At 33.8% G+C, this 52,985-nt stretch overlaps 3 protein-coding genes across 23 annotated transcripts; all 3 read left to right on the forward strand.

Annotated features, from left to right (window-relative positions):
* The first annotated feature begins 11,173 nt into the window (after positions 1-11,173).
* Positions 11,174-19,979, forward strand: LOC141721321 (1,4-alpha-glucan-branching enzyme 3, chloroplastic/amyloplastic). The gene is made up of 21 exons (XM_074524185.1): positions 11,174-11,569; positions 11,649-11,720; positions 11,903-11,967; positions 12,234-12,911; positions 14,090-14,262; positions 14,401-14,490; positions 14,910-14,985; positions 15,098-15,205; positions 16,250-16,340; positions 16,495-16,596; positions 17,040-17,142; positions 17,401-17,538; positions 17,633-17,704; positions 17,791-17,895; positions 18,114-18,191; positions 18,269-18,376; positions 18,802-18,882; positions 19,208-19,312; positions 19,393-19,478; positions 19,591-19,645; positions 19,729-19,979. Exons 1-21 carry the CDS (start codon positions 11,280-11,282, stop codon positions 19,759-19,761), a joined length of 2,709 nt encoding a protein of 902 aa, XP_074380286.1. The 5' UTR covers positions 11,174-11,279; the 3' UTR covers positions 19,762-19,979.
* A 588-nt stretch (positions 19,980-20,567) lies between these two features.
* Positions 20,568-27,690, forward strand: LOC141721322 (uncharacterized). Of its 2 annotated transcripts, none has more exons than XM_074524187.1 (9): positions 20,568-20,839; positions 22,080-22,151; positions 22,918-23,007; positions 23,761-23,803; positions 26,051-26,157; positions 26,411-26,506; positions 26,744-26,934; positions 27,058-27,127; positions 27,388-27,690. In XM_074524187.1, the coding sequence occupies exons 1-9, from the start codon at positions 20,669-20,671 to the stop codon at positions 27,493-27,495; spliced, it is 948 nt and encodes a 315-aa protein (XP_074380288.1). In that variant the 5' UTR covers positions 20,568-20,668; the 3' UTR covers positions 27,496-27,690. The 2 variants fall into 2 exon arrangements, with proteins under 2 accessions (XP_074380288.1, XP_074380287.1); XM_074524186.1 differs by lacking the exon at positions 22,080-22,151 and adding an exon at positions 22,194-22,265 and having other exon boundaries at positions 20,573-20,839.
* A 390-nt stretch (positions 27,691-28,080) lies between these two features.
* LOC141721323 (uncharacterized) lies at positions 28,081-39,994 on the forward strand. 20 transcript variants are annotated; one of them, XM_074524194.1, is made up of 17 exons: positions 28,101-28,169; positions 28,327-28,373; positions 29,342-29,526; positions 29,711-29,882; positions 29,978-30,094; positions 31,542-31,739; positions 31,835-32,824; positions 32,916-33,006; positions 34,384-34,504; positions 35,985-36,056; positions 36,855-36,944; positions 37,836-37,878; positions 38,460-38,566; positions 38,861-38,956; positions 39,179-39,369; positions 39,496-39,565; positions 39,807-39,994. In XM_074524194.1, the coding sequence occupies exons 7-17, from the start codon at positions 32,797-32,799 to the stop codon at positions 39,894-39,896; spliced, it is 999 nt and encodes a 332-aa protein (XP_074380295.1). In that variant the 5' UTR covers positions 28,101-28,169; positions 28,327-28,373; positions 29,342-29,526; positions 29,711-29,882; positions 29,978-30,094; positions 31,542-31,739; positions 31,835-32,796; the 3' UTR covers positions 39,897-39,994. The 20 variants fall into 20 exon arrangements, with proteins under 20 accessions (XP_074380298.1, XP_074380294.1, XP_074380290.1 ...); XM_074524195.1 differs by having other exon boundaries at positions 28,104-28,157; XM_074524197.1 differs by lacking the exon at positions 28,327-28,373 and having other exon boundaries at positions 28,081-28,169.
* Positions 39,995-52,985: the final 12,991 nt, after the last annotated feature.

The following is a 52,985-nucleotide window of genomic DNA, read 5'->3' on the forward strand; positions in this document are numbered from 1 at the left end:
TCATTTTTAAATAATTAAATCTAATTAAATAATTAATTAAAAATAAATTAATAATTAATTAAATCAATTAATCAATTAATTTTCAAATTAATTGACTAATTAATCAATTAAAAATTAACTGAAATTAATTAACTAATTAATTCAGATTTATTTGTGAATTAAAAATAATTTTCGGAATTAAAATAATAATTTTTAGAATTTTCAGAAATTAAAAACGAATTTTTATAATAAAAATAATTAGGAAAATATGATTTTTAAACATTTTTAAAACAGGAATCCAATTTTTGCAAAGTCTGGAAACTTCAGGGACCTAACTGTATCGTCCCCAAAAGTCCAGGGACCAAACTGTAAATTTTACATCGCGTCGCCGGAAAACACAGGGGTGGCCGGAGAACACGATTTCGGCCTCCTCACCTTGCCACAAGCTCCAGATCACATCTACAGGTTACCAGGAACACAACCATGCAATCAAAACAACCTAACAATCCCTGAGTTGGCCGGAATTTGGCCGTGAAATTTTCCAGTTTCCGGCGAACATCGGAAAACTTCAAAACACAACTCCCTTCTCTACAGACCTCGTTGGTTCATGAAACTTATACGACTAGATTGCAAATTTCACAGAGAACACAACCCACTATAACACAACATCAATCTATCACAGAATAAGAAACCCCCAAATTTCAATTAAGAACATTCATACGGGTTATAAAACCTAATTTTGAAATTCGAAAATTAAACTCAAATTTGAACATGTTATTGAACTCCAAATCAGACGTATGACATATGAAAATCATCAGGAAAATAAGCTCTACAACATGCAATCATCAAATCATACAAACAATCATCCGAACAAAAATTCATATTTTTAATAAAATAAATTCGAAAATAAATAAATTTTTAGAAAAATAACCTTGATTTCTGCAGTGAAACAAAGCTCAGAATCTGATAGAACACCTCAAATCCTTCGTTTTGGTTACTCAAGCTTTGAAAACAGAGATCGGTAACGCCTTCGTTTTGCTGTTTGATTCTTAGAACAGTTTTTAAAAAATTAGGGTTTTTCTCTGAATATTATATAATTAACTATCTGCAAATGATTTTGATACGAAATAAAATTCGGTAAAAAGGCTATTTATAATTACGGAAAATTAGTATCCAGTTGGATCATTCCGGATATAAAATGGTACGTTTATTTATAAAAACTGATCCAAACGGTATCGGTTTTCGGGATAATTATCCAGATCAGTACAATTTGTACTGCGGTCTTGGTCTCAGCGCCTGGTTACACGTATTACGAAGTGATAATTGGGATAGTTTAATAAAAAGCTCCCGTTTATCGAAAATACGGGTTTTATTAATTTACCGAAACGAATATTGTATCGAAAATGTTGCGCCGGGACCCGCGCAGGACAAACCATATGCCGGATCGAAAAAGTCGAAACATGGAAAATGCTCGGAATATTACAATTAGGTTAGGAAGGAGTTCTCGGAAGAGTTTCGGGTTCCAAAAACGTAACAACGGTTGACGTCGGTTGGTTCCGGTTTTTATAAAATAGATTTTAATTACCCGGAAAAAGATTTTAGAAATTTCATATGATTCTTATAAATCCATAAATCAACATAAAAATAATTAGGAAGATATGACAATTATCTATATTTTATTTTGGACATATAAAAATTAAAATACTCAATTAATATTATTTTTGAATATTCAAGTACATATAACACTTAACAATTAACTCACAGAATAGATACTGAGCATACATAATAATTATTTAATATCAAAAATAATTACACGATATATCCCAGATATTACATTCTCTTTTCTTTCCTCTCTCTCTCGAACACTCTCTCTCACTCTCTCTCGGCTCTTTCATCTCTCACCTCTCTCACTTGCATGCAACCATCAAAACATACTCAAACACAAAGATATTGCTACCTTTAGTTGTTATTTTCGGTATACACTTCGATTCATATTTGCATGTAAGTAATTATAAAAGTTTTGTTGGTTAATCACTATGGTAGTGTTCAAGAAAAACCATTTCTTGATGCATAACCATGAGAGTGAATTCAAGCATGTTTGGAGGTCATAAACTCGAGAAGAGACCCGTTATGGGCTCTCTCAAGTTCGGACACCACCGGCCATGATCCAAAGGAGAGCCGGTGGATTTTCCATGGTGTGATCATTTGATCTTAGCTTTGCATGTTATGATTTCTTGAAGATTTGAAAAAGGGTTTTGTTTCTTTGATGAAAATCGAGTGTGTGCTTGATAAAATGATTCCATTGATTGTGTTAGGAAGTAAATGAATGTGTGCAAATGATTGTTGCTTAGAAAATCAAAAATTAAGGTTTGCATGTGGATTTTTGCTTCGGCTTTTTGCTAATTAAGAAGAGGAATTTGATTTTTGTGAGATAATCTTGGTAAATACTAAGTTTATATGGCATAAAAGTGATTTCATGTTAGTTTTAAAGAAGATCAAGATATGCATGTCATTGATTTGTCCTTGAGATGTAAATTTGAGTTTTTGCCGAATGGGAATTTAGTTAAAAAGGGGTTAATTTGATGAATAAGTGGATGCATGTTGTGATTTAAGTGAAATTCGATTGTGTTAAGGAATTTAGTTGGTGTACTTGATGAAAATGAAGTGTTTGATATAATGATGAGTTGAAATTGAATTGCATGCAAGCATGTATGTATGATTTGGTTCGAATTATTGTTGATAAAATGAGATGTTAGTTTAATTGTTGAATTATGCTATGATTAAGGATGCATGGTGTAATTTTGAGAAATTTGATTGTATATATATATATAATTATGGTTCGAATTTTTATGATTAAAAGAAAGGGGAATGATTCTTTAATGGTTTTTGAATGAGTTATGTGGTTATATGATTTAAAGTACGTATTTGATTGATTTTATGTGATAAGGCCGAATAGGCCATAGGGATTAAAGGTCAAAAACTTGATTTTGATGATCACAAGGATGATTGAAAGTGTATAAATGAATTTATATGAATTTGTTTTCTTAATTGTAGTATGTGGTTCGAATTAAGGAACAAAGGAAAAAGGGAACTAAGTTGAATGATTTTAAAAGATATAAGTGATAGTTATGGACGTAAATGTTTGGTTATGAATAAATCTTGTACTCGTACGAGTTATATTAGTTTGATTTGAGAAATAGCCAAGGTTAAGCGAGTACGCTTTGATTGTTAAGTATATAAGGGTATAAAAGCTACGAGAAAGGGATATGCTATGTGCTATGTGCTTATATGTATAAGCTATATTCGTATACTCGAGTCAAAGATATAATCGAGTTATTGTTTAGAGTGATCGTTCGGGGAATGAGAGTTGAGAATCTGATTAAGATTTTGGTTTTATTGTAGATTCGGAGCGTGAGGGCATTCAGGCTAGGAAAGGAAAGGATTTACTAGGTGGCAGTAGTTCAACCTTCAGGAAAGCAAATTCAGGCAAGTAACTCTGATTACTTGTGTAAATGGTTATAAAGATAATGTTGTTCATACCATGTAGAGTATTGAACTGTTTAAGTATGAAACCCTCGTTTTATGAAACCCTGATATTGATTTGAAGTACCCTTGTTCTTGATAACCTGTTATTGATAAGCCTATTGATTTCACCCTTTGATAATCTGTCTTTTCTGTTCAAGTTACCTATTAAGCCATGAATTATATTGAACCTTTTAATTATCTTTGTTAACCCTGTTTAATGATATCCTGTTTCTCTTGATCACCCTATTGATCCCTAAATCAATGTTGATCCTTCTAATTTAGTGCTTTGTTATCCTTGATACAGAATTCTTATGAATTGTTCCTTGCGTATCTTTGAATCACTCCCTGAACTTTGTTTCCTTAAAATCTGAATTAAGAATGAGTTTCGACTTGAAAAAGTCCGAATGATTTCAAATGCTTGGTAATGATAAAATGAATTTTTGAGAACCTACTTGTTTTTCCAACTCAAGATTTTCCAAATGAATTCCTGATGGATTGGATTGGGACGTAAAAGGCTAGTGGGACTAGTCCAGTCATGGTAAGAGGCTAGCGGGGCTAGTCCAACTTAAGGCTGAAATTATGCCGAATGGTACCTTAAAGACCGGAATGGAGGTCGATACGGGCTGATCACCCGTATATAATGAAATGGAAAGATAAAGTGATCCAATTAAGGGTTCTAATTGATTATTTAAAAGGGAACTGAAACTTTTGTTCAGTAAATTGATTTTGAAAATGAAAATGGTTTATATTGCCTTGAAAATAGTTGATTATGTTATTGTGGTGCTTAAAGCTCGAGAACCCTGATTCTTGAAATTGTTGATCATATGATTGATTCTATATCTTGAAATACTGTTGCTTTCCTCTATCAAAAGATCTATTTTGATCCTACAATGATTTGTGATGAATATCGGCTTTCGTCCTGCTTTGAGCCTTGTTCCTTGAAACCCCCATACTATTCTTCAGAAACATTTCCTTAACCCAAAAAGATGGAAATCTGCCACCTAGATTAAATAAAGTAGAATGCCCTAGTTTGTTAAAGCATATTGTGATTTGATATTGTAGAACTGTTATATAGTTACTTGTTGAGTTTTATACTCATTTGTTTTGTCTTAATCTAACCATGGCAGTTAAGCAAGAAGATGGTCAGGCTTAGGCGCACTGCTCGTAAGAGCGTACCTGGTGGTCCCTATCGTGTTGAGGGCTTCCGGTTGCCAGAGCAGGTAGTGGTAATCATGAGTGAGTTCGCGCCTAGAAAGAACTGTATAAAGATACAATGGGTTATCTGTCGGTTCCCAGCCGGAATCGATGTTGGTTATCTAATAATATTTTGGGTTTGTAAGTTATATTTTATGATTGGTAGTTGTGATCTTGTCTCATACTTTATCTTGTTGATCCTGTTAGTAGTTAATCGGGGTTTATGCATATTTAATTATTAGATTAGAGGTGTGTGAGTCCTCATTTCCTAACCCCGAGATTGAGGGCGTCACATTAACTGTTAGTCCTCCAGTACTTAAGTTCTGATATCCATCTTCTGATATTATCTTCTGATAATCTAAGTCCTGATATCCTTAAGTCCTGACTTCGAGTAAGTCCTGGTTCCAGTAAGAACTGATATTTCCTGTTAGTTAAGATCTGAAAACTAAACATGAAACATATTAGACATGACATCTCAAATATATCCAACAATGTAGAGCTCGCTCAAATCTCCCCCTCAGCTTGAAAGGTTGCTCGGGAATTTTCACCCATAAGAGGTCGCCAAAAACTCTCCCTTTGTTTGAGTGCTCACCCGGAGACATCGCCGAAAACTCTTGAACTCGCCTTAAGATTTTTTGACTTATACGAAGATAATAATTTTATGAAGATGTGGAGTTTTTCTTAAAATGATGCTAATTTTTAAAGACCTCCTCTGAATGAGGGTGTTATTTGTTGAAGACCCCTAACTGAGATGCTAATTTTTGAAGACCTCCTTTAAACGAGTATGTTATTTATATAAGGCCTTATCTAAAAAGAGATGTCATAAGTTAAAGACCTTCTCCAAAGGGGGTGTTATTTGGAAGACCTCCTCCAAACGAGGATGTTATCTTTAGAAGATCTCTTCTAAAAGGGAGTGTTATTTGGAAGACCTCCTCCAAAAGAGGACACTATTATTCGGATAACTCATAAAAAGAAGGGCGTTATCTCTTGAAAAAGGCCCTTAGGGGGTGATTTTGCTTTGAAGATCCTTAGAGAGTAATTACGTTTTGAAGATTATCGAGACGCGAGCCCAGCTCATGACTAGTATCCTAATCTGAAAGAAAATGATAGAAGTACCAGCTATGTATCCTCTTGAAATAAGGCTAGACCTTTCATAATTCATTATTCACGAGATCGAGAGAATGCAGTTATACCTGAGATAGTTAACAAGACATGAAGTAGTGGGCTTATCAACGACCTTACCTTAAATTATGAGGCTTCGCCTTTTAGAGCCTAATACATAATATGTGTAAGGAATGATGTTGAAATGCTACAATGAGAAATTGAAGATGATAAGTCATGCATTTCTAGTAACTAAGGGTATCTCCCACTTATCAGCAACCATGTCACTAGAAAATCCTCACGCTCCATAAAAGTTCTCCTATTCTTTTAGTGCCCTCGTCCATTAAGCCTTGCTATGCGGCATCTCCTTAAAAGAATTGGATCAAACTCCAAAGAGTTATCAATAGAATAAGTAAAAATGATCTAAATTTATCTACCACTTTTCAACGGTGACTTCCTTTTAAGCGGCGTCTCTCATTAAAATGATGTTGCCCTTTTTAGGCCAAAGGCCAAGTTCAACTAGTCAATATTGAAGAGTAATATTTCGAAACAAGTTTATGTGACATAACATGCCGCCCTTTAGTGAACCGACGTAGCCCGATAGTGAACCAATTGCCTCATTATTGAATCATTGTCTCCTGCTAAGGGAGTTGGGTCACCATCCAAGAGTAGTATTAAATAATGAAGAACAACAACCTGTAAGGAGGATCTCGCCCGATTCAGAACCGGGCTCACCTATGTATCATGGAAATTTTATCAGAAGTTTCTTTTACTCTTAAAGTTGTAAAAAAATGGGGGTAATTGTTACACCCAAAATTAGGTGTAACCTAATTTAATGTCTTGAGAAAATGATGGGCTCACCTAAAGGTATAACCTGCCCAAAGAATGGTTATGGACCTTATTTACAAAAGAGATTCCAGAAGACTCTAAGCATTATGCAGGAAAAGACCACTAAGCTTTGTTATAGCCCAAAGATATGCTTAGGCTCATTGGCATGAAAAATATTAAAGACATTGGACTTAAAGACTATGGGCTCGCGGAGTATTGTTCTCGCCCAAAGGTTGGGCTTTCCAGTTTGAAGATCAACGTTCTCGCACAAGCCTTGGGCCCATAATATAAGAGCTATTTTATGAAGATCGTCATGAAAAGGAACGTCCTAGTCCAAAGGTTGGGACTGGGCCTCGACCAGGAAAGGTTGGCATTGGGTTACGACCAAGCAGACATTCTCGCCCAAATGTGGCTTCCCGACATGAGAAAAGTTTCTAGCCAAAGGTCAACCCATAATATAAAAACTGTTCTACGAAAATTGTCAAAAAAGGAAACGTCCTAGCCCAAAGGTCAACCCATAATATAAAAATTATTCTACGAAGACTGTCAAAGAAAGAAACGTCATAGCCCAAAGGTCAACATTGAGCCTCTGTTAAATTTAAAACCAGTCAAATCAAGATTTATCCCTATAATGGATCAGGCCCCATCCCCGCTAACAGGGCTCACCCGGTTAAGGGGGGTCGATGGGCGTCGCCCCTTTGTAAGTCTTAGGTCTTAAAGTCCATTACTTAGTTACCTTTTTCCTCGTGGTTATAGGTTGACATTGACTCTGATATTCTCAGGTCAATGACTTAGCCACCACACTCCGAAAAGGTAACTCAGCTCGTAAGGCTCATGACGAATGATGACTCTACTCAAAGACGGTGGCCCCGATTCAATAAGGTATCGAGAATGTGAGCCCAAGCTCATCTAGGTTACTTACACCCCAAGAACTACGTTTGACTTGATAGGCACATTGTATGGAACGAAGCAATCCTTGCGAAAAAAAGAGAATTCGACATTCGCTCTTGATTGCAATTCGACAATCCATACGATCTCAGTCATCCCCAAATACCAAACCCTAACTCTAATCGTTCTACGTCGTTTCTCGTTGACGACTAACGTCCTACGTCATTCCCCGTCGTCAACTGATGTCCTACGATGTTCGTCGTCGTCAACTGCCACCATAATTCCAGCAACCCTCCGCGGATTTGTTTTCACCAAATTCCTTCGTTAAACATTTTTAACCTAACTAAATGACTTATATCACGATGAAAGCACCGATATTGTTATCTCTAAATTTTATCAAAAAAATGTTTATTAAAAAATAATAACAATATTGACATTATACTAGACAATTAAGTATGGTTAACACGTTATCCTACTAAATAAGTATACAAGATTTCCATAAAGATATTTCATTGAAATTTATAATCTCAATTTTTGCGGTAAACTTGGTATGAAAAAGTACTTTGCAAATCTTACCTGTAAGTAAATAATTAGACTTTATTTTACTTTTAATATACAACTAAAAAATGTGTTGACATTATAAATTTCATTTATAATAAGATGCGACTGAAATAAATAAATATAAATTATGATTAATGTCAGCTAGACGATAAGTATAAACTTAAAGGATGAGATGCAAACATAATCAACAACTCTTATACTGTAATTAAAATGAAAATAATCATTACTACCCTATGTTGACAATATCGATAATTTCTTATAATATATATATATATATATATATAAATGATGAATTATAGGAATTAAAATGCACAACACAACCTTGTGCTTTGCAAGACTTTTCATTTTTATTACAATCTTCTATAAAGAAGATAAAGAAATTATAGTATAATTATTAAAATAAAAATTCTTTGATATTTTAAAAATTCAAATGTGTAACGTTTTGCTAAACTCTAATTAATACTTTGAGGTCGAAAGGAACTTCGACCAACTACTAACATGTAAATTAATCGATATGTGGAGTTTTTTGTGAAAACGAATCGATTATTATAATATAAAATATAAATGCATGAAATTGAATGTGGCCCGTACTTTGCACGTGCTATCATGCTTGTTATTAATAAAATCTCTAACGTGGAATATGTTGGATTCTTGAAGTTGCCGACACTTTTACTTGATAAGTTGAAATAAAGAATAAGTTGATATTATATTTTTGTTAATAATAATTATCGTTCTCGTACTCTTTAATTTTGACACACATAAACACGACCAAAATGACATGGTCGATTTTGTAATTGAATTATCATAACTAAAATCGACCACAACTTTTGTTCGGTTTTAAGTGATCATTAAAAAGAAATAAAACATTATCTAAATTTAAAATAATTGTATTTATTTAAGCCGAATCGACATTGTTTGGTGCTGATATCATAACCGATCAATTTGTACATTTGACTTTGGTTGATTTTGACTTAGACCAACTTTAATCAAAATTGATCACAAATTTATGATGACGTTGCATCACTTAAACCGACACTTAGGGCTCATTTGTTAAATCTGAACATAATTTTCTGAATAGTTAAAATTTCTGAATCACTAATAATCTGAACAGTAATGAATAAGACCGGATAAAATTATTTAAATTTCTGAATGATAACATTAACCTGTTTGTGGTTGAGTGGTTGATAATGTTCAATAATTATTTTTATTGAAAGCTGTTTAAATTAAAATATATATAATTAAAATATTTTTTTGATAAGTTAAAATTTTATCATTTTGTAATAATTAGGCAACTTTAAAACTAGACCGTAAATAAGTACAATCACTAATAATTTTAAGATAATACAACATATTAAAAATGAAAATATTTTTTTAAATATATATATGTGTGTGTTTTTTTTCCAATAAAGTACCCTTTTTATACCTTGATCTATTATAAAATTTCATCAAATTTATTGCTAACATAGAATGATAATTATATATTTAAATATAATAAAAACTTTAATAATTGAAATTTGAAAAAAAATTGATTTTAAATTTGATTCTATTGTGCAATAATTTTGGATAACTGTGATTTTATTGTGATTTTACTACAAAACCATTTTAAACAATTTCATCAAATTACAATAATTTTAAATAAAAAATTGTGCAATTTATCATTAATTTGGTAATTAAAATTTAAAACTATATATGATGAAAAATGAAATAAATTATATACTTATATTTTTAAATAATATTTCATCTCTATATAAAAAGTACTTCATGTATGGACATCCCCAATATATATAAGTTTCAAAGAAAGTTTACGTATTTTTCTATTTTAATTCAAATAATTATACATTTAATTATTTTTGATTCATTCATAAGTAATTTAAATTAAACTTTTATTTTCTAAATATAAAACATGAAATTTAAAAATTTACAAACTTTTTTAGTCACAAAATTCACTATGTGTTTGCATACTACTGGGAGGACAAGAAGATTGTTTTTTAATAAAAGATGAATAATATTAAGTAAAATGACAAAATATAAAATTGCTACATGAGAATTGAAAGAAGGTGACATAAATATAATTTGACTGGTTCAGTGGAAATTTAGAAACTCACTCGTCCAGCACTTATTCAGAAGAAATTCAGTCGTTCAGATGCATAATATTTGAATCAAACAATCTGAATATAGGAAAAAAATGGTTCAGTTCATAATCACACATTCACCTGTTAACAAATGAGGCCTTAGCCACAATCAATTTTTAGTGGTCCGGAATAATGAATAAAAAATAAATTAAAATGGAAAACTGGTACATGGATTAGAAAAAATGACGTTTAGTGTAAATATCATAGACGATCGATGCTAAAATTGACTTTTATTAATTTTGACCTTGTTCAATTATGATCAAAACAATTTATAACTGAATGATGTGTATGTGGTCGGTTATAATTTTTTGTAAGAAATCGTATAAATTAATCATTGAAAATTGATAAAATAATTATCCAAATTTTAAATTAATATAAAATTAATAAAGAAACAAACTATTAGAATTGAAAAACAGTAATAAGTTTCTTTTATATCCAAGGGGCTTAAGGTATTTAAATGTCACTAGGGGTTAAAAATGACCCTAAATGTCACTTCAAAACGGTACATCGTGTAACGTTTATGCAAAATACATAAAATGGTATTCCGTGTAATGTTTTGACATTTTAATTTTTTTTTATGCGCAAAACGGTAGATAAATTACCGTTTACGCTATATAATGTACCGTTTTGAGTCAAAACGTTACTTCAACTAACGTTTTGCACATTATAAAAAAAATAAAAAAAAATAAAGTACCAAAACGAAACACCATGTACCGTTTTACATTAAAAAAACCAAACGTAAGACGAAGTGCAGTTATGAAATGCTATTTTGGGCTATTATTTATAAAAAATGACATTTTAGACCGTTTAACACTAAAAATGACATTTAAATCTATTGTTATAGACTTAAATAATTAAAAATTTATTGTCCGCGGTTCCGGGTCTAAGATCCGGGATTCAATTCTCGCTCGTATGAGAACGTGTACTTCTTCGTGATAAGGCTATAAACAGTATTTGTATATTAAAAAAAAAGTACCGGGCATGTATTTGAAAAGAGCACACAGTACCCGCCTGCCTCCTCTTCTTATCCCCAAGAACCCCATTCCTTAAAACCTCTGCAGCTCAACTGCAATGAACACACCCACTCTACAAACTCCTAATTTTATATCTCACTCTCCTGTAAAATGCATCACTTTTTTCTCCCATAACTACAACTTAACCAATAAGAGATATAGTTATAGTCCCCCTCACCGTCTCATTTTGCCTCGCAAGAATTATTGGAGGTGTGAAGCCGCCAAGTCACCCAGACAGCCCAGCTCCAAAAAACCCGACCCGAATTACGATAAAGGGGTTGACCCGGTTGGGTTTCTTGCTAAATTTAACATTTCTGACAAACCCTTTGCTCAGTTCCTCCGCGACAGGTAATTAATAATTTATGCTAATTTACTTAAATATTTTAAGAGTTTTTTTATGATTTTATTTTTGTTTGTTTCTAAACAGGCATAAGTTGTTGAAGGATTTAAAAGATGAAATTCTCAAACGCCACATGAATTTTAGTCAGATGGTTACTGGGTTAGACTCTACCATGACTATGTTTTATTACCATTGTAATTGTATTAGCATGGAATTTTCATGTCCTATAGTTGCTTACTTATTACGTGTTTGCGGAAATGTCTAGCTGATTTTTTTTGTATTTACTGTTTGGAATTGTACTATCTCGACTTTATTTATTTTTTGCCCCTTTTGATTTGTAGATATCAAATATTAGGCATGCACCGGAATGTTCATCACCGGGTGGATTATATGGAATGGGCTCCAGGTTTGGCTTACTAGGTTACTTTCGGTATTTTAAACAGGAGACATATTTTGTTGGAGTTGTCACTTATTTATTTGAATAGTTTGTTATATAACTGTAAGTGTTCGACTGTTCGGGGTTTTGTGTACATGTCTGATTATTGTTGTTGCCTGGCCACATTTAACACTACATATTTAAATAATATTGTAATGTATATTATTAAAACTAACAGGCATTTTTCTTTGCAATTAATTTTCCTGTCTTTAATTATCAAATGTGCATGGTACCAGGTGCTCGCTACTGTGCCATTGTTGGTGATTTTAATGGGTGGTCACCGACAGAGAATTCTGCAAGAGAGGGTCATTTTGGGCATGATGATTATGGATATTGGTTTATCATTCTTGAAGATAAATTAAGGGAAGGAGAAGAACCTGATGAGGTGTACTTTCAACAATACAACTATGTAGATGACTATGATAAAGGTGACAGTGGAGTTACAGTTGATGAATTATTTAAGAAAGCAAATGATGAATACTGGGAACCTGGAGAGGATCGGTTTTTTAATTCACGCTATGAAGTGGCATCTAAGCTGTATGAGCAAATATTTGGGCCAAATGGGCCGCAGACAGAAGAAGAACTGGAAGAAATACCTGATGCCCAAACAAGATATAATGCATGGAAAGAGGAGCACAAAGATGATCCACCAAGTGATTTTCCATCATACGACGTCATAGACAGTGGAAAGGTATACGACGTCTTTAATATTGTGGGTGATCCTGTTTCGCGAGAAAAATTTCGTAAAAAAAAACCCCCTCTTCCATACTGGTTAGAATCTCGTAAAGGAAGAAAGGCATGGTTGAAGAAGTATATACCTGGTATTCCCCATGGGAGCAAATACAGAGTGTATTTTAACACCCCTAGTGGACCTATTGAAAGGGTTCCTGCTTGGGCTACTTATGTGATTCCAGGTAAGGCTAAGAGCTAATAATGTCTGGTCACTCATTTGACATTATATATTTTAAGAATCATGCTCAAAGTGCTGTACCTGTTATTGATAAGGGATTTTATTTCCTTGAACCTCTTTTAATTTAATGCCATTTTCGTGTCTTGATGTAGAATAGTAGAAGCAAGTGCTAATTTCGATTTAACCTTGTAGATTGGGAAAAGCAGTGTTTTCTTTGTTTAATAGTCAATGTAAGAGCATATGCACCAGAGGGGGTTAAAACGTTGATTCATCAACATTATCAATCTTAGTTTGCAAAAGTAGCATGCACCGGTTCCTTTTTTACTCCATCAAACATTGATGGTCCATCAATTCATCAACCAAACCTTTGATTTTTGATGGAGTTGTGAGTGACCATCAATTGATGGGACCTACACAAATATACCAATTTTCATGACTTTTGTGAATTACCAGCCTAATCCTCTGCAAAACACGGTTCTTTTATATACATTTTTTAATTTAATATTAATTAAATTTTGAATTTATTTACATTCTTGAAATTGAAAATATAAAATAGTATATAAAAATATGTTATTGACGTGATTCGGAATTTAATATTTTATTTATTAATATATTTTTAGTTATTAAAATTAAAGTTTTTGTTAGCGGTATCGAACCCTCAACTTTTGATAGTACTTAAAAATTATCCTTGTTTCCGTTATATATATGATATAATTTATTTGATATATAGTAATTGATGAATTGATGGAGTTCTTCGGGTGCATAAAAACTAAGAAAAAAGGTTGATTTCCCCCAATCGTACAATACATTTCGCTACGATTGACCACCAACATACATAACCAATACCAATGCCAATAATTAAATTAAACTAACGGGGGTGGGAGACATCGAACCCGAGTCCCTCCCTAAATTGAGCCATAATACCATGTTAAGTAACCAGTCCATCTAAAACCATAAGGTGGTAGATGGCGGCCCCGACATGATCTTATACTCTTCAACAGCGTGAATAGTAACTAACTCCGTTGATTCAATTGATGAATTGATGCCCTTAACGGGTGCATATGCTCTAAAAGCCAGGAGAAGGTCTTTACATAAATGTTGATGCAAACCCTTTAAACGTGACTTCAACTTCCAAGCATTCTTATAATTGCTTTCGCACTGACTATTGGTGTCTATTTACAGATGCAGATGGAAACCAAGCTTATGCCGTCCACTGGGAACCGTCTCCAGAGTGTGCATATAGTTGGAAACACGTGCATCCCAAAGCACCAAAAGCTTTGCGCATCTACGAATGCCATGTTGGAATTAGTGGGCAGGAGCCAAAAGTTGCCTCTTTTAATGATTTTATTGAGGATGTAATGGGTTGTTACCTTCTGTTTTGTCCATCTGTAGATTTGTTATTTTACTCCAATGCCTAATTACTTTTTGTGCCTTTTCTGATTGCCATATTAAGTGAAATAAGGACCAGGTTATGTATATATTTTTGATTGTAGGTCCTCCCCCACATTAAAGAAGCTGGATACAATGCAATTCAGTTGTTTGGAGTTGTTGAGCACAAAGATTACTTTACCCTTGGCTACAGAGTGAGTTGCTTCTTCCTTTCCTTCATTCATGTGTCATAGCACACTTTACAACATTTACCCTGACAAAACATAGTTATATTATTCTTGTAGAGGCATATTTTTTCAATTTGACAAAAAGCTTTCGTCATCGAGCTTCAGAAATGAAACCATTCAGCATCATGTTTTTCTTTCAAAACAGTGGAATGTAGCTGCTATCATACTATTAACTTATATTTTTCTCAAAGCACGAAAATTGATAATTTTATCATGTATAAAATATATGGTAGATTTAGCAGTTCCCAACTCCACTATCTATTTAAATTATTTTGTTGCAGTCACACTATGACTGCCAAGTATTTTCCTCAATGTAGCACATAACAATTCTAAATATATACTATGTTTAGACAATTGTGTATATAATAGTCCCACTGCTACTTCAGGTGACAAATTTATATGCTGTTAGCAGCCGCTATGGCACACCTGATGACTTCAAGCGATTGGTGGACGAAGCACATGGTTATTCTTAAATATTTTTATGTAGTTGTAATTTTATTTAAGTAGTATTTTTGTACTTCTCGCATATTTCATGTTTTTGAAATATTAAATCAATGAGGATTTTATTTGGCAGGTCTAGGACTGCTTGTATTTCTAGATATTGTTCATTCGTACTCGGCTGCTGATGAGATGGTTGGATTGTCTCTTTTTGATGGCTCAAATGACTGCTACTTTCATACTGGTAACTGCATTCAGATTTCAGATGCCGATGCTTTCTAGAATGCGAAATTTTCTCTAAGCTTTCCTTACTGTCATGCGTTCTCAAGTCATGCTTCCTAGTAATTTCACTCAGTTCTCTTATGTGGTCCTTTTGAAATGTAAACTACGATGTTTCTACCTGCTGATTTGTGTGTTTGTAATTCCAAATCTAAAGGGACGGGCCGGCGAATTTTATCGACTGTATGTTCAAATAGTTAATTTTGGTTATCTACAAAATTATGGAAACATCATAAATTTGTAAATAAATACTGTACAATTTATTGAGCAGCTAAAATGTTTGTTTTTCCCGATAATATAGTCTGAAAAACAAATTCTAAGATGCATTATTACTTTTCCTTGTGTCGTTTTTTGTGCTTGTAGACATTTTTTTATTGTGTGAATTGCAAGTACTTTGCATTTATTTGGTGAGGAGATGTTAATAGAATTACAGAACCAATTTTAGTTGTTTGCTGTAACATAATGACATGAGGCTCTTCTTGTTAATGGAATTAGAAATGGGTGTTTGTAGATGCAAAGGTTATAACCTGTTGTGTTTTTGGGTCTAAGTGGTTGAGATATTAGACATACCCCTATTATGCGGTTTATAAATACTTTACATTTTCTTGTGAGGTGATAATAAAAATATTATATATTTTACATAGCAACCAATTCTAGTTATTTTTTGTAACTTGATGACATTGGTTCTTCTTAATGAAAATCAGGAAATGATTTTGTCATAGTTGGTTTTAGTGTATTATCTGAGAGGCTGACGGAGTTTTCTGTCCTTTTACCATTTCTTTTACAATAATATTCTAACTTCTCTTTGCAATTCATAATTAAAGCCAGAAACTAATTTGATGTTTCTGTTTTTATTGATTTGTTGCTCTACTGAAAGTGTCCCTTTTATATCTGTAGCTGTAAAGTTAAGATGATTGAGCAGTTTCCATGATCAAATATTATGATTGAGCTTAATATTTTTCCTTACCAAATAATTGTGTTCCACTTAAGTTATGTTATTCACCCATAGGTAAACGAGGTCATCACAAATACTGGGGGACAAGAATGTTTAAATATGGAGACCTTGATGTGCTTCATTTTCTACTCTCGAATCTTAATTGGTACATGAGGCTCTTTAACTCTGAAATTGTGTGTATTTATATTCTTTTTTTCTTAAGTGTTCTTTCTATATGACATTACAGGGCGCAAGCAGGCCATCACTATTTCTGGTTATTTATAAAAGTTGGTATCTGTTTTTGGTGTTAAATTTCACAGGTGGGTCGAGGAATACCATATAGATGGTTTTCATTTCCATTCCCTGTCATCAATGATGTACACTCACAATGGTTTTGCTTCTTTTACGGGTGATATGGAAGAGTAAGACCGATATGACATATTTTTTTTTCTTAAATGAAGTACTACCGTGTACAATGTTCTGGGCTTTGTAGCTTTTGTATCTCCTACATCTTATGTTGAAAACCTAGACGTTCTATTTCGGAGGACAGACAAAAATGTTTGTCCCAAACTCCCATTTATTTTGTACATATCTCTGTATTCTGAATTAACTGTTATTACTTCAGGATAGCAGTTTGATCATGTTTTATCTCATTCACTTTTTAGGTATTAATGAGATTCCGTTTAGACTGATTGTAAGATAAGAGTTAGCAATAAAAAAAAGACAGTAGGGTAAGCTTTGGTTATGCAGTGTAAATGAAAAATCTTGTATTAGATACAGTTTTATACTTGATAGTTTAATAGAATATTACCTTCTGCTAGACTCTTTGAGTTTGTTTCTTTCTAACTGGTATGTTTTGTTACAGGTACTACAACCAATATGTCGACAAGGATGCCTTGCTATACCTGATATTGGCAAATGAGATATTGCATGTTCTTCATCCGAATATAATAACAATTGCCGAAGATGTAAATAAAGTTTAAAGTTGACCTCATAAGTACTAATACGATGTCTTTACCTTCATATTGCCCTTGGATTGTTGTAAGATGATAGCTATAGACTTGTAGGCCCGTAGTGTCCTTTATGCATTCTTAATCAGTAATGTCTATCCACATGGAACACCCAAGGACGGAGAGCTTGTAGTATCCTGCGTGCTCTTCCTTATTATGTTAATTAGAAGATACAATCTGGTGATTATTGGCATTTTCTTTTATTTATTGGTGCAGGCAACAAACTATCCAGGATTATGTGAGCCAACTTCTCAAGGTGGTCTGGGATTCGATTACTTTGTAAATGTTTCTTCATCAGAGATGTGGTTATGGCTTCTTGAGAATGTTCCTGACCATGAATGGAGCATGAGTAAGGTTACAGACATATTTATAAGAAGTTGTGGCATTTTTTGGAAATCATATAGTTCCAGTAAATTAAATTCTAAATTTCACATTTTACTCCTTGAAGATTGTAAAAACTTTAATGGGAAACAAACAAACTGCAAGTAAGATGCTTCAGTATGCTGAGAATCACAACCAGGTAAGCCTGTAAATTCATCAGTCAACTTCCAAATTATCATCCAAGTAGGTACTAACTGCTAAAAGATGACAATCTTGTATTTGCAGTCCATATCAGGAGGGCAATCATTTGCAGAAATTTTGTTTGGTCAAATTATGCAGCAGCCATCTGAATCAAAGGAGTTACTACTAAGGGGTTGTTCATTGCATAAGGTGTGTTTATCTGCTTTATCATTCAGTTATGCTTATCAGCTTTATCAAATACTTGGAAATGTTGGGTTATTAGCCTAACCTCCAGTTGATGGTGTATCTTCTTTCTCTGTAAGATTTGTTTTACTGAACATTGTGAAGAAGTTTTTCATCTAATTGATGTATCATGTATGTGCTTTTATGTGTATCTTCTAAACTCTTTATTTCCCTCTTTGATTTAGATGATCAGGTTAATAACGTATACGTGTGCTGGTCGTGCTTATCTTAACTTTATGGGTAATGAATTTGGACACCCGGATGTAAGCTCTCTTTTCATGCAATAGCCATTAGAATCTAAATAGTAAACATGTTCTGTCACTAAAGTCTTTTCTGCCAGAGGGTAGAGTTTCCGATGGCAGGCAACGCTTTTTCATTTTCATTTGCCAATCGTCATTGGGATCTGTTGACAAATGGAGTTCATCATCAATTATTTACATTTGATAAGGTATTAGATTCCTTGTTCCAGTATTGTTACTGGTGTTACATATTTCTCATGCTCTTATTTATCTCTCTTCCTATTACACTTAAAATATATGCAGACAGTTTATTTGTTGAGGCAAGATCTGTTATCTATACACTATACTGTATCCGGAGTAAATGTACTTATAGTTGCATTGCTATATAATATACATGATTGAGACTGATTTTGTCTTTTCAACACTTGTTTTCGTTATTAGAAATTGCGTACTCCGAGAACCCTCAATAAAATGGGTGCGCTAAGTTTTATCCTTATGTAAATATAGTTGCAACTTGTGATAATGGCTCGTTAAATAGGGTTATTTGAAAAATTCTTTTCCAAGATGCGCTTGGCAACATCTATATTGCATAAAGATTCGAGTACAGAATAAAAAATAATTTCTATCCAATCAGGACATGATGAACTTGGATGACAATGAGCGAGTACTTTCAAGAGGCGTCTCTCAAATTCACCATGTCGATGACAATACTAAGGTATATGTTTATTACTCTTTACTCCTTACATGTTGATAAACATGCTTGTTTGGATTTTCTTATATTGGTGTGATGCTTTTAAAGTCAAAAACTGGATTAAGAGGGCCAGCTGAATATGTAATTTCTTCATATTCAGTTGTTTCTTTCTGTTGGCAAAAGAACTTTTAACACTAAAATAATTCCTCCATAGTGGTGGCACTTAACCAAATTCACATTGCATATACATTTTACCTTTTTTTTGTTCTTTAATATACATTTTAGCCTTGGTTAGTGGATTGTGCACAGAAGGGTGCGTCTAATTATATTTTTTAATGTTGCACTGCAGGTCATTTCTTACTTGAGAGGCCCCCTTCTTTTCATTTTCAACTTTCATCCATCAAATTCATATGAAAGATATAGTGTGGGTGTGGAAGAAGCCGGAGAGTATCAAGTAAGCAACACGTCCTGCTGCCTAACTAGAACCATGATGTTTAAGAATTCTATGCTCAATTTCATGGACAACTGTGACAGGTTATCCTGAACACGGATGAAAAGTTGTATGGTGGGGAAGGACTGATTGGGCATGACAAATATCTTCAGAAAACTATTGGTAAAAGGTAACGGTTCTTTGGCTTCAGTTACATGGCCTTGTATTCTTCCTCAATGTGTTTCGGTTTTTTCATGTAATCATGTTCAGCTTTGTTGATTAAACCTTGTTCTTTAATTTAGAGTTGACGGGTTACGAAACTGCTTGGAAGTATCACTGCCACGAAGAACTGCTCAGGTTAAAATGTGGAACTGAATAGCGATCACACTTTATAATGTAGTCTGTAGATAGATGTGCTAAATACAGTTGTGTTGGTGCAGGTGTACAAATTAACAAGAATATTGAGAAAATGAAGGGCTGAATCATGGTTTTGTATTCCAGAAGGCATGCTAACATTCAGTGTATATATTTTATAATGATCCCTTATATTGTAGCCTTATTCCCAGAACTTGGCTTCTTGGCCTTGTTAATAGAATTAACTTAATTTTGATGATGCAACTTCAAATTCATAGTCATTCTGTGACTTGTTTATTGTTAAATTAGTGCAGTGACTAATGAGTATGTTAGTTTATTTTCACAGGCAAGAACTTTTTCTTTTTTAAAAGATGTTCATGCTACATAATTACTTGGAGTATATGTCAAGAAATACATCTTAATATTTAGATTAATCTTGGAATGTCTATGAGAAGGGGTGAATTATCCCACTTTCATATATTTAATTTGGATCCAAAATTGCAAACCCATATATAACTAAGTTATGCAACTTTTTCTAACAAGTATTAAGAATTTCTTTATGGAGGGTAAAATGTAAAAATATATAAAATATATAAAAGTACAAATTGATTATTTTAAAAAGAATGAAACAATTTTTGAATTTTAGTCAAAATTTTATCTGGAAGCTGTACTTATCTTTTTATTTTTTCCTAAATATAGTTGTACATGTCTTGTGTATTTTGAAAATATATAAAGCCACAAAGAAACGACACCGTTGAACTGAAAGCCCCTTTTTCAGAAAAAAAACAGTAGCAGCACTCTTTATTAATTTTTAATTTTCTTATCACTTTTTGTTATTATTTTTGAAAACACTAGAAGCTTCTCTTTATTTACTGAATTTCGTGTTCATAATTTCATTTTTTGAAAACACTAGAGAAGCTCCTCTTTATTTACTGATTTTTTCGTTCATAAAAGAGATGTGTTCATAAAAGAGGAACAGTGCGTGTTTTGTGTGCATAAATATTACTATCGTTCGTTTCTTAGTAAATGGCTAACATTCCTCAATCTCTATCCATCAACGGTGGAGGAGCATTCGGTGGAGCCACATCGTCATCGGCGCCGGCAAACAACGATCGGAAAATGCAAACGGCTGAGCAGCTTGTTTTGGATCTCAGCAACCCCGATGTTCGTGAAAACGCCCTTCTCGAACTCTCCAAGGTCTCTCTCTCTCTCTCTCTATCTCTCTCTCCCTCCCTCCCTCCCCCTCCCCCTCCCCCTCCCTCCTCATCCCCCTCCCTCTCTCTCTCTCTCCCTCCCTCCCTCCCTCCTTCCCTCTCCCTCCCTCCCTCCTTCCCTCTCCCTCTCCCTCCCTCTCCCTCTCCCTCTCCCTCTCCCTCTCCCTCTCCCTCCCTCTCTCTCTCTCTCTCTCTCTCTCTCTCCCTCCCTCTTGTATATCACATGTTCCAATTACTTCCACTTAATTTGTTTTATTTCTAGGGTTTTGGTTTTGATGTCCACTTCCATATCTACTTGCTTGATTAATTGTTTGCAATAAGGCTCTTGTCGCTTCTCGGGAAATTAATTATTGTGTGCTTGAATTTCTATCGGAATGTTGAACATGAAGTTTAATTGTGCAATGTGTGCTTGAATTTCTATCGAAATGTTGAACATGAAGTTTTATTGTGCAGCTTTATTGTGTTTTAAGTCAATTTACTCTTGTAGCGTGCAAGCTGATATTATTACTATGTATTGACAAAATTGTCTGTAAATATTATTACTATGTATCCACAAACTTATAATTCGATAAAGATTTGTTTTGGAAATACTTGTGTGCTTTCTTTGATTGCCATAATAATTTCTCTATCCGCCCCCCATTTGTTTGTCATATGTGTGTTATGTTTTTTTATGTATCGAACTTACATGTCTTTTGAGATGATATTTTTACAATTTGGATAATTCTATTCCAAAGTTATTTTTATCAGAAACAGAATGTGATTGCCGACTCGGATAGACCTCTAGCCAGAGTAAATCTGTGAATTCTTTATTATATTGGAATGAGTGGCTGTATGATGGCCCTCCCTGCCACTACCTCTTTCGTAGGAAAACAAGCGTATGGAAAAAATTCAGAAATCCCATCCAATATTTAGCATCACTACAGCTGATTCAGCTTTAAACAAATCCTTTTCTTACAGGAAGGCATGTTTAGTTGATTTGCTAGGTGTACAGCTCTCTAGCATTCAGTATCAGAAATAAATATTTAATGTACTAAATTTTGCAAAAGTCGGTTTGTCCTTTAAACCTTTCTTTCTCTTTCCTAGTGAAAATATGGCACAGTGGCTAGAGTGTAGCTGTATGATGTTATAAATACAAAATAAGTCATATACTGTACCTTCCCGTGAATATCATAATTTGAGTAGTATGATTGTAAACTTGTGCTACCTTTGGTCTTATTTTATAGAACAAGGATTTATTTCAAGATTTGGCTCCTTTCGTGTGGAATTCTTTTGGTACTATTGCTGCACTCATTCAGGTATGCCTAATAAACTTGTTTTGTGTTTTTGTTTTTATATAGAAGAGAGAATTATTTCAAGATTTGGCTCCATTATTGTGGAATTCTTGTGGTACTATTGCTGCACTGTTACAGGTATGTTTCTGTAGTTTTTAACAACCCCCCCCCCAAGTTCATTATAACTTATATAGAAAATGATTTTCTGCAAGTTACTAAACTTGATATCTACCGTGTTTTTCATTTTTTTTAAAGTGTCGGATGTCTTTTCTAATTATAAGGATGCCACTGGTATGTTTGATGCTATATTATGAAAAAGGAATGTTAAAATCAGAAAGTAGGATTCTTATGGATGTTAGGTTATCTTATTGGCTTTCGCTTTCAGATTATCCAGAAAACTTTGAATATGTTCCCTCTAGTAGGTGTGCTGATTCTATAGTCTAATGAATATAGCTATTTGTAAGCACTCATCTTATCACAAACTACTGAAAGACATAGTTCTAATGTTATCATTATTGTTATTGATCAATTAATTTCAAATTCCCGTAATAACTTCGTGACCTCTCCTGTGTGTAGAATATAATTCGATGTGTATTAAATGAATCCATCTATCAATGGGTTAGATAAATTCCATAAACGGAAGTATGTATAGTTAGGGATGTATCTAATGTACCAGTTGTAATATTTACTATTATAATTTTCTAGCTTAGATGTCTCAGTTTTCTTGCATCAACCAAACACCTATGAATTTACCCTAACAGTATATGTTTCTTTTGTTTTGTAATTGCAGGAGATTGTTTCAATTTACCCTGTCTTATCACCGCCAAATCTGACTCCGGTGCAATCAAATAGAGTGTGCAATGCACTTGCTCTACTCCAAGTATTCTCCTTTTCTTCTGTTAAATATTTATGGCAAGATATTATTACATGTTTTTACTCTTATCATTAGTGAGTCATTAGTCATTGCCAGGGGTGGATGCATGATTAAATTATGAGGGGCCCAATTTTTTTATCACATATATAAAAAATCCATGGTAAATGTACAACAGAGAAGTTAATAAGAAACAAAGCCGCTAATGTCTTGCATTTAGAAAGCCACTACAGTGTTATATAAAATATCCAATTGAAATATAAATCAGTGATTGTTATTAAACGAAAAGGATGTGTTGGATTGCTAATTATGGAATTCAAAGAGAAATGTATGCATTAATAAATTAGTAATTTAATATTATTTACACTAGAAAGAATATAATATAGACAAATTATATTGTATAGTAATATCGGGGGGTATTGAATTAGACTTAACAGACAATATTAATTTGGATTGGGTGGCCAAATAATAATACCTGGTAGCCTAGTTCAGCATCTGTTATATTTCAAGTGAATAGTAGATTAGTTGCTGCTTCTGTCCCGGATTAGTTCTAATTTGACTCTTTGTTTACTTTGATGTTTTAAGGTCTACTGTATAAATTCTGTAATTGTGTCGCGAAGCATCACTTAACATCAAACGAAATTGATGGTTATTACATTAATTTTCATTCTAATTGTTTTGGTGATAAAATGTGCTTAGTGTATATTTCAGTTTGTTATTTCATCTATTCCAGGTCGTTACTTATGGAATATTATTTTGCAGTGTGTAGCTTCCCACCCGGATACCAGAATGTCATTCCTCAATGGTAAGTGCCTTTTTTTTATCAAAAGTATATATATAGGGGGCTGTTCAAATAGAAACTGCCTTAAAATAAAAACTAGAAACTGAGACTCATCCCACCTCACTTTATTACTATCCACCCACCTCATTCTCAATTCACTGTAACAAGCCCCGACTCTTCCCCAAAACCCTACAATTTAACTTATCTCATTACCCCACCCTATCACAGTCATCACCTCTACCCCCATCATCAGCCCTCGTTACGACCGTCATCCATTTTCGTTCCTCTCCATTTACCCCATATATTCCTTCATTCATATTTTCTAAACTTTTCTTTTTCTTTTTTATGAGCTTTTTCTTTTTCTCACCTCTCTGCATATGATAATCACTGTATTAATAGTTAAAATTAGTGATTTCTGTCTGATATTATGGATATGTTACAGTCACGGTGATGATGGTGAGATAAGTGGTTTACCCCATATATTCCTCCATTCATATTTTCTAAACTTTTCTTCTTTTTTATGAGCTTTTTCTTTTTCTCACCTCTCTACACATGATAATCACTGTATTAATAGTTAAAGTTAGTGATTTCTATTTGATATTATGGTTGTTATAGTCATGGTGATGAAGGTGAGATAGGTGGTGGTGTTATAATGATTGTGTTTAATGATCCATATAAATATCATATGTTATATTCCGACGATAAATCACTCATTATACTTACAAAAATCACTAAAATTTAGCTAATTTAACTATTAATATAAAATGAACAGAGAGAGATATTGAACTTTGTTGGGCCTGGTCCACTTATGTGGGTTATGGTTTTATTAAGCCCAAATAAATAAATAAATAAATAATACAGGAAAAGGTCCGAGAGCAGACAAAGAAATTAAAAAGGGGGAGACAAAGCGTTGTTGTGAGTATGATATTCATACTGATATACTCTTCAATCACTAAATCGTATGACGACAATCACTAAACTGCACATAATAATCACCAAATTACACATAGTAATCAATATATTGTACATGGAAATCACTATTTACATGGTCTGGTTTCTAGTGTTTAGGGTCTAAATGGTCTGATTTCTAGGGTTTAGGGCCTTTCCCTTAGTCTAGGGTTTAGGCTCTAGGGTTTAGGGTCAAGGCCCTAAACCCTACACCCTAAACCCTAAATAAATGGAATATTTATCAACTAATTTCTTATTATTAGAAAGAGCTAAATATTTTTAAAACCTATTTAAGGAATTGGTGAACCCTAAAAACTTAACAACTACTAAATTAAGTTCCAATTTAAATTTTAGACAGTAATTTCTAGATCTTGAATCACTAATTATGCTTACGATAATCACTAAAATCAAGAAAGTTTTGAAATTATAGTAATTCCGGTTTAGTGATTTTGTTAAGTATAAATAGTGATTATCGTCGGAATATAGCAAATATGGTATGCAAATTGATCGTTATGAGATGGAGAAAAATATAGTGAAGTCAGATTTTAAAAAAGGTTTGTCGATTAATGAAAAAATTAAATTTAAAAAGGAATAAAATTATTCACGCAAGGGTACAGGGTACACAGAGGAGTCACGTGAAATTCGAGGGAGGAGAGAGAATGGGTGGATAAAATTTGTGTGGTGGAGATTCAAGTCAAGCTATAAAATTAGTGGTTGTCATTGGTTTCTAGTTTTTAAAATAAGGTTGGTTTCTATTTGACCATCTCCCTATATATCATATATATATATATATCATATATATATATACGGGGGTGGTTGGAATTGAACTCATGACCTTTGTCATGGAGGAGGGTTGCCTTAACCACCAAGTTAAGCCCCTAACCTCAAATATATGTATATTCTAAATCTAATAGCTGACTCCATGTATATTGATTTTTATTTAGCTAAAAGACTGTTGGAGGAAGATAGTGAAATTTCCTGGAAAGGGAAATCACTTGTACTGAATAAATCAAGATGACTTTTTGAGAAAAGCCTGTTATAGAGTAATATGCGTACTTATGGTGCATGTTATGGAAACCTCTTCCTCTTAGATGATCTCCTTTTACACTTGTGGTAAAAGTGATTCAGGAGTACCATTTGATGTTAATTGTTAATTTTGTCCGAGTACTGATTGTTACATAAATATAAACAACATGACAACAAGATATCTAGTCCTGTCCTTATAGGTTTAAACAATTGGGCTATGGTCAAGTCTTGTCATAATTATCTAATTTTTGTTTTGGGAAACCTGTGAAAAAATGACAAACATTTATTCTCATGCAGCTCATATTCCTCTCTATCTATATCCTTTCCTCAACACAACTAGTAAATCAAGGCCTTTCGAGTACTTGAGGCTAACTAGTTTGGGGGTCATTGGTGCTCTCGTGAAGGTACTTTTTCATCTTGATTTACACACATTCTCACACAAACACAAACTCTGTATTATGTGTCTTACTATTATATGACAAGTTGGTTACATAACAATACATGGACTCGTTGCACAGTGCTTTTATGTCACGCTCCTATTTCACGTGTTGAGGGATATGTGTTGTATACACTTTAGTGACTCTTTTTTCTTGTCGTTTGTTTGCTCGCTTCAGATTTCCCAAATTTAAATCAAGAATGTTTTTTTTTCTTTTTCAGGTTGATGATACCGAAGTTATAAGTTTCCTTTTATCAACTGAAATTATTCCTCTGTGCTTGCGTACAATGGAGATGGGGAGTGAATTATCCAAAACTGTTAAGTATCTCCTAAATGCTATTATAATTCTGTTTTTCTTTGTTCTTTTCTTTTATATTCTTTAATTTGGTTTATATGGTGGCAAGGGAACACTATCAATAAAACAATTGTGTGTATTAGGTTTCATTATGAGATCGTTAAAAACCACAAGTTATAATTGTTATGATTTATGAAGGTCGCATTTTGTAACCTACCTGGGCTTGTAAAGATGGCTGACAGATGTAAGTTAATGTCAGGTTGCAACATTTATTGTGCAAAAGATCCTATTGGATGATGTTGGCCTGGATTATATCTGTACAACAGCAGAGCGGTTTTTTGCAGTGGGTCGAGTCCTAGCGAACATGGTTGCTGCTCTCGCAGAACAACCATCTTCACGGCTGCTGAAGCATATTATTCGCTGCTACTTGCGATTATCAGATAATCCAAGGTGAATTACATGACATGTACCTCTTACAATATTTCGATCAACATTATACCTGTGGACTTATTTCATGTCAACTTCACTTTGCCATATTCAGTTGACAGATGCTCTAATCTTATATTGTTGCAGAGCTTGTGATGCCTTGAGAAGCTGCCTTCCTGACATGCTTAGAGATGCTACATTTAGCAGCTGCCTACGTGTAAGTACTTTTCAGAACTCATAACCTGTTAAGGGTTTCTGTGGATGGTGCAAGATTTGCAGGGTAAAAATGACAGGGTCCTAAAACTCTCAAAAATGTTGGATAAAATTAGTGATAAACTGATTATTAGGATTTACTAAATTTCAAGACATGAAAGACGAAAATGCTTCTTGACTTTTTCTGTTGCTTCCCGATGTTAATGTAACGTCCAAGATGTTTTACAATCATGACAACTTATCCTGAAGTCTTGTTGTTTTTAGGAAGACCCAACTACAAGGAGATGGCTACAGCAGTTGCTCATTAACATTCAAGGGCCTCGTGTTGCACTACAAGCAGGTGGAGGATTTGAGCATTTGATGGTAAACTGAGTCTGTATCTTTGCTTAGCCAGAAGTTGGTATCTGATGTCCGATGAGCCGAACTGCGTTGTATATATGTACCAGAACGGAACTGTTAGTTAAACTTGAATGTAGTATTATAGATAATGTAATTGATGCGGTAATACATGCGTCTCGTTTTGATATAATTTTGTTTAATATTTTATTATCATGAGTAGTTGTTACAGGTATTTTGTCAGTCACATCACCCGAGTCACTGGCATCCTCCATAATCAATCGATAAGTCATTTTATAACAGTATGGCCAGGGAGAGGATATATGTAATGTTACATCAGTCTTTCCTTGTGGAAAGATGCCCAGAAATCCAAATATCAGCTCAGTTTTTTTTTTTTTTAATTTTTTGACAGATTTTTTTTGTCAGGTTGACAGAAATATTTATATTACTCAAGTTGATTGGTAACGGGACATTTTTGATCAATTTTACCCCTAATAAATTAATAATCAATATGTAACAAATTTCATTTTTTACTAAAAATATAGATAAAATCTCTTTTTTTTGGTCAGAATATGGACGAGAGTTCTTACTTCCTATATTAGAGATTTTCCTAGTGTTGTAACAAAATACATGCAATTATTTGAAGAACCAAACCTAAAAAATTGATTTCAGACAGAACAAGTTTCCCCGCGTCAAAGGTATTATATAATGTAAGCACATAAACATTCCCGGTCACGCGTTGATTTTACCTCAACTATAGTTATTACATATTATACCATTTCACAGAATTATGCTTATGGTACAATAATGAACTTTTTATGGGTAAACTCCCAGAGTTGCTAATATTGTGTTTGTGTAATTGCCCAGCTGAATCATTGGTTATACTGTTAATTCGGCGGTTATGGCTTTGCAAGGTTTTTTTCAGCCCTTGTTCGGTTTTAGGGTGTGTCATATATGGATTGTAGTTTAGTTTTGTTGATGTGTAAGCATGTGAATAATAATATACCTTTCACGGGGGAGGGGGGCTGGTTTTGTCTGAAATGATTTTTCTAGGTTTGTAGGACATGCTTTGTGCTTAGTTTTATCTTCTGTGTCCGTTGTGATGTTAGTGTATGCCACTGTAAATACCGTGGTAGAGAAGTTTCGCAGTGCAATGTATTTATCTAGTATGGTACGGATACACAGGTGGTAAAATGATAAAATGCTGAAAGAGTGTCAAGCACCTATGATCTTGAAGTTTTTGACATTACCTTAACTTTAAATAAATGCACTAAAAATGTACTAGGCGGGTTATAGAAGTTGAGAAGGAGCATCCTTCCTAACTTTACATCTGCTAGTTTTTAATATCTAAATAATGATCCATTAGTTTTCAACGATATACACATGTTTCGGTGTTTCCTGCGCACGCTTAAAACTAATGCTAAAGCCAATAGTTTAGAGTGCATTCCTTATGGGATTATAAAGCTATTCTAATTGTTAATCTGTATAAAGGAATGTGGTAATCTGGTTGAACATATTAATTTTAGAAATCATCACATGAGTGCATTTATGTACATTCAGCTGTGTAATTTATATTTAAGTTTGCTGTAGTTTATGTTCTAACCTTTATTTTCCATCTAGTATCTCCGAGTCTGTGCGAAATCTAGTTACCTAATGTTGCTAGGTCTATAAGATGTCCATGCTTAACATGCTAGTGTTTTTGAATATCAGTTAAGACAAGAGTTGAAGGCATCATGCCATCATCGTTTTGTTCTCTATGTTTATAGGAAGACTTTTGATGTTTCATTTTGCAAAATCATTAGTTCTACTCTTCTATATGCTAGTTTTCTCTGTTCTTTAAGTATTTGAAAACACGGTGTTCTGATATATGAGTATTTTGTAGAAGCTATGTGATAGTGATCCAGGGGTGATAGGCACAACACTGTGTCCTCTATTCGATCTTGTTTCAATAGATGTTAGTTCCTACAAGGATTTAGTTGTAAACATTGTGAGCATTCTTAGACAAGTAGCTGAGCGCAGATTGCCAAAGGCCTATGATTATCATCTGATGCCAACTCCATTCATTAGGTACCTAGAATTTTACTCCAGTCTATCAATAATATATATGTTCCCCAAGTGCCAACTTGATTATAGCTGTTACACCATTATTAAACTCTCTCATGCTATAGAATAACATTTTCTTCGGGATATATGTACATTTACTTTTACGTAGAAGGTTCTAAAGATACTTCTCGGTAATGGTGACAAATAGGCCAGTGGACAGATGTATTATGTTTCTGGTGACATGATGAGGAAGTCTGATACACCAAGCAATATAGAGAACACCTATGAGGGCAACTGCTGTATTTCCTCCATTTTTCCTAATAAAGTTATTGGAAGCTCAATTTTCAAGTTTCTAACGGTTTTCCCACTACAATATAAATGTATTATAACACTTAAAAATGATATCCAATTTTATAAACGGCAGTAACATGAGTATTTAAGTATACATGGTTTTTTTGTTGATTTATGCTTTCAGTGTACAGACTTACAGTCATAATCTGAAGTACATGGGTATTGATGCACTTGTAGATCAATAAAGATGAGTCCAGACATTGCTGTGCAGCATCATCTGGCTGTAATTGACTACTTAGAGGTGAGCGATGCCAGATTTCAGTGTTTAAAGTGCTCTTACCCCAAATATTAGTTTAATCAGCTTCTATCTGGTTTGCTTACTAGTTCTGTTCTAGACATTAGGTTCTATGCTTTTCATTCTCAAACTTTATCATGGGTTTCCTTTCAGGTACTAAAGCTCATGGAGAGTGTATAAATATACTTCAATCATATATGTTTACTTATATTGTAAAGTACTTAGACATTCATTGCTCTTTCTGTCCTTAGGTTTGATGCTTCAGATGCTCATAAATTTACCTCCTCCGTCTTGCATGTGTTTTTCCCTATATATATATATATCTGCATTTGTTGGGGTCATGTTTTCTGTATCTTTTGTGTCTGGCTAGTGACATAATTGTGCGTCACACTATGGAAAAGTGACGAGCATTGTTATCGCGAAGACAACTAGTTGACGACTAGTCAGCGACTAGTCGACGCGAAGGTACTCAGGCGCCGAGAGTCTCGAAGCCCGACTTGCCGTCGACTAGTTGACATGAAGGTCGCCCAAGAGTCTCGTAGCCCGACTTGGGGTCTTCATAACCATAATTGTGGTGTACCGTGCATATTTTGAACTTATTATTTTATTACTTTTGATTTAAATTATAAAACTAACATGTTCAATTATATTATATATTAAATCAAGTAATTATATGTGTAATGAACATTTTGTCGACCTTTTACGACTAGTCGGGCGACTTATCTACTAGTCTTCACGAAGGTACTCGGGCATCGAGGGTCAACTTGGCGCCGTGATAACCTTGGTGACGAGTTATTCTCTGTCTTTTTGTATGATACTAGGTTATTGGTAATTGCATAATGGAAGTAACTATAGATCCATTTAAGCAATTATGGACTCTATTTCGAGTACGTTGTCATTAGAGAGATCAAATTTTCACATTTAAGTTGCTTGTGTCTTCTATTAATTTTGATAAATAACAAAACGCACAATGGAAATATTAAAATAGATTTTTTTACTTTTGCCTCTGTAACTGTAATTGCTTGCAATATTCTCCAATTACATTGTTCTTTCTGTACAATTTTAAGTTATCTTGATTTCTGATTTTACCAAGCTCAATATACTGAAATCTGGAAAATTTACAATATTAGACTTCCCCTGTCCCACCCAATTCTGTGCATCTGGGTCGGGAACAGAGGTTTAGAAAGGAGGAATAAGTTAGTAATGTAGTGGGACCAACTACTATTCAACAAATAAAGGATAGTAGATTAAGGAAGTGGAGGAAAGTTATTGGTTCAAATAATGTGTAAACGCTTTAAATATTAACAATTTAGAAATTTAAAGAATTTGGACGGACATCTTAAAACTAAAGATGGAAAGAATTTGGCGGAACAAAGGGAGTATGTAATTGTACCACAATAAATAGCTGATGTCCATGTTTATAGTGCTGAAGTAGTATATGTTCGTAATACAGGATCCAAATGACACTTTGAAGCGAAAAACTTTGGAACCTCTGAATAAGATGATGAAGTTCTCTGATGTGGAAGTTATTGTAGATCAAATAATTGAATATATGATAAACATTAACGATATTCATTATATAATTGATATAGCTTCCAGGTGTGTTGAACTTGTGAAGCAATTTGCACCATGCAACCATTGGTATATCCAGGTACAGTTATATTGCCATCAATGTTCTTAATGTTTCTGATAATTTATCATCCTTTCTTGAATTTTTGTTGACAGCTTGTCCTTGTTTTTTTACAGACCATGAATAAACTCACAATGTTTTTGCTTCTGCGGAAGAGTAAGACTGTTGACCAAAATCATTGTTGTTATGTGTGTAACCTTTTGTATTGTTTTTAACCTGCAAGTCATATGTTTCACCTAGTTTATATGGTGAAACCTGGACTTTCTATTTTGAAGGACAGACAAATTGTTTGTCCCAATTATTTAAATTATTTAGTATATGTCTCTGCATTCTGATAGAAACTGTTTTTATTTCGAGATAGCTGTTTGATATTTCATTTCCCTCACTTCAAAAGCATTAGTGATATTCTGTAAAATATTACTTAAACTGATTGTAATTGTAAGACCGCAAGAGTTAGTTAGAAAAAGAGGGGGTATAGTAAGAGCATCTCCAACAAGCTCTCTATTCTAGCTCTTAACTCAAAAATTGAGGGAGAACAAAAATATTGCTCCAAGAGACTCTTAGTGGCTCTTAAAATCGCTAAGAGCCTCTTCTCTCCTCAATTTTAAGATTAAATTTCCATTCTTAACTATTTTGATATTATACATTGATAACTACACTTTCTTTCTCTCTCCACTTACATGTGTATTCTTGTGAACTCACAATATTTTTAATAATAAACAATTGATTAAGAGTCAATCTAAAGAGTATTGTTGGAGATGAGCTCATACTAAATCACTAAGAGTCAATAATTTATATAATTTATAAAGAGTGGATTAAGAGTCTGCTGGAGTTGCTCTAGGTGATTTAATATGTGAACCAACTTCTTGAGGTGGTTTGGGATTTGATTACTTCGAAATTTGGTTATGGTTTCTCGAGAATGTTCCTGACCATGAATGGAGCATGATTAAGGTTATAATATATATTCATTTGAAGTTGTGGCATTTGTCATGATTCCATTATATTAGATTATGAATTTCAATTTTTACCCCTCGAAGATCATAGAAACTCTAATGGTAAACAAACAAAAGTTAGCAAGATGCTAGTTGAAGCACAACCAGCACCAGGTAAGAGTGTAAATTCATCCGTTTACATTTAAACTCTGATTCTTTGTCATCATTCGAGTAGGTACCTAACTACTAAAATTTAACATCTTAGTTTGCAGTCCATATCAGGAGATCAGTCACTTGCAGAAATTTTGTATGGTCAAACTATGTAGCAGCCATGTATCAAAGGACTTGCCAATAAGGTGTATTTCATTGTATAGAGTATGTTTATCAGCTTTATCATACACTCGTTAGTTGTAAAGGGTATGTTTATCAGCTTTATTATACATTTGGAAAAGGTTGGTTATTAGATTAAAGTTCAGTTAATAGTTTATGTTCTTTCTCTATAAAATTAGCGCTTTTGAAGATCTCTTAACTGCGGACTTAATTATGTGTAATTAAAAATCTTTGTTTCACTGAACATGGTGAATATGTTCATTTAATTGATGTGTGATGTTTTGTGTATCTCGTTAACTTTTCATTACCTTTTTGATTTGGATGAGCAGGTTTATAACTTGTAAGTGTGCTGGTCGCGCTTACCTTAACTGTATTTTTAGTGAATTTGAACACCCAGGTTTACACTCATTTTTATTAAGCAGCCTCAGATCTAAGTAGCATATATTTTTTGCCAAAAAAAATTTACTAGAGGGTAAAGTTTCTGATGACAGGTAACAGGTTTTCATTTTCATTTGTCAATCATCACTGGGATTTGTTCAATTATTTTGTGTGATAAGGTATTAGATTCCCGGTGCCAGTATTTTTAATGGCGTTACATACTTCTAAAGTTCTAATGCTCTGATTCTTCTATCTTTCTAATATAGTTAAAATGTATATAGACATAAATTTTATCGGTAAGGCAAGAAGATCTGTTATCTATACTTCAATTTTTTACATAAATCCTGAAGTAAATTTATTTTACCTAGTTGAATTGCTATTTAACTGACATGATTGTGACTGCTTTTATTTGTTTGGCATTTTTAAGAACCCCTAATTAAGTGGATGCTAACTTAGAAATTTTATGCATTTTAAATTTAGTTGCAAGTTGTGATTATGGCTCGCCGATGTAGGGTCTTTGAGGTCTAGAACTAGTGGTTTTAAAGGGCAAGCTAAATATGTAATTTTGTCATAATCAGTTGTTACTTTCTCTTGGTAAAAGAATCCAACACTAAATTGAATCGTTTAGTGGTGACACTTAACTTAATTCCTATACAATATGCATTCTAAAATTTCTAAGCTTATTTAGTGGATTGTGCACAAAAGAGCGTGTTTTTTTTAAAATACACATTTAGGCTCTTAAATTTGGAAAATAGAGGGGCTAAGTAAATGATTTGGCAAGTAAGATTATTTAAAAAGCATCCTATATCTACGTGTAAGATCTGTATTTTAAAATAAATAAGAAAATTACCTAATGAAACGACACCGTCACACGTGAAGCTCTTCCTATTTACCCTTTTTGTCTATAAAAGAAGGGAGAGAAAAATGAGTGTGTGCGCGTGTCTGTGGGTGTAAATTAAATAGCATAGAAAGGAAAATATTTGTGCAGTACAGTGTTTATCAATGGATGAACGAGAACTGGGCAGGTCGGGTTCCTCTTTATCATCGACGATATATCATGATCAGAAAATGCAAGTGGTGGAGAATCTTGTTTTAGAACTTAAAGATCCAGTCACTAGAGAGAACGCCCTTCGGGAACTCTCAAAGGTTTTTTATTCTATATACTTATACCTCTTTTTTGTTATATATAAATGTTCAATTAGTTTCAATTAAGTAGCTATAAATTCATGTTATGATGTTAATTCTGCAAATTGATTGTGGTTGTTACTTGTTAGTCTTAATTACATTTAGCGTGCAAGAAGTTGGTCTGTTGATATTTTTACTAGTGTTGTTACTTTCCCTGATTGCCTGCTTAATGTTAATTTCTCTATCTATCCCCAAATCTATTTGCCGTATATGTGTTATGTTGTCTATTTAACCAACTTACCTGTCTGGAGATGATGCATTTCCAATCTGGATACATCTTTCAATGTTGAGGAAGTTTTAATCGTAAATTGAATCATCTGCAGATTTTTTTTCCACTGAGAATTAGGCTAGTTGCCATTCCGCTTAATTTAAAAACAAGCGTTATAGGGTATTTGATAGTTTTTATGGGCTACCTAACTGTTAGGTGCCCCAATTATAACGATTAAATGTGTGCTGCATAAGATAGCTATAAATGTAAAATTGCATGAGCTGAGAATTTAGAAAAGTTTTATTCCTACCCCTTTTAAGTGTTCTGAATTTTCCCAACCAGCATATGTAGCCATTCACTCCTTTTGCTACCAGTTGGTATATAACATTTTGCCAACTGATTCTGTGTTCTAGTAAAGATTGTTCTCATGCTTTTCTAATTTCCCTTCAGACTCTAATTTTTTATTTACACAGTGTTCAATTTTCCAAGCTTGCTCATACTGCCTTTATTTTTTGATGGACTGCTGCCTTTGAAACCATAAATCATCATTTTCTGTTTAATTTCTCTCCTATCACTAAAAAAGTGATTGTCACTGATCAGTTCGCTATTTTAGGTTTTGTACTCGGTAACAAAAATTTAAAAACAATGTATTTGCTGAGTTGGAAAAATCACCAGCCATATTAAAGCTGTACATGCTATGTTATATTGGAGTGAGTGGCCATGTGATTGCCCTCCCTGCTACCACCACTCTCCTTGGAGAACGTCTTTCTGGAAATAGCGCGGACTTCTTTTCCAAGAGTAACCATCACTACAGCTGATTTAATGTCGAACAAACTTTTTTTCTTCTTTGTTTTTACAAACAGACAAGCTTCATTGGTTTAATAGGTACATCTATTAAGTCTGCGGAACCAGGAGTCCATATCAAATGTAATAAATTATTCAGAAGTTGGGGTTGTCTGTTATACTTTTCTTTTTTCTTTCCTCATGGAAACATGGCACAGTGGCTATATAACTAAACTGTATGATTTTATTAAATGAAAAGAAGTCCCGTGCTGTTTCTTCCTTTAAATCTCATAATTTGAGGAGTATGATGTTACATTGTGCTACCTTTGGTCATATTTTCAAGAACAAGGAATTATTTCAAGATTTGGCTCCCTTCCTGTTAAATTTTTTTGGTACATTACTTCACTCATTCAGTTATAATAAACTTGTTATGTATTTGTTTTATTTTAGAAGAGAGAATTATTTCAAGGTTTGGCTCCATTGTTGTGGAATTCGTTTGGTACCATTGCTGTATTTTTACAGGTATGCTTCATGTTCTTCATATCAATTTATTTTTCCCCAGTTCATTATATCTGTTTAAGAAATCATTAAAGAAAGTCACTAAACAAGATACCTAATATGTTTCATTTTTTGTTGGCCTGCTGGAAATCTATTATAATGATGTCACTTTCACGGTTTGACATAATAAATTTTTAAAAAGGAACATTAAAATCGGGAGATGTAGGGTTCTTGAGTGGGGAGGTTAACATGTTGGCTTTCATTTTGCTTTCAAATTATCTAATAAACTACAAATATGTTCCCTTTTAGTAGTTATGCTTATTACTTATTAGTAGTCTAATAATAGTTATCTGTTATCCTTTACTGGTAGCCTAGGCGGACAATATTTACATGCTTATACACTTATATATCACAGGGGAAGAGGCGAAGAGCTTATTAGGAACTACCGAGATACAGAACTATATGTTGGACTCTTGTTATTGATCTATTGTTAATTCCTGTTCTGCCTTCTTCTGTTCCTGAGAGTTTGCCATTTGCACCTACTTAGTAAAGGAGGATGTAATATATAAACTTAGAATAGAATTCGGTTTGTAGTTGAATTCATCTGGCACTAGGTTAAATTAGTTCCATAAACAGAAATGTTTATTGTAAAAAAATTGCGCGTATATATTATACCATCAACTGAATATGTTATAAAAATTACTAAAATAATTTTCTTGCTCAGACAACTCAGTTTTCTTCTTTCACTAAACACCCATGAAGTTGCATCAACTGAACACCTGTTAAAGATTATTATAATTTTTCTTTGGTTTGTAATTGTAGGAGATTCTTTCAGTCTACCCTCTCCTATCACCACCTACCATGACTCCGGTACAATCAAACAGAGTTTGCAACGTGCTTGCTCTTCTCCAGGTATTCTCTCTTTTCTTCTGTTCCAATTTCATTGCAAAATATTCTAACTTATAACTGTTATTACTCTTATCATTAGTTACCTACTAGTCATTTGATCATTTCATTGCCAGCATAATGACTGACTTTAGTCAAGTTTTTTCATTCTATAGTTGAGATATTTTTTTTTGGTTTTGTGGGAAAAGATCGACTAGCTCATCAAACGTTGAAAGTTTTATTCGGATAGCTGCACCTTTTGTGATTAAGTTGTTATCCCATCCTGTTATAGTTGCTCCCGCTGTCCCTAATTTTGTAACTGTGGTTAGGATTATCAAGTAATCATATACTCATTTGTATGAGGCACGAGGTTGCATAATTATTCATTAGCTCGTTATTTAGTAGGAATCAGTGAAATGACAGAATCAATAAAAATTATTCAACAGACTTTAGAAGGAATTCCGGGGGGGGGGTGGGGTGCTAAGAATTTCTTATTGTCTCTTCTTGGCTCTTGCTATGAAATCTTTAACTCTGTTTAACTACTGAGGATGGACCGGACATTAAGGAAAATCGCTAAGAATTAAGAACACGTCATTCGACATTGGTTAAGTTCCCCTAGATATGAACCTTCAGCCTTCGGTGAAAAAATGTCAGACAGCAAACTGAAATCGAGTACTAACATGAGTTAAAATGAAAAGTTTGACGAAGTATCCTCAAGTCCGTCTTTCTCCCGCCCCTCAAATGATGAATCTTGGTCCTTGTATCGCAAATCATTGCCTAATGTTAAACGAAATGGTTGGTTTAGATGCATAAATTTCCGTTACTAGTTGTTTTTGTTTAATAAAATATGTGTGGTTTATATTTCAGTTTGTAATATCATCTATATCAGGTCATTACTTATGGAATATTATTTTGCAGTGTGTAGCCTCTCACCCAGATACCAGAAAATTGTTCCTCAATGGTAAGTGCCTTTGCTTTTATAGTAAGTAATATATATTTATTAATATATACAAGGGGAGGTGGGGTAAGAAATTGAACCCATGACTTGTGTCATGGGAGAGTGTTGCCTTAGTTTGATATATCTGTGTTTTATAATAGCTGATTCCATAGATATATCTTGTTATTTAACAAAATGACTGTTTGAGGCAAATAGTATAATTCCAGTGAAAAGGAAAATTACTTGCACAGAAAAAAATTAAGAGGAATTTGGGAGAAATCATTCAAAAAACAAGTTATAGAGTGATAGGCGTACTCAAAAAGCATGTTATAGAAACCTCTTCCCATTCGATGATTTGTTTTTTGCTTATCCACTCTTACATTTATTGTGGTAAAATTGATTTGTGTGATACGGTTTGAGATTAAGTATTAAAGTTTGGCAGAGTACTGATTATTGCATAAAAATAAACAATATGCAACAATGTATGTAATATTTTGGTGGTCATAGGTTTAAACAATTGTGCTATGGTCGAGTCTTTTCATAATTTTTTAAAATGATTTCTTGGGAGTTTTGTGATAGAATGACAAACATTTACTCTCTTGCAGCTGATATTCCGCAGTATCTTTTTCCTTTCATCAAAACTACTAGCGAACAAAGGCCTTTCGAGTATTTGAGGCTTACTAGTTTGGGGGTCATTGGCGCCCTAGTGAAGGTACTTTATCCCTCTTGATTTACACACATGCTCCCACACAAACACGCACCATGTCTTACGGGTTTTACTTTTACATGATAAATTGGTTACATAAAGATACATGGACTTGTTGTACATGCCTAGAAATTTTTTCTTGTATTTTGACCTGAGGAATATTGTCAGTCCTTTTGGCTTCTTGAGTTTTTTTACCTAAAAGAATGTGTCATGTACGCATGATGTTTGATTTACCATGTCATTTGTTTGCTTGCTTCAGATTCCTCGAATTCAATCAAGAATATTTATTTTCTTTTTCAGGTTGATGATACTGAAGTTGTACGGTTCCTGTTAAAAACTGAGATTATTCCTATGTGCTTGCAGGCAATGGAGATGGGAAGTGTATTATCTAAAACAGTTGAGTGTCTCCTAAATGCTATTTTAACTTTATTTTTTGTTTGTTCTTTCCTTTACATTCTTTAGAGGCAAGGCAACACCATCAATAAAACAATCTGGTGTATCAAGTTTCGTCTTGAGATTGTCAAAACCACAAGTTATAATTGTTATGATATTTGAAGGTAACATTTTGTACCTTAGCTTGGCTTTTATAGCTGTCTAATAGATATTTATTAATGTCAGGTTGCAACCTTTATATTGCAAAAGATTTTGTTGAATGATATCGGCCTGGAATACATCTGTACAAGAGCAGATCGCTTTATTGCAGTGGGCCGAGTCCTGGCGAGCGTGGTCATTGCTCTTGCAGAACGACCATCATCACGGCTGCTGAAGCATGTTATTGGGTGCTACTTGCGTCTTTCAGATGATTCAAGGTAAATTATGTGTTGTACCTTTTAAATTACTATTGTGAAATATCATACTTGTGAGACTTTTTTTATGCCTGGCTCCGCTTTGCCATATTCACTATTAACAAGTGCCTTAATCTTATATTGTTGCAGAGCTTGTAAGGCCTTCAAAACTTGCCTACCGGACATGCTTAGAGATGCTACATTTAGCAGCTGCCTACATGTAAGTACTTTCCAGAACTCGTGACCTGTCAACGGTTTCCATGCATGGTGCAAGATGTGCACAGTACTAAAAATTTGGAAAAAAAAGAGATAAAAATAGGAATAGACCAAAATTCTAGAATGTAACTTTCGAGACACGGAAGAAAAAGCCCACTCTTCCTAGGATGTATGCTTAATATATTTGTCACCACCAAGAAGCTTTAGCATCATGTAGACTAATCCGAATTTCTGATTGTTTTCAGGAAAACCCAATTTCGAGGGAATGGCTGCAGCAATTGCTCATTAAAGTGCATGGACCTCTTGCTGCGTTGCAACTCGCAGGCAGGTGCTGATATTTGATGAGCCAAATTGTGTTTTGCATAGAAACAAACTTTGCTCATGGAATTTGTATACTCTTTCATGTTGCAATATTATTTTGAATTTTATCGCTTTCGGTTTTCTTATCAGAATAAAACTAATTTCAATTTGTCCATTTTATTCCTTTCAACCTGGCATGTAACGTGCTACTCTATGAGACGTACAAATAAATTTGTGGATCCTGTGGCCAAATGAAATCACCAAACAGTTTACAATATGTTCATTTGTTATTTGATAACACTTCTTATAATAGTGTGAGCTGTAGATAGTAAAAAGATAAAGTTAACATAGAAATGTAAACATCATCAAGTATATTGAAAGTTAACATGTTTAGAACCAGCTGTCAATATGTCTGTACTTAATGGCTAATTACGCAATAAGGATTATGGACTAATATCTCTTTTTTGAGATACGTTACTAGCTTAAGAGAATAAATATAATGGATTAGTGACTAATCAGCTGCAGGTATCGTCTCGTAAATCTAATTTATGACCGGTGCTAGTTACCCAAATTCCCAAAACTGTTCAGAAATACACGACCACACGACGATTGACATATTCTAATTTGTTCTACTGATGAGATAAATCTTAATCCTTATCTGTTGTCATATATCCTATGTTCGAGAATTTGACTCGCCTCTATAATTTTTTAGAACATATACGCATTTATAAGGTTAAAAATTATATTTTTTTTAAAAAAATATCCACTATATTAGAAAAGTATACTACTGACTAGGTAACAGTATGTATTTGGCAACGATTTTAGAACCCAATTCGGAATTATTAACATTTTCCTTAATTCTTTAACTTAGTTATATCTCGGTCAGTGTATAAAATCTATCATAAAAAGTCGGTAATAAAATAAAATACGGTAATCATTAAAGAACTCTTTTGTTTCCTTGCGGGTGATGTTTAAAAATACCCATTTTTTGGGTGTAATGGCTGAAAATACCCATTTTTAAAATACATGATTGAAAATACCGTTTTGGTTACGCATTTTGTAATTGTGTAAGTGTAATACGCATTTGAGAATTGGGTATCCAAGAAAATTACTAAAAATACGCATTTGTAGTTTGGGTATTACCATTGAGATACGCATTTGCCAAATGTGTATCTTTAAAAAATATAAATAAATAATTTGGATACCCATTTGACAAATGCGTATCTAGTACAAAACAGGATATCCAAATAACAAATGCGTATACAAAACGATATTTTCAGCCATCCACTTCCAGAATGGGTGCCATCCACTTCCGGAATGGGTGTTTTCAACCATTTATATTAAAAAATTGTTATTTTTAACATTATTTCTTTCCTGGTAACTATTAAATGTAAATGAATATATAACATTGGTTTTACAAGCCAAAACTAATTTCACTCGATCAAATTCTTATACAGTGTACAACTTATTTTACATATACTAATGTCAAGAGATATGAACAACCGATAAATTAAAAACTAGGGTACAAAGTACCCGCGAGTATTTAAAAAAGAAGCATAATACGGGCCTTGAAGAAAAATCATTCCAGACCTAAATCAGCTAGTTTGTGATAGGTAATTATAAATAATTCACATTTCGAATATTTTGCTTTATCTCTAATTTAAGTTAGATGTTAGTCTTATCTTAAACATAGTTAACCACTTTCATTTGGATGGATATTTCATTCAGTTATGCTTCTGATAAATTTTAGTGAAATATCAAGTTCTGGAATTGCATATACCCTGTTTGCGAAATTGCCCAACCGAATAATGGGTTTGGCTTACTATTCTTTGAGTGCTTTAAACATGACCATTGTTTGTTATAGGCACCCAAATTCTGCAACATTTACTCTCACCATCATGTAGTTGTTACCCAAATTATCTTTGAACACGATTTGTCACGTTCTAGGGATCTATGACTAAATTACAAGGAAAATAATGCATGATGAGGAACAAAGAATTAGTAAATTGATTTGTATATATTATATTTTATTATTTAGTAACAAAGTATGTTATAGTTGGTTAATTATTCAACTTAAAATAAGTAATTATATAATTAGGTCATTTTAGATTAAAGCAATAAAATAAAATAAGGATTTGTTTCCTTTATTTAAAAGATTTAGTTTTCTTAAGAAAATATTGGGCTCCAAGTAATTAATTATCTATATAAACTCTTGTAAATTATCATTTTTGAATAGAGTTGAATTATGAATTGAATATGCAGATTTCTAGTGTTTTTGCCGATTCTCTACTTCTATCCCCTGTTTACCCTTTCCCCCAACCCTTGTCCTTGCATCAAGTGGTATCAAGAGCAACTGTTGCTCCACCCAAACACCATAAAGCCCCATCAGCCAACAACCAACAACCATATCCTGTCACCAGCAGTTTTACCCAGCCTCCATCGGCCATCAGCAGTCGTGAACAACTACAAACAGCCGGCAGCAGCCCCTGTCAACCTCTGCCCACTTTCCAAGATAGTTTGAGGGCTTCCAAAACCCTATAATTATTCAAAACAGCCCCAAAAAAATTATCGAAATCTGAAAATCATGTCTTATATGGATCCACAATACTATATGTTCAAGTTTCACAACTTGATGAATTAATTCGTGGAATCGAAGGCATCTTGGAATAATCATATCCACGTGATTCTGACTATTGGGCAACTTTTGATAGGTACGAAGAATTAAGAATCGAACGTGAACAATTGTATGACGAGTACAAAGAATCTTTGAGGAATCAAACGAAGCTTTTTGAAAAATTATGCATCTAGTAAACAAAGCCTATAAAACCTCGCATGGAGCAACTGAATGTGACAACTTCACGTATTATCATAGACGAGAACACTTTTGGCGATAATTCATATGTGCAAGATGTACAAGTTAACGATGAAGAACTTGTTCGTCATCAAATTGATATTCCAATTCACGAGATTGATGTAGATGATGTGAAGATCATAAACAAGGATATCAAGGATAAGTCACTCCTTGAAAATGTCAAAGAAAGTTTTCAGACAAATCATATTGACTTCATTATTCCTCTTTGGTTTTACGAACTCAAACATGTAAATGATATTTCCGAATGACTTCCAAAGATTCTTGATCTTCAACACGTATGGAGTTCTGTTTGAGGATTGTGGATTCTCCTTCACTACAAAACTCGGTGGTCGATTTTTTTTAAGGAGAACAAGGAATTAGTAAATTGATTTGTATGAATTATATTTTGTTATTTAGGAATAAAATATATTATAATTGATTAATTATTTAAGTTAAATAACTAACTATATAATTAGGTCATTCTAGATTAGAGCAATAGAATAAAATAATGATTTATTTCGTTTATTTAAAAGATTTAGTTTTCTTTGGAAAATATTGGGCTCCCAAGTAATTAAGTATCTATATGAACTCTTGTAATTTATCATTATTGAATAGAGTTGAATTATGTATTGAATGTGCGGATTTGTAGTATTTTTGCCTATTTTTGGGGGATATATGTGTTTTATCTAATGTTTAACCTTCCCCCAACCCTTCTCCTGCAACTCCTAAGAAAGCTTGAAGAAGAAGAAAACAAAGAAACATGCATATCTCATTTCATGTTTTTTCCATATTCTACAATAGTACCTATAAAAATAAGATTAAAGAAACGGCTCAACATTACTCGGCCCCCCACTGTTGACACAGTAAACTGAACGAGGCCGTTCTCCCAATTTGACGCAGGACAAGATATTAAAAATGATATAAAATGCAAAGATTATACGAAATCTCAAGAATAATTAATAATATTATTCTCCAAATATGTATATAACCAAAACTAAGTAATATGATGTGCGGGATTAAAATACTTATAAAAGGAATAAAATCCATAATAAAATAATTTAATTGATTAAGACCTGTAAACAACTAAGCGTTAACTACTTAAATGATAAAATACTATCCCCCATATAAAATATAGAGAGATGCGTTATATTCTACACTAAACAAATATAAACTAATTAATAGCAAATATATTAATTTTTAATTTTCGTTCCTCATTACAATTGCTACTAATACGCGCCAACGACATATTAAAATTATAATCCCCCAATTAGACTGACATATTCTTCTTGTGGAGGCAAGTTTTATGAAAAGCATCTGTCACGAACTTGAGACAGGAAATTATTCATCATGATTTTTTTCTTTATAAATGTTTGATGTAGCTTTATATATATTTTTACTTATATTCTTCTTAAAGCACGGAAAATGATAAATTGATCATGTAATTATGGTAAGTTTTAGTCGTTCCAACACCATATCTATTCAAAACTATATAATCACTATCACACTGTGACTGCCAAGTATTTTCCTCAATGTAGCATAAAAGGATTCTAAAATATATGATACTTCCTCCGTACCAAAGTTGTTGTCTTGTTTGAATTTTTTTGGTCAGATTAACCAAATTTAATCTAATTTAAAATGTATTTTTTTAATTTTGTGAATTATAAAAGGGTGATACATAAATTTCAGTCAATATTCGGTCAATTTGACCACAAAAATTAAACACGACAAGAGATCTAGGACGAAGGCACTATTAAGATAATTGTATTTACAATAATTTGCGTAGTTATTTCTTTTTGCAGGGGCAAGAGTGATATACTTCTAGACATTGTTTATTCTTACTCAGCTACTGACGAGATTACTGTACTGCCACTTTTTGATGGCTCAATTCGCTCCTACTTGTATACCTGTAAACGTGTTCATATTTCAGATGGTACTTTCCAGAATGCATTTTAAGTTTAAGCTTTCATTAGTGGCATGGTTTTTCGAGTCATACAACCAAGTAATTTCACTCTTCTCTTATACGTTCCTTTCTTAATTTAGAATGCAATGTTCTTATTAACTGTGTTCAACTAAATAGTTAATTTATATAGATTGAGCTCAATTTTGTATATAACTACTGTTAAATTTATTAATAAGATAACATTGTGTGTTTAATCGATAATATGTCTGTAAATAAAAATTCTAAGATACTTTTATAATGTACAATTCACATTTATTTGGTATGTTAATGGAATTGCAGAACCAAATCCTATTGGCTATAACACAATTACGTTGACTCTTCTTAATTAAATCAGGAATTGGGGGTGGAGGATGCAAATGTTCTTACTGAAGGTGTTTTTTTTAAGTAGTTGATTATAGACATTTTTATTCTGCATGTTATAAATACTCAACATCTGTTTGGTGAGGAAAAGTTAATAAAATTGTTGTATATTTTATACATTAATTCTAGTTGTTTGTTGTAACATAATTAAATAATTTATTGTTAATGACGATTAAGAATGAGGAGTCGAGGATGCAAAGGTTTTTATTGGCGGTGTTTTAGTCTTAGTTGGTACTTTGTAATATATCATATGAGTTGAGAGAATTAGGAACACTCTCTTCTATATGCAGTAGGCACACTTAACTGCAGCCCAAGATCAGACTTAAAAACTAGGCTGAAAATGCACAGAAAACACACACACACACTGTTGTTGAACACAGGAGAGAACAAGGGAATTATTTCTGAATATAATCTGATTTCTGAGTTCTGATGATACAAATCTGCAGAGTACAATTTATAGGTACAACATAATTTTCTAGAACAGAATTTTCTAGATGATTATTAAGTGCATGAGCCTAGTAGAATATTCTAGATGGTTATTAATTTCAAGTACATATTCAAGAACCTTCTAATACATGATGTATCTTAACAATTCTAGTACTTTCATGATGCCTTCATAATCTTTCTAGAACCTTCCAGAAGTTTGCACAATATTTCAACACTCCCCTTTTGTGTGAACTTCGGTAACTAAACCAAGTTGGGCTCTAAGAAACTCAAACTTCACCTTAGGTAAAGCCTTCGTAAATATATCAGCAAGTTGTTCACTGGTATCCACTTTGATAAGATCAATCTCATTTTTCAGCACCTTCTCTCGTATGAAATGATAGTGAACTTCGATGTGCTTAGTTCTTGCGTGAAATACTAGATTTGAAGCTAGACGAATCGAACTCATATTATCACAATATAGCTCCACTGCTTCCATTTTAGAATGAGAAATATCCTTGAGCAGTCTCATTAACCATACACACTCTTGTGCGGAAAGTGTCACAGCATTATATTCTGCCTCTGTAAGCAACAATAGCTTGCTTCCTGCTGCACCATGAGATTGCAGCTGAACATAGGTCAAAAGTATAGCCGAAAGTAGATCTTCTTGATGATGGATCACCTGCCCAATCTGCATCGGTGAATCCACTAAGTAAAATCTCTACACTTTGTTTATACATCAGCCTGTAGTTCATTGTACTCTTAAGATAACGAAGTATCTTATTAGCTGCATCCAAATGTGGCTTCCTTGACTTTTGCATAAACTGACTAATAACTCCAACCGAAAAAGAAATATCGGGCCTTGTAATTGTCAAATATATTAAGCTTCCAACCAAAGTGCGATATGTCTTTATATTTTTTAGCTCTTTCCCAATATTAGCTTTCAACTTCAGATTTTGCTTCATTGGAGTAGGTGCTGGTCTGCAATTAATCATCTTGATTTTCTCAAGGATCTTTTTAGCATATTGACCTTGAGAAACAAGGATACCTTCCTTTCACCTTGATATCTCCAATCCAAGAAAGTGCTTTAGTTCTCCCAAGTTTTTCATCTCAAACCGAATAGCGAGTTCATCTTTCAATTTATTTATTTCTGGCTCATCGTTACCGGTTATTATCATGTCATCGACATATAATAACACAAGAACGTGCACCTTGAAATTTTTCTTTATGAATAAACTTGCATCGGCACTTGAAGAAACATATCTACAAAATGAGAGGTATTGAGCAATTTTTCCAAACCAGGCCCGCGGTGCTTGTTTAATCCCATAAAGAGTTTTCTTGAGTCGACAAACATAACCTGGAAAATTCTTTGATTTAAATCCCGAAGGCTGCTCCATGTAAATCTCTCTATTAATGTCTCCATAAAGAAATGCGTTCTTCACATCTAGTTGCCAAAGTTTCCATCCTTTTGAGGCATCCATAGATAAAGTAGCTCGAACGGACGTCATCTTTGCTACTGGACTGAAAGTTTCCTCATAGTCCAACCCGTAATTTTGCGAAAAACTACGAGCTACAAACCTCTCTTTATATCGATCTACACTTCCATCGGATTTACGTTTGACTTTGTAAACCCATTTGCAAGAAATTGGTTTAACTCCTTCAGGTTTGGGAACTAGATCCCATGTCTCATTCTTATAAAGTGCTGATATTTCTTCCTCCATAGCATCTTCCCAGTTCTGATTGCCTTTTGCATCTTCATATGTTGATGGTTCAGATTCATCAAAAGGGCCGGCAAAGAAACATTCGGTTATTTTATCATAATCAGCTCCAATAATGTAGTCGTTGTACCTTTCATTCCTTCTTCGTGTACTTTGCGATCTTCGTGGCAGCTTATCACTTCCTTGATCTCCATTATCTTCTTCATAATGTTCCTCACTTTCACTTGCATAATCATCGTGAGGTATGGTTGGACTTGGAGCATTTTTTTTGTCTTGTATATATTCATTTTCATCGTTTGGCTGATCTGCAAGTTTCATTAATATAGGTTGTACATAGTAAGACGATGTTTCATCAAATACAACATCTCTTGATGTCACAACCTTGAGTGTTTCAGGATCCATACATCGCCATCCTTTTCTATAGGATCATAGACCACAAATACGCACTTCTTTGCCTTAGGATCCATTTTGGCACGTGTTAGGTCACACACACTGTAGAAGGAGGTTGAATACAGTGTATAATACAATCAAATCGAATTAAGAACACAAGTATGTAACAAAGAATAATCTTATTAATAAAATAGTATTTCAATGAAATCGTTCTCTCTCAGTGATGAACAAATATCACGAGAGCTGCTAGGGTTACAATGAATAATATTCTCGATAATGATAACATCGATTGTAAACCCTATGCTATCTTTATATACCACACAGTTACAAGATAATCTCTAATTGATATCGAATATGATTCTGTATCCTAAAATATATCAATTAGTTATCTTTTTTTCCAAGTCTTCTATTCTTCATAGAATTCTTCTCCATGCATATCTCTTCTTGTTTTAGTCTTGATCTTCTTTCCTTTCGATCAGCCGCCTTTCTTATCTGAAAGTCTTCTTAAGTCCTGATATAATCTTCTGATGAATATCTTCTGATATTTTAAGTTCTGATAACTTAAGTTCTGATATCTTAAGTTCTGACTTCAGTATAAGTACTGATTTCCAGTTAAGTCCTGATTTGTCCTGTTAGTCAAGATCTGAAAACTAAACACAAATTATTATTAGACATGCCATCACAAATATATCTGACAATCTCCCCCAACTTGTAAATTAGCATAATATACAAGTTCAATAGATATTTGATGATGTCAAAAATATTAAGTATAAATGCATATGAGAATTTGACTAGATAACTACAACTCACAGTCCTTGTAGCTTTTACCATCCTTAAAGTCTGATATCAGCTTTAGCCTGTATATCCTTCAAAATTTAACCGTTGTAGTCCTTGACCTGGCTTCAGTGTTTGATCTCTTGAATGTCAGGAGTTGTTCTGAGATAGTTCTTCAGAAGAGTTCTCTCAGCATATTCAAGTTCATTTATCATCCCCCTTTTAGCATCTTTAAGTTCAACTGTATATTCTCCTGTCTGAAAGATAGCAGCCCTGAGATCATTAATCTTTGTTTTCCTTATTTCCTGATCCAGTTTGATCAGATAAGCTTTGTTAGACTCCAGATTAAATTCAACACCCTTAATACCCAGAAATGTAGTGATCTTGGCGGTATTAGGCTTCATCTCAACTAATTCACCATTGTGAGCTCTGTACTTTGGATAGTATGGTCTGTCAAACTTTACAGAGTAAAGTTTCTTTTATCTTTGAATATCATATTTTAAGTAACTGGCAGCACCATATGTTGACCTGTTCTTCACTTGAAGTAAAAATAAAATATGTTGTAGTTCTTCATAATACTTCAACCGAATTGCATCCTTTCTTATCCGGAATACTCTTCCATCTATCATAAAATAAAGCATTATGTCTTCTTTCAGCTTGGAATTGTAGACCATCTGTACAGACTCCAATTGATTTAGTCTTTCTGGAGTTGTCCCTACTCCTGGTTCAGAAAGAGATGTAGGATATGAGGTAGATTTGTTTACTCTTTTCTCATCAGCATTACCCAGTCCTGTTTTATCTCTAGCTTCCTTCCCTTGGAACAATCTATCCTGAAAAACATTTGTTGAAGTCTTCATAGGTTGAGCAGATTGCTGAGCTTTAGTAAACCCAGGTAGTAGAACTTTTGAAGGTTTAACATGAGCAATGTCAGAGGTTTCCTTTTCTTCCGATGTCAAGACAACTTGAGCTCTGTCAGAGGTTGCTTGAATATTCCTTTTCTCCTTCAAAATCAGACTTATGTCTTCATCAGCATTTACTTCCAGATCCATGGTTGGCATATATATATTTACAGGTTCATCAACTTTTGCCTTACCCTTGAATCTAGGATCAACTTCCACCTGCGATTTGGACTTGGCCTTAGATGCCTCAGAATTTGTCCTCTCTTTGATCACAATGCCCTTAGGCTTAGGTGGTTTCTTTGCTATGACTTGAGATTTAGACTTTGACTTAGATTTATCATTTTCAGCTTTCAGTCTAATCTCTTCTTCCTTCAGGCTTTCAAAATTCATTCCTGGATTATCCTTTAGGAACAGCCTTTTGGAGATCTCTTCATCAAGTTTCAGAGTTTGTTCATTAGAATTTATCCTTTTACCAGTATCAGAACTTGTTCTTCTCCCAGCATCAGAACTTGTTCTTTGACTTGTAGTTCTGGCTTTGCTTGATAAAGAACTCCTGTCTTGACTTAGACCTCTACTCCTTTCAGAGTTTTCCTGGTCTTCATTATCATCATCCTTACTCTTCAGTGGTTGATCAGTTTTGCATTTGGACTTAATTACTTTCTCCCCATTTTTGGCATTATCTGATAGAAGCAGGGAGGCAAGCAATTCCACAAAGTTTTGGATTTCATTGAGTTGGTTTTGTTGAGCAGCTTGATTGTTTAAATATCAGATAGTTGAGCTTGCTGCTTTTCTTGAGTCTTTTCTAGATACTCAATGCGGTCAAAGGCTGGCTTAAAAAACCTTTTCTTGTCCAATGTGACATTCAGGTCTTGCTTAATCAGTGTTTCTTGAAGTTTGTCCACATTGGCTTGAGTTATTGAGTGTTGACCTTGAAGGATCCTGGTACTCAATGCAGTAACTCTGAGCTGTGCTTTGAAGTCATCATTCATTAGCATCTCATCAGCTTTAGCCAGGTGCTCAGCAAGAATATTTGCAGTAAGAACAAAATCAACTTTGTTCCACTCCTTGATCCACTCTCTTCCTCTGGAGGTTTCACTCCAATGTACTGGTGCATCCTCTCTCACAAACTTCTTAATCAAATCAGCTTTATCAATTGTTTGCAGAGGTGCATGTCCTAAAGGACCAGCTGCATCAGTATTTACATTTGTAGCAGCTTCACCAGTATTGTCAGCATTTACTTCAACAGAACTTGCAGAATCTTCAGTATCAGCATCTTGTGATAGAATAATTGTATGTGAAGCAATAGAAGATTCATCTGCATGAACATCAGCATCTAGCAGTGGAGTTGCTGGTGGAGTTTGCTGTGAAGTAAGTGAAATAAGTGGAGCTAACAGATAAAAGACCATATGCACATCCAAATTGTTGATATCAATTTCAGCACTTATGCCCGGATTGTCAGCATGTACTGGAGAGTCTATTGGAGACACAGGAGGTGTAGGCATTGGAGTAGTCTCTGGCTCTTGGATTGGAGATTTGTGAGCTTCATGAAGTTCTGGCTCAGCACTTGGAAGAGATTCAACTACAGTAGGGTCTTGTGGGATCAGAGATTTCTGACCCCCTTCCACAGTTGCTGCTTCCATTCCTTCTTCAGAGGTTGATTCTTCTACAGCCCTCCTTCCTATTTCCTTTTTAAGTATCTTAGCTGGTGGAGAGACTCTAGGAGCTTGATCATCAGAGTTTATCTTTCTAAGCCTTTTTAGGGGCCTAGAACTCCCACTTTCTTGAGCTGTCTGAGAAGAGACCTTCTCAGCTACTTCAGCAACATGTTCTGATGGTTGAACCCGTGCCTCATCATCAGATTCATCTCTTAAAATCATCTTCCTTCTTTTCTTCTGTGCCTGAGGTACTGTCTTAGTCCTCTTTGCTCTAGTAGGAGAAGGCTTCACCTGATTATGTGCTGATGGCTGGGTTGCTGTGTTTGGTTAATGGTGGGTTCTGATGGCTGTTGAGTGTTGGTGGGTTGGACATCAGGATATAGCAATATATAGCAATGAATAGGTATTAGAATCAGCATTTACCAGAGCTTGCTTTACTGATAAAGGAATTCTAAGGGGTCTCAAAACTTCCTTCTTGTTGTCAGCAGTTAAGAGATCAGTAAAAGCCCTCTTAGCTAATCTAAATGGTTCTATGTGATCACTTGCTAGTTGTGGTTCATCTGATGTACAGTAACTGTAGATTAACTGACAGAACCTAGCAAAGTAAACTACATTCCTGTCCTCTTTCATTCTATCTCCTATAAAATATAACACAGTCTTGGCATAATCAAAGTGAGACTGGTTTAGGAGAGCATACCCAATTTGTTGTGTCAGAATAGGAATGACATCAAAATTTGAGCACTTGTTGGCAAACGTCTTCGTGATGCAATCGAAGAAGAAGCTCCATTCCCTTCAAATATGTGGACGTTTGAGTTGACCCATCTTAGCCAAACTCTTTTCATACCCTAGATTAGCCATCATTTATTGTAGCAAGGGCTCCTCCACAGCAAAACTGAATTGACAGTTTTCAGGTAGGTGTAGAGCTTTTCGAACTGTTGCCAGAGTAACAACATACTCAACCTCCTTTGCTGTAAACACGATGCTTGGAGTCCCATCCTTACCACCATCATCATAAAGTCCCGTACGCCAGAACGTCAGAATTTGAGTTCCAGATAAACTGGATGGCTGCGTCAAAGCGAACCCAATTTCACTATGAGATAAGAAATCTTGAATAAAATGAAGTTCCGAAGGAGCTTCACTCTTAGTGATAATGGCAGCGTAGTTGTTGGGGACGAACTTTGCTCCATTAAAGATTATATCCTTAGGTGCCATTGAAAAAGAAGTGAGAAATAAAAATGCCTGAAAGGTGTTTGGTAAAATGCCTGTGTAAAAACCATCAGTAAATATGGAGAGAATAAGAGAAAAGAGAGAGTATAGAATACAAAAGTAGATAAAAGATTTAAAATTTTTTCTCTCTTTTACTTATACACGCCACTTGACAGCAGTTAAGATGAATTTGAACAGTCTTTACACCTGTCAGCCATGCAATAGTTAAGACAATAGTTAATGGGCACGGGAAATAAGTAATGATTACTATGCACATGCAGTTTTTCAAAAAAAACTGTTCCCACTAAACAAGTAATTATGAATGTCTTTATCTCACTTAAACCAATTTTCTGATAAAATAGAACCGTTAAAGTATTGATCAAAAATAAATCAAGTAAATAAAGACTGCCACGTAAGCATCAGAACTTGACTATTATCAGAATTTAAAGGTCATCAGAATATGGCTTCTGTAATCAAAAAGTGAATGTTTATTTCTGTAATTCTTCACACAAATACTGATATGGTTTCAACAGAACTTAATCATCAGAACTTCCATCAGAACTTATCCTCAGAATTTATGCAACTAACACTTAAACTGTTCATCTAAAACAACATTGATCACCACAGTAATATTCATCATTCATATGGAGTGTAAGTGTGTACTTTAAGCTAAATATCAGACAAAGAGTAAAGTCTGATTCACTTCAGTACATCTTAGAAATAAGGCATAACTAAGAACTTTGCTAAAAATCTGTCATTAGTCTGAAGTCTACTATAGAATGAGTTCATGCATGAGTCCACCTCAACTGTTTTGTGCTCATTTTATGCATCTTTTGAAATTTCTTTTTACAGTGGCTTCTCAGTGTAAGTGAGTCACGACTGCTTATC

This window comes from Apium graveolens, chromosome 4 (genome assembly GCF_009905375.1).
Source record: "Apium graveolens cultivar Ventura chromosome 4, ASM990537v1, whole genome shotgun sequence".
NCBI lineage: Eukaryota > Viridiplantae > Streptophyta > Magnoliopsida > Apiales > Apiaceae > Apium > Apium graveolens.

Coding starts and splice junctions, on each gene's coding strand:
- LOC141721321 (XM_074524185.1), top strand. CDS start 11,280: ATGAACACACCCACTCTACAAACTCCTAATTTTATATCTCACTCTCCT. Junction 11,721..11,902: donor TTTAGTCAGATGGTTACTGG/GTTAGACTCTAC, acceptor TTTGATTTGTAG/ATATCAAATATTAGGCATGC. Junction 14,263..14,400: donor TTAATGATTTTATTGAGGAT/GTAATGGGTTGT, acceptor TTTTGATTGTAG/GTCCTCCCCCACATTAAAGA.
- LOC141721322 (XM_074524187.1), top strand. CDS start 20,669: ATGGCTAACATTCCTCAATCTCTATCCATCAACGGTGGAGGAGCATTC. Junction 23,804..26,050: donor CAGAATGTCATTCCTCAATG/GTAAGTGCCTTT, acceptor ATTCTCATGCAG/CTCATATTCCTCTCTATCTA. Junction 27,128..27,387: donor CATTTAGCAGCTGCCTACGT/GTAAGTACTTTT, acceptor TGTTGTTTTTAG/GAAGACCCAACTACAAGGAG.
- LOC141721323 (XM_074524197.1), top strand. CDS start 32,797: ATGCTAGTTGAAGCACAACCAGCACCAG. Junction 36,945..37,835: donor ACGTGCTTGCTCTTCTCCAG/GTATTCTCTCTT, acceptor ATTATTTTGCAG/TGTGTAGCCTCTCACCCAGA. Junction 38,567..38,860: donor TCATTGGCGCCCTAGTGAAG/GTACTTTATCCC, acceptor TTTCTTTTTCAG/GTTGATGATACTGAAGTTGT.